Source organism: Crinia signifera, chromosome 9 (genome assembly GCF_055691185.1).
Source record: "Crinia signifera chromosome 9, ASM5569118v1, whole genome shotgun sequence".
In the NCBI taxonomy this organism is placed as follows: domain Eukaryota; kingdom Metazoa; phylum Chordata; class Amphibia; order Anura; family Myobatrachidae; genus Crinia; species Crinia signifera.
Genome location: NC_139225.1, coordinates 165,239,062 through 165,311,150, shown reverse-complemented (window position 1 = coordinate 165,311,150; position 72,089 = coordinate 165,239,062). Strand labels below are relative to the sequence as shown.

The 72,089-nt window shown below is 52.2% G+C and overlaps 1 protein-coding gene across 1 annotated transcript; it reads left to right on the top strand.

Moving 5' to 3' along the window:
* The first annotated feature begins 21,840 nt into the window (after positions 1-21,840).
* Positions 21,841-55,319, top strand: SH3BGRL (SH3 domain binding glutamate rich protein like). The gene is made up of 4 exons (XM_083160387.1): positions 21,841-22,140; positions 48,642-48,827; positions 50,114-50,194; positions 52,551-55,319. The coding sequence occupies exons 1-4, from the start codon at positions 22,096-22,098 to the stop codon at positions 52,581-52,583; spliced, it is 345 nt and encodes a 114-aa protein (XP_083016513.1). The 5' UTR covers positions 21,841-22,095; the 3' UTR covers positions 52,584-55,319.
* The last annotated feature ends 16,770 nt before the right edge of the window (positions 55,320-72,089 follow it).

Genomic DNA, 72,089 nt, shown 5'->3' with positions numbered 1-72,089 from the left:
AAAGGTTTCTTTGTTATAACCATGAAGGATTCCTCTCCAAAATAATTTGTGGGTGCCTCCTTATCTCTTCATGTGTGCTCAGAAAGGAAAAAATAGAAGCAGATCATGTGTAGAGCAGTGAGAGAATCCGTGCTATAAGGTTGTGAGGCGCTGAACCGAAGATTTAGACAGCATACCTCACTTACCAAATGTATACTGATAATACATGCATAAAGGTATCTTTAACATATAGGCGTACCCCCACTCATGATAGTGACTGTGATTTTCAAACCTATAAAGGTTTCTTGTTATGGTCTGTGGATCTCCTGATTTTATCCCTTTCTCACGTGTGCTCAGATATGTGAAGAGAACATATACAACAATGTGTAGGACAACCAGACTCTCAAGTTTAGGGGGAGGTTTGCTGGAATGTACAGCTTACCTCACTTACCCTAACTCGTGTGATATAACTTATATCTAGGTATCTTTAAGTGCAGGAAAAGAAGGGCGTACCACAACTCTTACTGGAACTTTATTATAATTATTATTATTATTATTAATAACGGTTTCTTATTTAGCGCAGCATATTCCGTTACGCTTTACAAAGGAGACAGTGATACAACAAACAGGGTAACAACAGACAGTCAAAGGTATGAGGGCCCTGCTTGCAAGCGTGCACTCTATAGGGAAATAGGCATTAGTACACAAGGATTGATATTCTTTATTGCATAAAGTCCACCAGAATGCAGAGGTTCCTGGTGTGCTGTAAGATACGGTGACCCAGCAGTTTGAACAGAGGTCAGGAGGATGGAAAATGTAAAGAATAGAGTGGATACCTGTGGCCTGTATAATGGAGATGTTATTAGATAGGAGAGGATATGAAGTTTAATCTGTTTTTTTTTCTGGAATTTGATAAGCTTGCCTGAAGAGATGAGTTTTCAGGGAACGCTTATAGGTTTGGAGACTGGAGGAGAGTCTTATTGTGCTTGGGAGGGCATTCCACAGAGTGGGTGCAGCCCGTAGAAAGTCCTGCAGTCGGGAATGGGAGCGAGTAATGAGTGTGGATGAGAGACGCAGATCTTGGGAGGAGCGTAGAGGTCGTGTTGGATGATATTATGAGATAAGAGAAGATATGTATGTTGGTGTAGTTTGGTTTATGGCTTTGTGTGTAAGTAAAATAATTTTGTATTGAATACTGTAGAATACAGGTAACCAATGAAGTGACTGACAGAGTAGCTTTGCAGACGATGAACGTCTGGCTAGGAAGATTAGCCTCGCAGCTGCATTCATAATGGACTGTAGTGGTGAGAGTCTGTATTGGGGAAGGCCAATAAGGAGACTATTGCAATAATCAATGCGTGAGATGATGAGAGCATGGATTAGAGTTTTTGCAGTGTCTTGTGTAAGGTAAGGGTGAATTTTGAATATGTTTTTTAGGTGCATGTGGCATGATTTTGAGACAGATTGAATGTGGGGTACAAAGGAAAGTTCTGAGTCAAGGATAACACCTAGGCAGCGAGCTTGAGAGGTAGGAGTGATTGTCATCTTCTCAACACCGATAGAGATATCAGGTTGGTAACTACTATTTATTGGTGCAAATATAATGACTTCTGTTTTTGAGATTATGGGTGACATTCTATTGGATGCGTTTTTTGTTTTTTTTGCGATTTTTTTCGCAAAAACGTCCGAAATCGCATGTTTTTCCATTTTCGCATATTTAATGAGCTGCGAAAATGTGAAAATAGTGCGACTTTGGCCAACAAATTTGACATTCTGGAAATGCGATGGCTGTTTTTCGCAGAACATCGCATCCAGATGTTTTCACATTGAAAAGTATACAAATCGCATATTTAATGGTATGCGATTTGTATAAATGTGTCTAAAATTCGCCCAAAAATCAGACCAGGTTCTGATGGGCGAATTAGCCAGAACCCTGCACAGATCATTGCGATCTGTTTCAAAAAAATGGTTAAACAGTAAAAAAAAAACAAAAAAACAGCGCGGGGTCCCCCGCCAGAGCATAACCAGCCCCGGGCTCATTGACCCTGTGCTTGTGACATAAAATCACGGTCCCCGACAAATAGGGGTCCCCTTGATTTAATGAAACCAGCACCAGGCTCAAGGTCCGGCGCTGGTTCCCGAAATACGGGGGACAAAATGACTAGGGGTCCCCCGCATTTCAAGAACCAGCACCAGACCCAACCAGCCAGCAGGGTAATGCCACAGCCGGGGGACACTTATTATATAAGGTCCCACGGCCAAAGCATTATCCCCGTGGCTGGTCAGCATGGGCAGGGGTCCTGGGGAAGTGGGGACCCCCCCAATGAAGGGGTCCCCCCCCTCCAGGACTTACCAGACCATGCTGAAAGTCCGGGGCTGTCCCCGATGCCCCTGGGCGGTGGGCATCGGGCTGATGGAAAGTGTAAAAAAAAGAATAAAAACTATTGTCTTCTACTGTAGAACTATGAGTCCCAGCAAGCCTACCCCGCATGCTGGGACTTGGAGAACCACAAGTCCCAGCATGCGGGGCATTAAAGGGCCCACTGGCACTTGTAGTTCTACAGTACAAAAAAATAGTTAAATAAAACACACTGACACCCTGAAAAATAAAAGTTTAATACATACATAACACATACTGATACTTACCTACCTTGAGCCCTTGGGTCGGTCCCTGGATCCGGGGCTCCAGGGCAGAAGAGTCTGGTTCCGGGGCCTTGGTCCTGGTTCCGGGGCTGGTCCGGGGTCCTGGGCTCCAGGGCTGATGTCTCCAGGGTCCAGGATCCGAAGTAGTCCAAAAGGGGTTCCTGAGGAAGGAAATCCTACTCACCTGGTCCCCGGCGACGACCTCGGCATCTTCTCCGGTAGACGCGCTGCTCCCGGCTGGTACCCGCTCACGGAATGGAGAGGCGCAGAGATGTTTCATCTTCCGCGCCTTTCCTCCGGATGATTCTATTGGCCGCCTAGCGGCCAATCAGGAGCCGACTTTATTTTAAATTTAAATTTCCTGCAAACGTGCGATTTTCAGATCTGAAAATCGCACATTTTCAGGACTAAAGAAATCGCATCAAATCGCACCTATTCGCACTATTTGGCCCGTTTTTCGCATCTCATTAAATATGCGAAAAACGGCCCAATCTTGCGATTTTCTAAAGTGCGATTAGGTGCCATAAAAAAAATGCGGATTTAACCACATCACATAGAATGTCACCCTTTAAGTTTGAGGTGGCGAGATGACCAGGATAAAACAGCAGAACGACATTCAGAGACACGGCCCAACTTTAGATGGTTAACATATCTGGGTTTCTTTGTGGGATTGTCTGTGTCCAATAAACCTCATGTATGGTCCACAACTAGGATTGCCACCTCACTCATCTTTGATTCCTGGAGATTACCCTACCTAATGCCAATGCACGCGCTGAAGGCGCGTGTGCTCCCAGAAAAGTGGGCCTGGCCTTGGAAGAGTGGGCGTGGTCTCAATTTTATCATTCACAATATTGCTTGTGATTGTGCTTACATATAAACACACAATACTTTTTTTTAAACATTTCCAAAATCTAATCATATCATACATATATATATAAATATATATATATATATATATCTCTTATATATTTGGCTACATCTGTCACTCAAAGTGTGTGAGTGTGTCTATAACGCTGGGTTGAGCCTCTGACTCACATGATAGAGAACCAGCCCAGTGAGCCCACAGTGCCAGACACCCTCTGCCTCCCCATGCTGCCCAGCGAGGACACTGGGACACTGCTACTCCACAGCCACCAGGTGAGTGCCCCCCCCCCCCGGCCCCCCCTCCCGCGATTCACGGCACACACCCGCCCCGCGACCCCCCCTCCTGCGATTCACGGCAAAACAACCACCCTCCCGCGATTCGCGGCACCACCACCCCCCGCGCGCCCCCCCTCCCGCGATTTGTGGCCCAAAAATCGCGCCACCCTCCCCCCTCCCGTGATTCACCCCCCCCGCGCGATTGTGGCACCCCCCCCCCCCGTGATTCGCGGCACCACCCCGCGACCCCCCCTCCCACGATTTGGGGGGGTGTTGCGGCACCCCCCCTCCCGCGATTCACGCCATCCCCCCCGTGACCCCCCCCTCCCACGATTTGCGGCACCGCACCCCCCCCCGATTCGTGGCACCCCGTGCAACCCCCCTCCCGCGATTCACGGCAACCCGCCCCCGCGACCCGTTGCAAACCCCCGCCCCTCCCACGATTCGCGGCACCCATCCCCAGCGACCGCCCCTCCCACAATTTGCAGCACACCCCCCCCCCCGCAACCCCCCATCCCGCGATTCGCGGACACCCCCTCCCCCACGCGATTCACGGCAACCCCAGGATTAAATGGCACATGCAAAACACTGACATGGCTATGGTCGACAATGAAAAAGGTTGACATGAGTTTTTGAAGATTTATTTTCCATTTTAAGAATGTTTTCATATTCATTCTCATGTGTCGACATGGACACCAATGAAGTGCCACACTTACGTCAACATTTACATGTGTTGACCTTTCTGTGTTGATTTTTTCTTGTGGCGATTCGTGGCACCCCCCTGCCACCTCCCTCCCGCGATTCACGGCACCCCCCTCCAGCGATTCACGGCACCCCCCCACCCCACCCCCCACGATTCGCGGCAGCCCCTGCAACCCCCCCTCCCGCGATACACGGCAACCCCCCGTGACCCGATTCGCTGCGATTGGCGGCACCCACCCCGCGACCCCCCCTCCCGCGATTCGCGGGAACCCCCCGCCCCCGAGCCCCCCTCCCACGATTCGTGGCCCCCACCCCCCGTGACCCCCCTTCCCGCGATTCGCGGACACCTCCCACGCGATTCACGCCAACCCCAGGACTAAATGGCACATGCAAAACACTGACATGGCTATGGTCGACAATGAAAAAGGTTGACATGAGTTTTTGAAGATTTTTTTTTTCATTTTTTGAATGTTTTCATATTCATTCTCATGTGTCTACATGGACACCAATGAAGTGCCACACTTATGTCAACATTTACATGTGTTGACCTTTCTGTGTTGATTTTTTCTTGTGGCAATTTTTTTCCAGTGGCAACTTTGTGCACGTCAACCTAGACATCAACCAAGACATTGTATAATATATATATAATATACAGCACCGTTTCTGTTTTACTGTAGGTGTTTTAAGTCAGATCTTTTACTGCTACTATTACTGTTTATGTAAATGCATTCTGAATAACAGCAACATCCTACCATTCTGCTACAAGAATATATAACCAACTAGGTGATTCATTGCGCCCCGTGCCCCCCCTCAATTCACAGACCCCCGCGACCCCTTTCAGTGATTCACGCCCCCCCCCCGCGCCCCCCTCCCGCGATTCGCACCCCCCTCCTGCGATCCGCGGAAACCTGCGCCCCTCCCTCTCTTGATTCACGGCACCCCCGCGCCCCTCCCGCAATTCACGGCACCCCTGCGCCCCTCTTTAGTCCCCCGTATGCCCACACACCCCTATCACTACCCAGCTTCCTGCTCTCCTGAACCGTAACTTCCACCACTGGGGAGTCGCTGACTCTGTGTTGCCCACATACCCCTATCATGCCTCATAGCCCAGCCTCCTGCTCTCATGCACCCTAACTCCCACCCAGTAGGAGGAGACACTGACTCAGGGCCACCGTCCGGTACTCCTGTGCTGCCACGCTGGACCCTCACCCACTGGCAGAAGCTGCACAGTATCTCCCACCCTCCTCTTTAGTCCCCCTTATGCCCACACACCCCTATCACTACCCAGCCTCCTGTTTTCCTGTGTCGTGACCTCCGCCAGTGGGGAGCCGCTGACTCAAAAACACCCTACTATACAATTGCACACCCACACACACCTAAACAACATGCACACACAGCCCCCCCCACACCCACAAATGTCACTGTACCCTCCACACTATCAATGTACATCTTACTCTGTAACCGCTTTTTAATTAAACAAAACAATACACCCCCCTTCCACATCATATGCTCTCTATTTAACACATTTCACCTATAACTCAAGTTGCAATACAGGCATCTTACATACAATTCTAACCATATTTCTCATATACAAATGTTCACAAATTAAGTGGGCGCAGCCCCTTACGACGGTGTGAAGAGCGCCCGTAGGGCGCGATGAATCACCTAGTATATATATATATATATATATATATATATAGACGCTGTGATGGCGGCACTCTGCTTTTAGAAAATAAGACACAGGAGACCTTGTAGTTCCCGACGTTTCAAGCCTAGTGCAGGCTTTTTATCAAGGTGCAAGAGACAACAGTGTGAGAAAACAATCATACCTTTATAATGATCTTGAGCCGTCCACCCGCCCCGCGGCGTCCACCCGGCATGGAAGATGACGTCACCAGTCGGCGTCGGCCGCTGAGGCCGTGGAGGGATCACAGACCTGCCAGTCAAAGTGAAAAAACGACATAATGAATAATACATAGATACAGACATATAACAAACGTGCATACAATATGAATGACTGCCCAGGAGGGTAGAAAGTGATAATTAGAAAAATTGGATAAAAAGTTAAAAAGTGATACATATAAAACATGGAATGCAGGTAGCGCTTGCTGAGATCTAGCGCACTATATGTACAGGGTCACGTGACTTGCTCCACAGTGCCCTATTGGATAACACATGATATGACACAGAATAGAGTGTGCTGCGCTGTAGGATACATATGACAGTTGCTAATGACAACTATAAACAATGTATGATGTGCCAGCAGGATGTTACAAAAAATAGGACAACCCGGCATGTTCGTTTAACCCCTTAGGGGACAACGTATCAAGCCGGTAGATCCACCGGCTTTCTGCTTGGCACAATAACAACCCCCTGTCTCCTACCCTCTTAGGACGGGGGATCTGCTCAATAATGCGATGTCTCAAAGATGACAATGTGTGGCGAGCCGTGGCGAAATGTCTCGCCACCGGCTGCTCACTGGAACCAGTCAGAAGGGCATGTTTAATAGCAGACCTATGGGCTGCTGCCCTCTCTCTGAACGATCTAATAGTTTTCCCCACGTAGTGTTTGCCGCATGGGCAGCTGACCAAATACACCACGTGGGTAGAAGTACATGTTACCCTTTGCCTGATTTTAAAAGGCTTCCCAGAGTACGGGTGCCAAAACCTGTCTCCCACTGTCATGTAGGAACAAGTCGTGCACCCGCTGCATTTGAAACATCCGGGCTTTGGAGCACCCAAGAACGACATTGTCGACAGACCGACTGTCGGCATGTCGACTATGTCGTTCTTGACCAGGAAATCTTTCAGGTTTTTTCCCCTGGTGTAAGCACACATGAGTTGGGATTCTTTTAATGACTTAAGTGTGGGATCTGTATTGATGATTGGCCAGTGGGTCTTTGCCGTTTTGTTAATGGCTTTACTCTTGGGATGGTATGCATTGACCCAAATAAACTTATTCTGTTTTTGAGTTTTAGACCCACTTAATGCTTTTTCCCTGGGTATAGCCAGGGCTCTCTCCCGGGCTCTCAACAAGTCACCCAATTGGTACCCCCTTTCCCTGAATTTCTCGACCATTTTATCTAAAGCTATTTCGAGAGCGATTGGATCGCTCACAATGCGGCGGACCCGCAACATTTGGGAAAATGGGAGACCGTTTTTTAACGGAGTGGGGTGGTGACTGGAAGCTAACAATAAGTTATTGCGGTCTGTGGGCTTGCAATAAAGGGATGTACTGATCACCCCTTCCTCGTTCACTATATTAACATCCAAGAACTGGATGTTAGATTTACTGATGACATATGTCAATTTGACTGGAGATGACGACAGATTATGGGCAATGATCAAATTTTCCAGCATCTCCTGCGGACCTGACCACAAGATCAGCAGGTCATCTATGTACCGTGTGTACAGTACCAGATGCCTGCTGATCTCGGGGTCCTGTAAGAACAGCTGGTTCTCAACCACAAACATGAAGCTGTTGGCCAGCGACGGAGCCACCGAAGACCCCATGGCACAGCCACAGCGTTGTAAATAGTACCGGTTGTTTGACATGAAAAAGTTACGGGTTAATGTAAGCCTCAACAATTGCATAAACAGATCGATGTTCGGTCCCTGGTAAAGAGGGTTGTCCGTTATGAGTGATCTGACCGCCGCGAGCCCCCCCTCGTGCGGAATGCACGTGTAGAGGCTCGCGACGTCGACCGTACACAACTGGCACCATCATCTCTGCCCCGGGGTTCGCTGTATCAGCCTGTTTCCATTTTTTTGGACGGCTTCCTACAGCCTTGTGTGCAAGGCCAGAATACCTTTTTGAAAGATACTAATGCATTGCTTTCTAAATTATTGTCGTTGGGGAGACTCCCGGAGGGGTGCCAGTTGTGTACGGTCGACGTCGCGAGCCTCTACACGTGCATTCCGCACGAGGGGGGGCTCGCGGCGGTCAGATCACTCATAACGGACAACCCTCTTTACCAGGGACCGAACATCGATCTGTTTATGCAATTGTTGAGGCTTACATTAACCCGTAACTTTTTCATGTCAAACAACCGGTACTATTTACAACGCTGTGGCTGTGCCATGGGGTCTTCGGTGGCTCCGTCGCTGGCCAACAGCTTCATGTTTGTGGTTGAGAACCAGCTGTTCTTACAGGACCCCGAGATCAGCAGGCATCTGGTACTGTACACACGGTACATAGATGACCTGCTGATCTTGTGGTCAGGTCCGCAGGAGATGCTGGAAAATTTGATCATTGCCCATAATCTGTCGTCATCTCCAGTCAAATTGACATATGTCATCAGTAAATCTAACATCCAGTTCTTGGATGTTAATATAGTGAACGAGGAAGGGGTGATCAGTACATCCCTTTATTGCAAGCCCACAGACCGCAATAACTTATTGTTAGCTTCCAGTCACCACCCCACTCCGTTAAAAAACGGTCTCCCATTTTCCCAAATGTTGCGGGTCCGCCGCATTGTGAGCGATCCAATCGCTCTCGAAATAGCTTTAGATAAAATGGTCGAGAAATTCAGGGAAAGGGGGTACCAATTGGGTGACTTGTTGAGAGCCCGGGAGAGAGCCCTGGCTATACCCAGGGAAAAAGCATTAAGTGGGTCTAAAACTCAAAAACAGAATAAGTTTATTTGGGTCAATGCATACCATCCCAAGAGTAAAGCCATTAACAAAACGGCAAAGACCCACTGGCCAATCATCAATACAGATCCCACACTTAAGTCATTAAAAGAATCCCAACTCATGTGTGCTTACACCAGGGGAAAAAACCTGAAAGATTTCCTGGTCAAGAACGACATAGTCGACATGCCGACAGTCGGTCTGTCGACAATGTCGTTCTTGGGTGCTCCAAAGCCCGGATGTTTCAAATGCAGCGGGTGCACGACTTGTTCCTACATGACAGTGGGAGACAGGTTTTGGCACCCGTACTCTGGGAAGCCTTTTAAAATCAGGCAAAGGGTAACATGTACTTCTACCCACGTGGTGTATTTGGTCAGCTGCCCGTGCGGCAAACACTACGTGGGGAAAACTATTAGATCGTTCAGAGAGAGGGCAGCAGCCCATAGGTCTGCTATTAAACATGCCCTTCTGACTGGTTCCAGTGAACAGCCGGTGGCGAGACATTTCGCCACGGCTCGCCACACATTGTCATCTTTGAGACATCGCATTATTGAGCAGACCCCCCGTCCTAAGAGGGGAGGAGACAGGGGGTTGTTATTGTGCCAAGCAGAAAGCCGGTGGATCTACGGGCTTGATACGTTGTCCCCTAAGGGGTTAAACGAACATGCCGGGTTGTCCTATTTTTTGTAACATCCTGCTGGCACATCATACATTGTTTATAGTTGTCATTAGCAACTGTCATATGTATCCTACAGCGCAGCACACTCTATTCTGTGTCATATCATGTGTTATCCAATAGGGCACTGTGGAGCAAGTCACGTGACCCTGTACATATAGTGCGCTAGATCTCAGCAAGCGCTACCTGCATTCCATGTTTTATATGTATCACTTTTTAACTTTTTATCCAATTTTTCTAATTATCACTTTCTACCCTCCTGGGCAGTCATTCATATTGTATGCACGTTTGTTATATGTCTGTATCTATGTATTATTCATTATGTCGTTTTTTCACTTTGACTGGCAGGTCTGTGATCCCTCCACGGCCTCAGCGGCCGACGCCGACTGGTGACGTCATCTTCCATGCCGGGTGGACGCCGCGGGGCGGGTGGACGGCTCAAGATCATTATAAAGGTATGATTGTTTTCTCACACTGTTGTCTCTTGCACCTTGATAAAAAGCCTGCACTAGGCTTGAAACGTCGGGAACTACAAGGTCTCCTGTGTCTTATTTTCTAAAAGCAGAGTGCCGCCATCACAGCGTCTATGTCCGCAGTTTGTTCTTCACTCACTGTGTTCCACAGAGGGCACCTCATCTTATTGCTTGTACTGCTAATTTGGAGTGCTGCCCGTATGCAAATTATATATATATATATATATATATATATATATATATATATATATATATAGCTGAGATGCTAATTACTAGGGCACTGATCGGAGGCAGCACCCGGCAGGGAGAACCAAGCATTGGGCCGCAGCCTGGGCACACCAGCTCTGTTTCAGGTAGTCAGAGCAGCTTGCGCCCAAACACACCACCGGCCTGTCACAGCGCCGGGTAGCGGCGAAACTGACCCTGGATGCCGGTCTAGTGGGACATGGTGGGGCGGGCTTCACTGTTTGTACAGCACCCGAAGTTCAACAAGGAAGTGAGAGCGGCAGGACAGAGGCGGCTCCCGCAGGGGATACACGTCATCACCCTGAGCGCAGGTTGCCAGGTAACCGAGCTGCTCACTGACACACACTGCGGAGGCAGCCTGGCAGGCGCAGCGGCGCCACAGACGGCCACACACTGGGGACTGGGGAGAGAACCAATAGAGGGCAGGAGGCTTTTTTAGACACCCGGATTCTGGGAGAATCCTGGAATCCGGGAAACTGGAAAAGCCTCCTGGAGGGTTGCCACCCAAAACGGGAGATTCCCGGAAATCCGGGAGAGGTGGCAACCCTATCCACAACACTCGTGGTATATGTAAAGAAAGATGAATCCAGTATGTAGCAATATTTCCATTCAACGAATATAATGGGGAGGGGAACTACCACAGAAATTTATTTATTATAGGGGAGGATAGGTGGGAGGTGTAGAGGGGAGGATAGGTGGTGATGAGTCGGGAAGTGTAGAGAGGAGGATAGGTGGTGAGGAGGCGGGAGGTGTAGAGAGGAGGATAGGTGGATGATGAGGCGGGAGGTGTAGAGAGGAGGATAGGTGGTGATGAGGCGGGAGGTGTAGAGGGGAGGATAGGTGGTGATGAGGCGGGAGGTGTAGAGAGGAGGATAGGTGGTGAGGAGGCTCGAGGTGTAGAGGGGAGGATATGTGGTGATGAGGCGGGAGGTGTAGAGGGGAGGATAGGTGGTGAGGAGGCGGGAGGTGTAGAGAGGAGGATAGGTGGTGAGGAGGCTCGAGGTGTAGAGGGGAGGATAGGTGGTGATGAGGCGGGAGGTGTAGAGAGGAGGAGAGGTGGTGATGATGCAGGAGGTGTAGAGGGGAGGATAGGTGGTGAGGAGGCGGGAGGTGTAGAGGGGAGGATAGGTTGGTGAGGAGGCAGGAGGTGTAGAGAGGAGGAGAGGTGGTGATGAGGCAGGAGGTGTAGAGAGGAGGATAGGTGGTGAGGAGGCGGGAGGTGTAGAGAGGAGTATAGGTGGTGAGGAGGCGGGAGGTGTAGAGAGGAGGAGAGGTGGTGATGATGCAGGAGGTGTAGAGGGGAGGATAGGTGGTGATGAGGCAGGAGGTGTAGAGGGGAGGATAGGTGGTGATTAGGGATGCCAATCCCGGGGCATTTTTTCAATCCCGGGATCCGGGATTGAAAAATGCTCAATCCCGGGATTCCCGGGATCCCGGGATTGGCATCCTTAGTTTGCTGGCATGTGCCCGATACCCACCCCCACACCGGCCGACCCGCAGATTTACTTACATTGGCAGTCGGGCGGCCTGGAGTGGTGTGGGTTCTGAGGTGCACGGTGCCGTCGGGCTCGTGCACCTCCTCATATCAGCACTGCAGCCGGGAGGAAGGCGCGGGCTGGCCGGCGCAGGAGAAGAGGTGGGGGCGGGCGGCCAGGAGGAGTGACACTGACAGCAGTGTGGGGCTGTGGGCGGTGTGCGTGGCCTGCACAGCGTGACCATCACGCTGCGCAGGCCGCACGCAGGGGTCTGGAACAGTCGGGCAGCGTCTGAGCGAGTGTTCAGACGCTGCCCGGTATTAGACTGCGCATGCGCAGTCTAATACCGAAATCCCGGGATTGGATACTCCAATCCCGGGATTGAAATCCCGGACTTTTTAGGGCCAAATCCCGGGATCCCGCCGATCCCGATCCCGGGATTGGCCACCCTAGTGGTGATGAAGCGGGAGGTGTAGAGGGGAGGATAGGTGGTGATGAGGCGGGAGGTGTAGACGGGAGGATAGGTGGTGAGGAGGCGGGAGGTGTAGAGGGGAGGATAGGTGGTGATGAAGCGGGAGGTGTAGAGGGGAGGATAGGTGGTGAGGAGGCGGGAGGTGTAGAGGGGAGGATAGGTGGTGATGAGGCGGGAGGTGTAGAGGGGATGATAGGTGGTGAGGAGGCGGGAGGTGTAGAAGGGAGGAGAGGTGGTGATGAGGCAGGAGGTGTAGAGAGGAGGATAGGTGGTGATGAAGCGGGAGGTGTAGAGGGGAGGATAGGTGGTGAGGAGGCGGGAGGTGTAGAGGGGAGGATAGGTGGTGATGAGGCGGGAGGTGTAGAGGGGATGATAGGTGGTGAGGAGGCGGGAGGTGTAGAAGGGAGGAGAGGTGGTGATGAGGCAGGAGGTGTAGAGAGGAGGATAGGTGGTGAGGAGGCGGGAGGTGTAGAGGGGAGAATAGGTGGTGAGGAGGTGGGAGGTGTAGAGAGGAGGAGAGGTGGTGATGAGGCAGGAGGTGTAGAGAGGAGGATAGGTGGTGATGAGGCGGGAGGTGTAGAGGAGAGGATAGGTGGTGATGAGGCAGGAGGTCTAGAGGGGAGGATAGGTAGTGAGGAGGCGGGAGGTTTAGAGGGGAGGATAGGTGGTGAGGAGGCGGGAGGTGTAGAGGAGAGGTGGTGATGAGGCAGGAGGTGTAGAGGGGAGGATAGATGGTGAGGAGGCGGGAGGTGTAGAGAGGAGGATAGGTGATGAGGAGGCGGGAGGTGTAGAGAGGAGGATAGGTGATGAGGAGGCGGGAGGTGTAGATTAGCGGATAGGTGGTGATGAGCCGGGAGGTGTAGAGGAGAGGATAGGTGGTGAGGAGGCGGGAGGTGTAGAGGGGAGGATAGGGTGAGGAGGCGGGAGGTGTAGAGGGGAGGATAGGTGGTGAGAAGGGGAGGATAGGTTGAGGAGGCGGGAGGTGTAGAGGGGAGGATAGGTGGTGAGGAGGCGGGAGGTGTAGAGGGGAGTATAGGTGGTGAGGAGTCGGGAGGTGTAGAGGGGAGAATAGGTGGTGAGGAGGAGGGAGGTGTAGAGGGGAGGATAGGTAGTGAGGAGGCGGGAGGTGTAGAGGGTAGGATAGGGGCTTGTTGGGGAGTGAGAGGAGCTTTGAACTTGATCCCATATAGGACAGGAGCCAATGAAGAGACATAAATACAAAAGGCAGGCGAGCATCGGTGCCAGGGGTAGACTGAAGGGGGGCGAGATGGGTACCAGGTAGGCTGATGAGAACATTACAGTAAGACAGGTGATAGGTAGTAGGGGAGTGAATGAGAGTATTAGTACCGTCTGGGGTGGTACAGGGTGCTCTGTTCCACTCTGAGACCTGGCTGACAAGCAGAGACAGACTAAAGTGGCAAATGTCATTTCTTGTTGTTGTTTTTACAGACCCTGAAATAACAATGCCAGGACTCCGGCAAGTAGAAGAAGAGGAAGTAATTCAGTATGTGATAGTGCAGCGTTTATATATATCCCCAGGGGTGGGTATCTTCTGTCCACGCCCAGAGGTTCCTACAAGGCCAGTAAGTGGCGTCTGCCCCAGCAGGCCCACTAATGGGAATATTAATGCACTCACTACAAACACTTGTACTTTGTAAACGTGGCGCAGTCGTGTTCTCAGGGCCCTGAATCTGTTTATCGACAAATGTGTCATAGAATTTCTACACCCCCTCCTTGGTTCCCAGCCATGTGCCAGTCTCCATGTTACACAGTGCTGTGCGCAGGGGACATATAGGGCTGATGATCAGCTATATCAGATATCACAACCAATCTTTTACTTAAGCAAAATACCATTATTGTTATTATTATTATTAATAATAATTCTTCCCCCGCCAATCGCCTGGACTTGTGTGCCTGAATACCCGAGCGCAACCGAACGTGTCCAAATACCTGAGCACACATATGCGCCAAGCACCCAAATACCTGAGCACACACTCGTTCTTGAATACCCCAACATACACCTGAGTGCATGAATACATTTGAGCACTTTAACGCGCTCGAGCACCTGAGCAAACCGCCACGCCCAAACACTGAACACATGAACGCCCCAGAGCGCAAGGAACGCATCAAACGCCAAATTTGTGCAGTTACCTAATTATTTCTAGAGCATTTGGGATATTTTTTTCCCAGATATATATCCTACAGTACAGTGATATCACCACAAGGTGGCAGCCATACTCCTGCCAAGTAACTAACACAATCTATAGGGAAATAGGAATGTGATCATACCTTCCAGTATATCCAATGGCAGATCCAGAAACGGGCATGACTTCAGTAGTGTTTGCCGACACTATAGGGCATGCCTTCAGTCCCCCTGTCTGCTGTGCATATACACTGTGCCCATGGTAGGGGGAGAAGATAGAACAATTACTGAGCCCTTGTCAGGGACAGGACAGAGGGGACATGGCAGAGCAGTGTGGTCAGGACAGAGGCAGGAGTGACACAGGGACAGGACAGAGGGCACATGGCAGAGCAGTGAGTTCAGGACGGAGACAGGAGTGACAGGGACAGGACAGAGGGGACATGACAGAGCAGAGGGGTCAGGATGGAGGCAGGAGTGACAGGGACAGGACAGAGGGGACAGGGCTGAGCAGTGGGGTCAGGATGGAGGCAGGAGTGACAGGACAGAGGGGACATGACAGAGCAGTGGGGTCAGGATGGAGGCAGGAGTGACAGGGACAGGACAGAGGGGACATGGCAGAGCAGTGGGGTCAGGACGGAGACAGGAGTGACAGGGACAGGACAGAGGGGACATGACAGAGCAGAGGGGTCAGGATGGAGGCAGGAGTGACAGGGACAGGACAGAGGGGACAGGGCTGAGCAGTGGGGTCAGGATGGAGACAGGAGTGACAGGGACAGGACAGAGGGCACATGGCAGAGCAGTGGGGTCAGGACGGAGACAGGAGTGACAGGGACAGGACAGAGGGGACATGACAGAGCAGAGGGGTCAGGATGAAGGCAGGAGTGACAGGGACAGGACAGAGGGGACATGGCAATGCAGTGGGGTCAGGATGGAGACAGGAGTGACAGGGACAGGACAGAGGGGACATGGCAGAGCAGTGGGATCAGGATGGAGACAGAAGTGACAGGGACAGGACAGAGGGGACATGACAGAGCAGTGGGGTCAGGACGGAGACAGGAGTGACAGGGACAGGACAGAGCAGTGGGGTCAGGATGGAGACAGGAGTGACAGGGACAGGACAGAGGGCACATGGCAGAGCAGTGGGGTCAGGACGGAGACAGGAGTGACAGGCACAGTACAGAGGGGACATGGCAGAGCAGTGGGATCAGGATGGAGACAGGAGTGACAGGGACAGGACAGAGGGGACATGGCAGAGCAGTGGGGTCAGGATGGAGATAGGAGTGACAGGGACAGGACAGAGGGCACATGGCAGAGCAGTGGGGTCAGGACGGAGACAGCAGTGACAGTGACAGGACAGAGGGGACATGACAGAGCAGAGGGGTCAGGACGGAGACAGGAGTGACAGTGACAGGACAGAGGGGACATGACAGAGCAGTGGGGTCAGGATGGAGACAGGAGTGACAGGGACAGGACAGAGGGGACATGACAGAGCAGTGGGGTCAGGATGGAGGCAGGAGTGACAGGGACAGGACAGATGGGACATGGCAATGCAGTGGGGTCAGGATGGAGACAGGAGTGACAGGGACAGGACAGAGGGCACATGGCAGAGCAGTGGGGTCAGGAAGGAGACAGGAGTGACAGGGACAGGACAGAGGGGACATGGCAGAGCAGTGGGATCAGGATGGAGACAGGAGAGACAGGGGCAGGACAGAGGGGACATGGCAGAGTAGTGGGGTCAGGATGGAGGCAGGAGTGACAGGGACAGGACAGAGGGGACATGGCAGAGCAGTGGGGTCAGGACGGAGGCAGGAGTGACAGGGAAAAGACAGAGGGCACATGGCAGAGCAGTGGGGTCAGGACGGAGACAGGAGTGACAGGGAAAGGACAGAGGGGACATGATAGAGCAGAGGGGTCAGGATGGAGGCAGGAGTGACAGGACAGAGGGGACATGACAGAGCAGTGGGGTCAGGATGGAGGCAGGAGTGACAGGGACAGGACAGATGGGACATGGCAATGCAGTGGGGTCAGGATGGAGACAGGAGTGACAGGGACAGGACAGAGAGGACATGGCAGAGCAGTGGGGTCAGGATGGAGGCAGGAGTGACAGGGACAGGACAGAGCAGTGGGGTCAGGATGGAGACAGGAGTGACAGGGACAGGACAGACGGGACATGGCAGAGCAGTGGGGTCAGGACGGAGACAGGAGAGAGCAGTGGGGTCAGGATGGAGACAGGAGTGACAGGGACAGGACAGAGGGGACATGGCAGAGCAGTGGGGTCAGGACGGAGACAGGAGTGACAGGGACAGTACAGAGGGGACATGGCAGAGCAGTGGGGATCAGGATGGAGACAGCAGTGACAGGGACACGACAGAGGGGACATGGCAGAGCAGTGGGGTCAGGACGGAGAAAGGAGTGACAGGGACAGGACAGAGCAGTGGGGTCAGGATGGAGACAGGAGTGACAGGGACAGGACAGAGGGCACATGGCAGTGCAGTGGGGTCAGGACGGAGACAGGAGTGACAGGGACAAGACAGAGGGGACATGGCAGAGCAGTGGGGTCAGGATTGAGGCAGGAGTGACAGGGACAGCACAGAAGGGACAGGGCAGAGCAGTGGGGTCAGGATGGAGACAGGAGTGACAGGGACAGGACAGAGGGGACATGGCAGAGCTTTGGGGTCAGGATGGAGACAGGAGTGACAGGGACAGGACAGAGCAGTGGGGTCAGGATGGAGACAGGAGTGACAGGGACAGGACAGAGGGCACATGGCAGAGCAGTGGGGTCAGGACGGAGACAGGAGTGACAGGGACAGTACAGAGGGGACATGGCAGAGCATTGGGGATCAGGATGGAGACAGCAGTGACAGGGACACGACAGAGGGGACATGGCAGAGCAGTGGGGTCAGGACGGAGAAAGGAGTGACAGGGACAGGACAGAGCAGTGGGGTCAGGATGGAGACAGGAGTGACAGGGACAGGACAGAGGGCACATGGCAGTGCAGTGGGGTCAGGACGGAGACAGGAGTGACAGGGACAGTACAGAGGGGACATGGCAGGGCAGTGGGATCAGGATGGAGACAGGAGTGACAGGTACAGGACAGAGGGGACATGGCAGAGCAGTGGGGTCAGGATGGAGGCAGGAGTGACAGGGACAGGGCAGAGGGGACATGGCAGAGCAGTGGGGTCAGGACAGAGGCAGGAGTGACAGGGACAGGACAGAAGGGACATGGCAGAGCAGTGTGGTCAGGATGGAGGCAGGAGTGACAGGAACAGGACAGAGGGGACATGGCAGAGCAGTGTGGTCAGGACGGAGGCAGGAGTGACAGGGACAGGACAGAGGGGACATGGCAGTGCAGTGGGGTCAGGATGGAGGCAGGAGTGACATAGACAGGACAGATGGGACATGGCAGAGCAGTGGGGTCAGGATGGAGACAGGAGTGGCAGGGACAGGACAGAGGGGACATGGCAGAGCAGTGGGGTCAGGACGGAGGCAGGAGTGACAGGGACAGGACAGAGGGGACATGGTAGAGCAGTGGGGTCAGGATGGAGGCAGGAGTGACAGGGACAGGACAGAGGGGACATGGCAGAGCAGTGGGGTCAGGATGGAGGCAGGAGTGACATGGACAGGACAGAGGGGACATGGCAGGGCAGTGGGGTCAGGATGGAGGCAGGAGTGACATGGACAGGACAGATGGGACATGGCAGAGCAGTGGGATCAGGGTGGAGGCAGGAATGACAGGGACAGGACAGAGGGGACATGACAGAGCATTGGGGTCAGGACGGAGGCGGGAGTGACAGGAACAGGACAGAGGGGACATGGCAGAGCAGTGGTGTCAGGACGGAGACAGGCGTGACAGGGACAGGACAGAGGGGACATGGTAGAGCAGTGGGGTCAGGACGGAGGCAGGAGTGACATGGACAGGACAGAGGGGACATGGCAGAGCAGTGGGGTCAGGATGGAGGCAGGAGTGACAGGGACAGAGGGGACATGGCAGAGCAGTGGGGTCAGGATGGAGGCAGAAGTGACAGGGACAGGACAGAAGGGACATGGCAGAGCAGGTGGGTCAGGATGGAGACAGGACTGACAGGGACAGGACAGAGGGGACATGGCAGAGCACTGGGGTCAGGACGGAGGCGGGAATGACAGGGACAGGACAGAGGGGACATGGCAGGGCAGTGGGGTCAGGATGGAGAAAGGAGTGACAGGGACAGGACAGAGGGGACATGGCAGAGCACTGGGGTCAGGATGGAGGCGGGAGTGACAGGGACAGGACAGAAGGGACAGGACAGAGCAGTGGGGTCAGGATGGAGACAGGAGTGACAGGGACAGGACATAGGAGACATGGCAGAGCACTGGGGTCAGGACAGAGGCAGGAGTGACAGGGACAGGACAGAGGGCACATGGCAGAGCAGTGGGGTCAGGACGGAGGCAGGAGTGACAGGGACAGGACAGAGGGGACATGGCAGAGCAGTGGGGTCAGGATGGAGACAGACAGGAGTGACATGGATGTTGATCTTTGATCCCTGTGCCTGTTATTGAGTCCTTGTGAGTGCTGCTCTGTTCCTGACTCCAAACCCTCCTTGGTGGAGTGCACCCTGGCAGGCTGCTACTTGTATTGTGGAGTGCCAGATCTCTGTATAAGAAACGTGAAATTTAAGTGTTTATTGTCAACAATGTTTCGGGCCGTCTTCAGGACGAGTTGTCAAGATAAACAACGCACACATCGGCAATTGTGTAGTTTCACGGCGCCAACATGGCGCCGTGCGTCTGAGTCCCCTTGCGGGGCTCGCTTCGCTCGCCCACGCTGCGGGCTTGGTGGCTCGCTACGCTTGCCACGCTATCTAAAATCAACTCCATGCCAACGTGGATAGTGGGGGTATGAACTATCCACGTTGGCATGGAGTTAAGTTACTTTATTTTAGATAGTTTGGCGAGCGTACCCAAACCGGAAGTAGCACGGCGCCATGCTGGCGCCGTGAAACTACACAAGAACCCACACATCTTACTAACCTTATATCCCCCTCCGTGCGCCCGGGTTCCCTGCCTCCCTCTTCCGGAAGACCCGGGCACACGGAGAGCGATATAAGGTTAGTAAGATGTGCGCGTTGTTTATCTTGACAAAGGTTATTAAAACCAAAACATTAATAGAGAACACAGTTTCTGTCCGTTCTTATTATTGGTTATTAAGTCCATCACAGTGCCGCTCCATTCCCCCTCGCTATATATATGTGTGGGGGGTTTGGGGGACACCAGCGTTCGTCTTGCCTCTGGGCGCCTGTGATGAACTTACACCACGGGGTGACAGCTTGTGCACTTGGTACAAACTCATAACGGACAATCCCTATAATATCAATATAGAGGGGACAGTTTTGGTCAGATGAATAGTCAGTCTTCTCTTGTGCACTCTGTTACTCTATAGGCTGTACACAGGGAGTATAGGAGCTGATTCAGACCCCAGTGCAGAGCTGCGTATTCGCAGTCCTGACAATTATCGGTAGATTGTGTGTGCGATGGTACGCTGTGCACAGGTGTGAGGTCCCGCTGCAAACGATGATTGACAGCCGGCCTGTGTTTGTAGGTGGCACCACTGAGCAGCCCCAATCTCCCAACGCAGCACCGGTAAGTCTACACATAGCGGCGCTGCACACAGGGGTGGGGGTGTTTGAGTGAATCAGTGGTGAGTGAATTAGAATGTCCTGCATAAACTATCTGGTTCTCCGACCCCTTGCCTGTTTACATCCTGCTATCTAGCCACCACCCACTTATACCCCTTTCACATCGCACTTTTAAAACGGTATATTGCCATTTTTTTTCCATTTTAAAACGTTTAAGGCTGCAATGTGAAAGTGCCAGAGTTGATTTACCGGTTAAATTTAACCAGTATTTCAACACGGTTAAAAAGCAGAGTCCTACACGTTTTAAAGCCGTTTTTTTTGGCAGTTTGAATGGCTCTATTTCAATGGCTTGAAAGTGTCCCTTGGAGGTTAAACGGGTTGAATGTTTGAATGGTATTAAATGATTTTTAAAACGGTTTTCACCTGCAATGTGAAAGGTCTCAAGGCTCAGACCCGTTTTAAAGTCCCATTTAAGAATACCGTGTCATTACCCATTTCTGCAATGTGAAAGCAGTATATCTTGCACCTCTAGTAATCTGTCTGTCTCCACTTCCTACTAGGTCCTCAAGGCACACCAACAGTGCAGGTTTTAGGGATATCCAGGCTTCAGCACAGGTGGTTTAATCTGAATCACTCAGGTAATAATTAAGTCACCTGTGCTGAAGCCTGGATATTACTAAAACCTGCACTGTTGGTGTGCCTTGAGGACCGTGGTTGGGAAAGCCTGTACTAGATTGTAAGCTCCTCCGAGCAGGGCCCTCCTCCGTCCTGTTGTCAAAGCCCTCTTCTCTTCACATGTCACTCACAGCTCTCCTTTACTCCAACACTCAGTGACCATCTTTGTCCACATACTCATCTCCATCATTGGCATCAAGCCTCTAGTTGTATGTTATTGAGTCCTCACTACTTACATTTAAGCTGTAATGTGTATTGAACTGTGGTGCTCTTTATTTGTACTGTATTTTTGTTATTTATTCAATGTTATGCCAAGCTTTGTCTCCCTGTATTGTTCCTTTGTACGGCGCTGCGAAACACTTGTGGAGCCTTATAAATAAAATAATAATAATAATAATGTCTTTCACCTCATGGCATGAAGCCATTCACAGCCGTGCACTGGGGAGGCCCCAAGGTCAGCATTAGTAGACATGTACAGATTGCCCAATGTTGGCATTGCCAGATCATCAGCAAGAGGTAAACTCTGGGCCTGCGTTTTCCTAACCACTCCTAGAAAACATACGGTTACCGCCCCCAAATGCTGGTTTCCTGTCAATCAACCACAGGCTGCTAGGCGATTACAGTCTATAGGCATTTCCTGTAGCTATTTCCCCTCGCACCTGCATGCGCAGTCGTTCGATAATTGCTCGATTCTGTAATAAGCGATCAGTGCTGAATCAGGCACTCTGTGCGAATTGCGTCGCTACGGTAAGTACGGTGTGAACAGCACCGTACATACTGTATGCTGCTGGAAGCTGGGGCAGTTACAGGTGTATCTCCCAATGACGGACTGGTCCAGACATTCTGAGCTGGAAATTTCCCAGCTCCAACAGTGCTACGCTTGTGCATTGTGCAGCTGTGGTGTTTTTCTGTGCTGGGTTAAATAAAGTTAATTGATAGAAAAAAAACCTCCCAGTTTGCAGAGTGCAGAGTCTGAGAGTGGGAGATTGACACAGAGCGGCAGAGAGGAGGATCCAGCAGCAGCAGCAGCATCCAGCCTCTGCTACCATCACCCAGAGCAGGAGGGCAGCAGCATCAACCACTGCAGGAAAGCAGCATCCAGCTGCTGCCACCGTCACCCAGGGCAGGAGGGCACCAGCAGCCAGGGGCAAGAGGGTCCCAGCAGCATCAAGAGCAGGAGGGCACCCCCCAGCATCATCCAGCCACCTACACCCAGGGAACCTCCAGGATGGTGATCAAAGTTTATATTGCAAGTTCCTCCGGGTCCACGTCGGTAAGAAGTGCCCATTGTACCCGTAATCTGTAGCGTTGGTGTTGGAGGTACATGGAGAACCCTAAAGTGACTTGTAGGAAATGCTATAGGGACTCTAATACCCCCAATATGACCCCCTCTGCCAGGTACTGCACACAACACTCTGCTCCTGGGGTCCGCACTAGTGTATGATTGCATCCACCTGTGCTGAATGATTGCATTGCATCCCTTCTCATCTATCAGTGAGGTCAGCACAGGTGACTGCAATCATACACTATGGGACAGATTCAGTAAAGCAAACAAGGGAAGCAAATGCATTTATAATGTTTCTGTGCAGGGTAAATACTGGCTGCTTTTGCATGTACTGTAGCACACACATGTTATTACTCTTAAGGAGCCCATACACGGTACAATTATTATACCTGTGGGGAGCTAGGTAACTGATAAGAAAGGTGTCACCACAGGTGCTGGCAATCATACATTACCAGGGAAGCCCAGGAACAGAGCATTTTCTCCCGCATGGAGAGTGTCAAGTAGGTAACCCGCTGCATTATAGGTTTCAGTTTATACTCCCCACACCCAAATCTAATCTAATCTCTCTGCACCTGTTACCATACCTCCCAACATGATCCTCTCCAGGAGGACACAATGCTCTGCTCCTGCACTTCCCTCTTAATGTATGATTGCCATCACCTGTGTTGAAACACCTTTCTTAGCAATTTACCTGTTCAACACAGGTGGTGGCAATCATACATTAAGAAGAAAGTCCAGGAACAGAGCATTGTGTCCCTCCTGGGGAGGGTCGTGTTGGGAGGTATGTGTTACATCTGCCCCCCTGCAGCGCAGCATGGTTTATTTCCTTTGTATGTTTGTTTTTGCTTTGGTGGGTTACAGTAGCTGGAAGGACAGTGTACTGTATAAGTAATATATGGGATTACAGCTATACTATGAGATGGGGGTTCCTGCCCGGACACCCCCAGTATTTGTGCTGCCAGATGGGAGGAGGGGTTATCTGACAGTTGTCTGTTGTGAGGGGCCTAGTGGAGCCACAGTGGCGTGATGTGTTGTAGAGTGAGTGGGACGTATTCAGAGGAGCGGTCTGTCCTGCACATTTCTATTGTGTCACCAGACAGATGTGGGTGCTGGGGCGGTTCAGGACTCAATTACTTACATCACTGTAGTATGATTGTGTCAGAGAACTACAACTCCCAGCATCCAGTCCTAGCTGAAGAGGGCATGCGGGCGTTGGGTCGACAGTTAATAGTCACATAAAAAGTCAGCATGTTGTTAAATGGACTTGTTCATACTGTACATTCCCAGTTGGCATAGAGGGAGGATATAACCGTGCTCCGAGCGCAGCGCCCTTATACAGGGTCCATGTCAACATAGACGCCCCAAAAACCTGTGAAAACCCATGTTGATTCTTTTATGTATCGACCTTCTACCTGTCCACCAATAGTGGTTGGCCTGACCCTGTGGTGCTAGTGGTCCACACCCGGTGCAGTCTGTGTACATGGAGCAATCTCTGTCACCGGTACAGTCACTTCCACCGTTACTGCTTATACGTTGTACGTGTGCCCAGCGCTGTATAAATGGGACTCTGTGCCAGCTCCAGGACGGAGGGGGTCGGACCAGGGCCCCCGCTGGGCCTGGGTAATTAGTACCCCCCCTGTATAAATGGGACGTGACTCAGTGCCAGCTCCAGGACGGAGGGGGTCGGACCAGGGCCCCCGCATGGGCCTGGGTAATTAGTACCCCCCCACCCCCCCTGTATAAATGGGACGTGACTCAGTGCCAGCTCCAGGGAAGGAGGGTGGCGTTTATAGCTCTGAGTAACATTAATGACACCTACTAAGGAAGTCATAAAACATCCTGAAACTTTGTAGCAACTTTATATGTGTCTGTGTATTCCAGACCTGGAAAGGGGATTTATACAGGAAAGATGAACTGCAGGACAGCATTTAACGCAAACAGGTCCACAACATCTGCATTGGACGTGTGTGTATGTACAGTATGTATCATACTATGTACACACATTATAGACAGAAGCCCACAAAGTTGGGGAATGCGTTCTGGACACCCCCAGACTAGTTATAAGGATGTCTGATGCATTGTCACAGTCTCTTACTACTATTGTTAGTGGGAGAGGTGCCATTAGGTGCAGACCATCATGTGACGTTGCTACGGCATGGCCAGAGGCTGTTAGATGCAGTTACCATGTATACATTGCTCTCTGCTTGCTCACATCTGTAACAGATTACCAGGCTGCCTGCACCCATCATTACATGTCATCACCAGACGGGGACACGTCCGCAGATGTCTCTGCTTCCGTGTAACGCTGCGTTCTGGTATCAACTTACAGGGATGCACTAAATGCTGCTCCACCTGAGACGCTGTCAGGAAACCATACTACAGCCCAATACAGCAGAGGCCCATTTAGTTCTGTATATCTGACCATGGGACCGCGCAGATGTCTTTGCTTCTGTCAGTGGTGTAACTATTATATCTGTGCCCCCCCCCCAGTAAAGGTAATTGCCCCTCCCTGCCTTACCCCTCTGCTCTTCCGTAGCAGGGACCTGCAGATCTTGTCTGCGGTGCGGTCCCGGCTACCCTACTGTCTTCTGCTGCTATGAAAATGGACCATCATAAAATGTCCGCCCCCATACATCAGACAGAGGACTGTCTGCTGTATGGGGGTGGACATTTTATTATGCCGGGACCACAAGGCAGACAAGTAAATCTGCGGATCCAGCCGCAGCACAGACATGGCGGCTTTACAAAAGCCCCACAGACCTCCGGCTACCGCGGGGTCTGCAGGGGCTATTGTTACGCTACTGGTGTAACGCTGCGTTCTGGTTTGGCTTACAGCAATGCACTAAATGCTGCTCAGCCTGAGATGCCGTCAGGAAACCTTACTACAGCCCAATACAAAAGAGGCCTGCTTATCTCTGTATATCTGACCATGGGACCACACCGATATCTCCAATATCCCTCCTTTCCCAGGGCTGAATTAAGGGGGGGCACAGGGGTCAGTACATGTTGGCCCCCATCTAGCTAGGGGCCACCTACTGTATGGTAGACATGTAAGTGTGCAGAGCATTACTGGGAGTTAACTAAGTCCCATGACACTTTGCACGAGGGCAGAGACTGAGATGTTTGTGCTGAGCTCTGATTGGTGTAGCTCATCACATGCGTCTCAGGCCCATGGAGGACAGCAGCAGCAGTCTCGTCATGGGAGGGTTTTTAATCAGAGGTAGTGCTGAGCCTGTGAGGTCTCCCAGTTTGCGGCCAGTAATGACAAGTGCAAGGGGGCCGCACTGTCTCAAGTGACCCGGGCCCCCCGAAGGCTTAATCCGGCCCTATCCTTTGCCGTCTGCAGCCGCATTCCCCATATGTTTCTATCGGTGCTGCGATGCGTTACACAGGGGGCGATGTGTTACACAGTGCTACAACAGCGATGCGTTACACAGGGGGCGATGCGTTACACAGTGCTACAACAGCGATGCGCTACACAGGGTGCGATGCGTTACACAGGGTGCGATGCGTTACACAGGGTGCGATGCGTTACACAGGGTGCGATGCATTACACAGGGTGCGATGCATTACACAGTGCTACAACAGCGATATGTTACACAGGGGGCGATGCGTTACACAGTGCTACAACAGCGTTGCGCTACACAGGGTGCGATGCGCTACACAGGGTGCGATGCGCTACACAGGGGGCGATGCGTTACACATGGTGCGATGCATTACACAGTGCTACAACAGCGATATGTTACACAGTGCTACAACAGCGATGCGTTACACAGGGTGCGATGCGTTACACAGTGCTACAACAGCGATGCGCTACACAGGGGGCGATGCGCTACACAGGGGGCGATGCATTACACAGTGCTACAACAGCGATGCGTTACACAGTGCTACAACAGCGATGCGCTACACAGGGGGCGATGCGCTACACAGGGCGCGATGCGTTACACAGTGCTACAACAGCAATGCGCTACACAGGGGGTGATGCGCTACACAGGGCGCGATACGTTACACAGTGCTACAACAGCGATGCGATCTAGTACACAAAGTACGGGCTGCACATAATTTGGGACTCGCAATATGTGATTCACACTCATCACAAGCCAGAAGCAGCACGGTGCGATGTGATCTACACGCGATGTACTAAAGTTCAAAACGCATCCGACTATCCCACTATGTGTGGGCACTATTCCATACTAAGGGGTGGTGGGGGGTTATAACGGGCCGTAATAATGGGTATACCATGCTGGGTATAATATGGGCCCTATTCTGCATATTATACAGGGTATAATGTGCCCTAGTGGGTACACAGAGCTGGGTATCATATGGACACTGCCCTGTATACTTTACTGGATATAATGTCTGAGCACTGCTGTGTATACTGTGCTGTGTATGGCTAGGTATAATATGGGCACTCTTGGGTATAACGTACTGGGCACAAGTTGTAGTACTCCGTAGTGGCCATTACCCGTTACGTTGCTGTGTATTTAGTCTGTGCACCTTTCAGGTTTATTTGCCCAGCAAACATCGCATCTGTGTGTACTCATTAGTCGTCCTGCTGTGTAACAAAGGCAGACCCCAGGCAGGAGCGGCGCTGTACTGGCGGCTGTCAGGGGAGCGCTCTGTGCGCCCATTTACTCCTTATTTACCTTACTGCACAATACGGTTCTGTTCTCTTCTCAGAGACCGTATGGCCAGCACAGAAGTGTCTGTACACAGCGGAGGGTTACATGCCAGACTATGACGGATTACATGTTCAGTGCTATGTCAGCGGGATCTTCCTGCCCAGGAGTGCATTGGCATATGTGATCCTATCGGTGAAAGGAGTCTGTCCCTGCGATGTACTGTACTGGCTGATGGGGGCTCTGCACATGCCTGCTCAGTGCTGACCACACTGCACACGGGCACTTCTGGGGAGGGTTCCGGGAGAACCCTCTGCTCAGCTGCTGGTGCGATGAGTAGCTAAGGTCACTACCTTTGTGTTGAGAGATTCCCAGACAGTGCCCAACCCCTTGACACGCCCCCATCCCACTTACTGGCCCGCCCCCAGTCCCGCCTTATGTATTTTTTTTAACCTTTGCTTCAATTGTACTGCACATGATACATCACACATCATATTGCCGATTACACGTTACGCCACACACCGTGATGCACATTACGCCTCACACCGTGATGCCCATTACACATAATGCCACACCATGATGCCCATTACACATTATGCCACACCGTGATGCCCATTACACATAATGCCACACCGTGATGTCCATTACACATTACGCCTCACACCGTGATGCCCATTACACATAATGCCACACCATGATGCCCATTACACATTATGCCACACCGTGATGTCCATTACACATTATGCCACACACCGTGATGCCCATTATGTTACATCACACACTAATGCCCATTACGCCTCACACCGTGATGCCCATTACACATTATGCCACACCATGATGCCCATTACACATTATACCACACACGTGATGCCCATTGCACATTATGCCACTCACCGTGATGCCCATTATATGTTACATCACACACTAATGCCCATTACGCCTAACACTGTGATGCTCATTACACATTGTGCGACACACCATGATGCCCGTTACACATTGTGCGACACACCGTGATGCCCGTTACACATTGTGCGACACACCGTGATGCCCGTTACACATTGTGCGACACACCGTGATGCCCGTTACACATTGTGCGACACACCGTGATGCCCGTTACACATTGTGCGACACACCGTGATGCCCGTTACACATTGTGCGACACACCGTGATGCCCGTTACACATTGTGCGACACACCGTGATGCCCGTTACACATTGTGCGACACACCGTGATGCCCGTTACACATTGTGCGACACACCGTGATGCCCGTTACACATTGTGCGACACACCGTGATGCCCGTTACACATTGTGCGACACACCGTGATGCCCGTTACACATTGTGCGACACACCGTGATGCCCGTTACACATTGTGCGACACACCGTGATGCCCGTTACACATTGTGCGACACACCGTGATGCCCGTTACACATTGTGCGACACACCGTGATGCCCGTTACACATTGTGCGACACACCGTGATGCCCGTTACACATTGTGCGACACACCGTGATGCCCGTTACACATTGTGCGACACACCGTGATGCCCGTTACACATTGTGCGACACACCGTGATGCCCGTTACACATTGTGCGACACACCGTGATGCCCGTTACACATTGTGCGACACACCGTGATGCCCGTTACACATTGTGCGACACACCGTGATGCCCATTATATGTTGCATCACACACTAATGCCCATTACTCCTCATACTGTGATGCCCATTACACATTATGCGATACACCATGATGCCCATTACACATTATGCCACACCGTGATGCACATTATACCACACACGTGATGGCCATTACACATTATGCCATGCACTGTAATGCTCATTACATATTATGCCACACCGTAATGCCCATTACACGTTATGAAACACACCGTGATGCCCATTACATATTATTCCACACACTATAATGGCTATTACATATTCCACATAAGTGCCAATTACCTACATGTTAATTGCCAGGGCCTTCATGCTCGATGCCATGGGGATTACATGCACATAGTGGAGGGCTCAGGGCCCAGGCAGAGCCAGTAAGGACTCAGAGCAGCAGCTACAGGACACGACACCGGAGGGCTCCTCGGCTCAGAGTCAGCCTCACTGAGGGGTTTATTCTGTTTGGTATGGTGGGACCGTATACGGGCGGATCGGGTTTTTTTTTCATCTGCGCATGCGTAGCTTTTGCAATGCGCATGTGCGGCGACCTCACACCGCTCACGGACGGGTCTCTCCGTGCGAAAAAACCTGTCTGCAAGAGTACGGTCATTGTGGGCGGCATGTGGGCGTTTTATGGGAGCGGCCGGAATAATAAGGAAAACTGGGTGTAAACATGGGCGTACATAGGGGTGTGCACACAAAATGTATGGTGCCACAACCGCCTCGACTGGCCAACGCGTGGTGCATTTTGGCCCAAAAACAGATCCTTCCGTGCACTGTGGCGTACGCTCTGATGTACGCCAGGTATCGATGGCTAAGAGGGAGATCCGTCCGTACACGGTGGCGTAGGCTCAAGTGTACGCCACTCCCCATTGTCGGTGTCTGTGACCGTCCATGTGCGGCTGTTCCGTGGGCGGACTTACGCTCACCGTGAGCGTACGGAAAACGTACGGTGTGACGGACCTTACGTACATTTCACCGTACCAAACAGAATAACCCCCTGAGTCAGGGCAGGAGTGGGTTCAGTTTAGGGCAGGAGCAGAGCGCTCAGGAGGACCCTGGGATTGGGACAGCCAGCCTGGTGTGGTGTCTGCCTGGCAGCCTGAGCCTGCCCTGTGGAGAACAGGAAGTAGGACAGGAGGCAGTAGGAGCAGAGGTGTCTTAGTAGTTGTCACAGATCACTTGCACAGTGCTACCCACGGTCATAGTCAACAGATTCAGTGGCCAGTGCCGCCAGCGCAGCCAACTCAACTGCCAGGCAGCCTGCCAGGTTGGTTGCAAATAGCGCCGTGCAGGAGGGCATCTCAGTCAGCATCTTTGAAGAGCTTCTGCGTGAGCGCCAGGTGTAGGAAAGAGCTGGTCTGGGCCGTGCCTGCGGATTACGCAGTTACACACAGGCAATACCGGGCCAGCTACTTATCTCTCCTGGTGGCACGCGTATAGCGCATCTCACTCCATCAGCGGCAGCCGGCCCCTGCCTGTTCCCGTACATTGTATAGTCTGGGAACGTCACCCATCCGGACCCCGGGATTAATTACCAGATTGTCTGGAGTAATCCCGGACGGGTGGTAACCCTATGAGTAGCCTGTAGGCTACATTTCAGATGGGGCCAATATCCAGAATGCTTTGCAATCCAGATATCGGTAAATTGGGCTGAGGTATCGGAGATGAATTCTGCGGTCCCTCCATCTTACATGCGGGAGGCACTTAATATTTGTGGCTGATCCCCAAAAACACCCGTTATCATAAACCGATGTTTTCACAGGCTATTAACTAGTAAGCCTATTACCACTGAACTTCCATTGTCATTAGCTCCTACTCGGCAATATGATGTCCTCTACAAACACTGTGCGGAGAGGCGCTGTGTGCGGTGGGCAGAAGAAGAGAGGCGCTGTGTGCTGGGGGCAGAAGAAGAGAGGCGCTGTGTGCTGGGGGCAGAAGAAGAGAGGCGCTGTGTGCAGGGGGCAGTAGGAGAGGCGCTGTGTGCGGGGGGCAGTAGGAGAGGCGCTGTGTGCCGGGGACAGTAGGAGAGGCGCTGTGGGCAGTAGGAGAGGCGCTGTGGGCGGGGGGCAGAAGAAGAGAGGCGCTGTGCGGCAGTAGGAGAGGCGCTGAGTGCGGGGGGCAGTATGTGAGGCGCTGTGCGGCAGTAGGTGAGGCGCTGTGTGCTGGGGGCAGTAGGTGAGGCGCTGTGGGCGGGGGGCAGTAGGTGAGGCGCTGTGGGCGGGGGGCAGTAGGAGAGGCGCTGTGGGCGGGGGGCAGTAGGAGAGGCGCGGGGGGCAGTAGGAGATGCGCTGTGGGCGGGGGGCAGTAGGAGAGGCGCTGTGGGCGGGGGGCAGTAGGAGAGGCGCTGTGTGCGGAGGGCAGTGGGAGAGGCGCTGTGTGCGGCAGTGGGAGAGGCGCTGTGTGCGGCAGTGGGAGAGGCGCTGTGGGCGGGGGCAGTAGGAGAGGCGCTATGCTCATCCCTGGTTTCTCTGATGCTTTGCTCAACTTGATTGGATGTCCCTGTTGTCAAAAGCAATTGTAATTGTGCGGAGCACAGAAATATTTGACATTATGGGAGGTATTTAATGTTGATTTCGATATGTTTCTGACAGTCGGAATATAGTTTTTTTCCGACAGCAATTCAACAGTTGGAATTCAATCTTCTGGCTGCCTGAAACGTACCGACAGTCAGATAGGCGGCAGATTATCGAAAACGGACGCAGATTCGATTTTATTAAGAAGCATTAAATAGATGGGCCACAGTATTTCCGAATATCGTAAATGTCGGCACACAGTGAATCCCAATATATAGCCGCTTGTTAGATTACAGCAATGCTACCATTCAGGATAAAGCCAACATATCTATCTATCTATATCTCTCTCTCTCTATCTATCTATCTATCTATCTATCTATCTATCTATCTATCTCCACAGGAGAGTCTGCACTGACCATACAGTGTACAGGATACACAGGATAATGTATATGGGAGAGTTCAGAGAGAATTACTATATTGCATTTTGCCTTAATGTTCCCAAGTTAAAAATCCCAGCCACTTGGGAGGAGGCTGTGCATCAGGCGGTTGGCAGGGGGTGGATGCCACTTGGGAGGAGGCTGTGCATCAGGCGGTTGGCAGGGGGTGGATGCCACTTGGGAGGAGGCTGTGCATCAGGCGGTTGGCAGGGGGTGGATGCCACTTGGGAGGAGGCTGTGCATCAGGCGGTTGGCAGGGGGTGGATGCCACTTGGGAGGAGGCTGTGCATCAGGCGGTTGACAGGGGGTGGATGCCACTTGGGAGGAGGCTGTGCATCAGGCGGTTGACAGGGGGTGGATGCCACTTGGGAGGAGGCTGTGCATCAGGCGGTTGGCAGGGGGTGGATGCCACTTGGGAGGAGGCTGTGCATCAGGCGGTTGGCAGGGGGTGGATGCCACTTGGGAGGAGGCTGTGCATCAGGCGGTTGGCAGGGGGTGGATGCCACTTGGGAGGAGGCTGTACATCAGGCGGTTGGCAGGGGGTGGATGCCACTTGGGAGGAGGCTGTACATCAGGCGGTTGGCAGGGGGTGGATGCCACTTGGGAGGAGGCTGTGCATCAGGCGGTTGGCAGGGGGTGGATGCCACTTGGGAGGAGGCTGTGCATCAGGCGGTTGGCAGGGGGTGGATGCCACTTGGGAGGACGCTGTGCATCAGGCGGTTGGCAGGGGGTGGATGCCACTTGGGAGGACGCTGTGCATCAGGCGGTTGGCAGGGGGTGGATGCCACTTGGGAGGAGGCTGTGCATCAGGCGGTTGGCAGGGGGTGGATGCCACTTGGGAGGAGGCTGTGCATCAGGCGGTTGGCAGGGGGTGGATGCCACTTGGGAGGAGGCTGTGCATCAGGCGGTTGGCAGGGGGTGGATGCCACTTGGGAGGACGCTGTGCATCAGGCGGTTGGCAGGGGGTGGATGCCACTTGGGAGGAGGCTGTGCATCAGGCGGTTGGCAGGGGGTGGATGCCACTTGGGAGGAGGCTGTGCATCAGGTTGATTGTGGGGAGGAAGCTGTGCATCGGGATGTTTGCAGGGGGTCAATGCCAGTTGGGAGGAGGCTGTGCATCAGGCAGTTGGCAGGGCAGATGCCAGTTGGGAAGAGGCTGTACATCAGGTGGTTGGCAGGAGGTGGGTGCCAGTTGGGAGGAGGTTGTGCATAAAGCGGTTTGTAGAGGGTGGATGCCAGTTGGGAGGATGCTGTGCATCAGGTGCATTGTGGGGAGGAGGTTGTGCATCAAGCGGTTGGGAGGATGCTGTGCATCAGGTGCATTGTGGGGAGGAGGTTGTGCATCAAGCAGTTGGTAGAGGGTGGATGCTAGTTGGGAGGATGCTGTGCATCAGGTGGATTGTGGGGAGGAGGCTGTGCATTAAGCCCATGGCTGTGGATTGCTGGCAATTAGTAAGCTGCTGTCACCCATAGCAACCATTGAGATTTTGGCTATTATTTCAGAACGGCTGATTAGCATGTGATTGGTCTCTCTGCAGATTACTCCGTACATCCCTGTATTGGTGACCACGCTGTTCTGCATGACAATCTGTGCCCTGGCACAGGATCAGGAATGCACGGGGAGGAATCTGCATGGGCACAAAGCTCTGGGCTGCTGGTCCCCATCTGGTGGGGGTGGGGGGCTGTTATGTGGAGGATGACTCATCAGCCTGCATCCTTGTACCAGATGTCTGTGCTTGCTGCCAGGAGCCCGTCATCTATAATACATCACATCCTGGACCGTACATTATGGGCAGTATTCAATGAGAAAAATTCTCCGTGTTTTATGGAGAATTTGTGCTTTGTTCGCCTTGGACGGAGCATTTTGCTCTCCAAAAGCGAGCAACCCTATTCAATGTGAAATATTCTCCGTCTTTCTAAGTGATTTTCTCCGTCTCTCTCCGTGTAGAAGTTCTCCATCTTTTGATGGAGATCTGGAATGTGAACTTTTAAACTAAAAGGTTTTTTTTTATTATTTTGGTGTCAAAAAAACAGGTTTTTTTTTCTGTGAAGGGGCATGTTATTTTTATTCATGTGCTTATAGCACATGAATATATATTTAATTTTAAAAAATATATTTTTTTAATTTTTTTTATTTTTTTTTACACAGTGCAGCCAGCAGGGGGCCGGAGCGCTCGAGCCGCTCATTAGATATTCATATATTCACTGCACCCGATCGTTAATATGCACGATCGGGTGCAGTGAATACTGGGTCCCCCGCTGGCTATAGGGGGGGGAAGCCTGTGCTGCCTGGGTCCCGGGGAGCCCACCTCCCCTCCACATTCCTCTGGAGCAGCCAGGGAGACTTTAATCTCTCTGGCTGCTTCCGTCCCCCGGCTCCCTGCCGCGGACGCTCGTCCGCTGCAGGGGTTAAGACTCGCCGCGAGTGGCGGCGAGCATCAGCCACATTGAATAGTGGATAAAGTGCCGTGACGGAGAATCTCCAAACATGGAGAATCTCCGCAAAAACACGGAGAGTGCATGGAGAGCGAAATAAAACGCTCTCCATGCACGGAGAATTTCCTCATTGAATACTGCCCTATGTGTGAGCAGTGCAATGTATAGGAACATATTAGCCTTATAGATGGGCACTAATACCTGCCCACTGCTTGTTTTAGATCAGGCTTTCCCAACCACGGTCCTCAAGGCACACCCACAGTGCAGGTTTTAGTGATATCCAGGCTCCAGCACAGGTGACTTAATTAGTATCTCAGGGATTCTGATTAAACCATCTGTGCTGAAGCCTGGATATCACTAAAACCTGCACTGTTGGTGTGCCTTGAGGACCGTGGTTGGGAAAGCCTGTTCTAGATACATGGCACAGTACTACTTCTATGTGTGTGGACACATACACAGTACTACCTCTGTATGCAGGGTGTTATGGTCAGCGCCTGTGTAGTTACGGTGTGTATGTCTGTATACATGCGCAGTACTACCTCTGTATGCTGGGTGTTATGGTCAGCGCCTGTGTAGTTACGGTGTGTATGTATAAATGCGCAGTACTACCTCTGTATGCAGGGTGTTATGGTCAGCGCTTGTGTAGTTACGGTGTGTATGTATACATGCGCAGTACTACCTCTGTATGCTGGGTGTTATGGTCAGCGCCTGTGTAGTTACGGTGTGTATGTCTGTATACATGCGCAGTACTACCTCTGTATGCTGGGTGTTATGTCAGCGCCTGTGTAGTTACGGTGTGTATGTAACATGCGCAGTACTACCTCTGTATGCAGGGTGTTATGGTCAGCACCTGTGTAGTTATGGTGTGTATGTCTGTATACATGCGCAGTACTACCTCTGTATGCTGGGTGTTATGGTCAGCGCCTGTGTAGTTACGGTGTGTATGTCTGTATACATGCGCAGTGCTACCTCTGTATGCTGGGTGTTATGGTCAGCGCCTGTGTAGTTACGGTGTGTATGTATACATGTGCAGTACTGCCTCTGTATGCCGGGTGTAATGCTCAGCATCTGTGTAGTTACGGTGTGTATGTATACATGCGCAGTACTACCTCTGTATGCCGGGTGTAATTCTCAGCATCTGTCTAGTTATGGTGTGTATGTATACATGCGCAGTACTACCTCTGTATGCCGGGTGTAATTCTCAGCATCTGTCTAGTTACGGTGTGTATGTATACATGCGCAGTACTACCTCTGTATGCTGGGTGTTATGGTCAGCACCTGTCTAGTTATGGTGTGTATGTATACATGCGCAGTACTGCCTCTGTATGCTGGGTGTAATGCTCAGTATCTGTCTAGTTATGGTGTGTATGTATACATGCGCAGTACTGCCTCTGTATGCTGGGTGTTATGGTCAGCGCCTGTGTAATTACGGTGTGTATGTATACATGCGCAGTACTACCTCTGTATGCTGGGTGTTATGGTCAGCACCTGTGTAATTACGGTGTGTATGTATACATGCGCAGTACTGCCTCTGTATGCCGGGTGTAGTTCTCAGCATCTGTCTAGTTATGGTGTGTATGTATACATGCGCAGTATTGCCTCTGTATGCCGGGTGTAATTCTCAGCACCTGTCTAGTTACGGTGTGTATACATGCGCAGTACTACCTCTGTATGCCGGGTGTAATTCTCAGCATCTGTTTAGTTATGGTGTGTATGTATACATGTGCAGTACTGCCTCTGTATGCCGGGTGTACATCTCAGCATCTGTCTAGTTATGGTGTGTATGTATACATGCGCAGTATTGCCTCTGTATGCCGGGTGTAATTCTCAGCATCTGTGTAGTTACGGTGTGTATGTATACATGCGCAGTACTGCCTCTGTATGCCGGGTGAAATTCTCAGCATCTGTGTAGTTGCGGTGTGTATACATGCGCAGTACTACCTCTGTATGCCGGGTGTAGTTCTCAGCACCTGTCTAGTTACGGTGTGTATGTATACATGCGCAGTATTGCCTCTGTATGCCGGGTGTAATTCTCAGCACCTGTCTAGTTACGGTGTGTATACATGCGCAGTACTACCTCTGTATGCCGGGTGTAGTTCTCAGCACCTGTCTAGTTACGGTGTGTATGTATACATGCGCAGTATTGCCTCTGTATGCCGGGTGTAATTCTCAGCACCTGTCTAGTTACGGTGTGTATGTATACATGCGCAGTACTGCCTCTGTATGCCGGGTGAAATTCTCAGCATCTGTTTAGTTATGGTGTGTATGTATACATGTGCAGTACTACCTCTGTATGCCGGGTGTAATTCTCAGCATCTGTCTAGTTATGGTGTGTATGTATACATGCGCAGTACTACCTCTGTATGCCGGGTGTAGTTCTCAGCATCTGTGTAGTTATGGTGTGTATACATGCGCAGTACTACCTCTGTATGCCGGGTGTAGTTCTCAGCATCTGTCTAGTTACGGTGTGTATGTATACATGCGCAGTACTGCCTCTGTATGCCGGGTGAAATTCTCAGCATCTGTGTAGTTATGGTGTGTATACATGCGCAGTACTACCTCTGTATGCCGGGTGTACATCTCAGCATCTGTCTAGTTATGGTGTGTATGTATACATGTGCAGTACTGCCTCTGTATGCCGGGTGAAATTCTCAGCATCTGTGTAGTTGCGGTGTGTATACATGTGCAGTACTGCCTCTGTATGCCGGGTGTACATCTCAGCATCTGTCTAGTTATGGTGTGTATGTATACATGTGCAGTACTGCCTCTGTATGCCGGGTGTAGTTCTCAGCATCTGTCTAGTTACGGTGTGTATGTATACATGCGCAGTACTGCCTCTGTATGCCGGGTGAAATTCTCAGCATCTGTGTAGTTATGGTGTGTATACATGCGCAGTACTACCTCTGTATGCCGGGTGTAGTTCTCAGCACCTGTCTAGTTACGGTGTGTATGTATACATGCGCAGTACTACCTCTGTATGCCGGGTGTAATTCTCAGCATCTGTCTAGTTATGGTGTGTATGTATACATGCGCAGTACTACCTCTGTATGCCGGGTGCAATTCTCAGCACCTATTTCGTTATGGTGTGTATGTATACATGTGCAGTACTGCCTCTGTATGCTGGGTGTTATGGTCAGCACCTGTCTAGTTATGGTGTGTATGTATACATACGCAGTACTACCTCTGTATGCCGGGTATAATTCTCAGCATCTGATTAGTTACGGTGTGTATGTATACATACACAGTACTGCCTCTGTATGCCGGGTTTAATTCTCAGCATCTGATTAGTTACGGTGTGTATGTATACATACACAGTACTGCCTCTGTATGCCGGGTTTAATTCTCAGCATCTGTTTAGTTACGGTGTGTATGTATACATGCGCAGTACTGCCTCTGTATGCCGGGTGTAGTTCTCAGCATGTTTAGTTACGGTGTGTATGTATACTTGCGCAGTACTGCCTCTGTATGCTGGGTGTAGTTCTCAGCACCTGTCTAGCAATGGTGTGTATGTATACATGCGCAGTACTGCCTCTGTATGCCGGGTGTAGTTCTCAGCACCTGTTTAGTAATGGTGTGTATGTATACATGCGCAGTACTGCCTCTGTATGCCGGGTGTAGTTCTTATCATGTTTAGTTACGGTGTGTATGTATACATGTGCAGTACTGCCTCTGTATGCTGGGTGTTATGGTCAGCACCTGTCTAGTTATGGTGTGTATGAATACATATGCAGTACTGCCTCTGTATGCCGGGTGTAATTCTCAGCATCTGTCTAGTTATGGTGTGTATGTATACATGCGCAGTACTACCTCTGTATGCCGGGTGTAATTCTCAGCATCTGTCTAGTTACGGTGTGTATGTATACATGCGCAGTACTGCCTCTGTATTAGGGTGGCCAATCTCGGGATCGGCGGGATCCCGGGATTTGGCCCCCAAAACGCTGGGATTTCAATCCCGGGATTGGAGTTTCCAATCCCGGGTTTTCGGGATTAGACTGCGCATGCGCAGTCTAATGCCGGGCAGCGTCTGAGCGGGTGCTCAGCAGCTGCCCGGCTTCTCCCGTCCCGGGCAGCGCGGCTCTGCGCAGCGTGCCGACGTCAGAGGTCACGCTGCGCAGGCCGCATAGGATTTCTCCATGTTGTCTGTGAGCTGTGACTGACCCCGGGCACGAACACCCGCCCAGCCACAGACCAGACCGCCGGCGCCCACCCGCCCAGCAGCAGACCAGCCCGCTCCCCATCATCAACACAGCTCGTCCTCCCACCCGGCTCCATCTCCTCTGCTCGCCCACCCACCCGGTTCCCGGCCGCACCACGCAGTAAGTACATATGCGGGGCGGCCGAGGCATGTTTTTTATATTAGGGAAGCCAATCCCGGGATCCCGGGAATCACGGGATTGGGCATTTTTCAATCCCGAATTCCGGGATTGAAAAAATGCCCCGGGATTGGCTTCCCTACTCTGTATGCCGGGTGTAGTTCTCAGCATGTTTCGTTACGGTGTGTATGTATACTTGCGCAGTACTGCCTCTGTATGCTGGGTGTAGTTCTCAGCACCTGTCTAGCAATGGTGTGTATGTATAAATGCACAGTACTGCCTCTGTATGCCGGGTGTAATGCTCAGCATATGTCTAGTTACCGTGTGTATGCATACATGCGCAGTACTGCCTCTGTATGCCGGGTGTAGTTCTCAGCATGTTTAGTTACCGTGTGTATGCATACATGCGCAGTACTGCCTCTGTATGCCGGGTGTAGTTCTCAACATGTTTCGTTACGGTGTGTATGTATACTTGCGCAGTACTGCCTCTGTATGCCGGGTGCAGTTCTCAGCACCTGTCTAGCAATGGTGTGTATGTATAAATGCACAGTACTGCCTCTGTATGCCGGGTGTAATGCTCAGCATATGTCTAGTTACCGTGTGTATGCATACATGCGCAGTACTGCCTCTGTATGCCGGGTGTAGTTCTCAGCATGTTTCGTTACGGTGTGTATGTATACTTGCGCAGTACTGCCTCTGTATGCTGGGTGTAGTTCTCAGCACCTGTCTAGCAATGGTGTGTATGTATAAATGCACAGTACTGCCTCTGTATGCCGGGTGTAATGCTCAGCATATGTCTAGTTACCGTGTGTATGCATACATGCGCAGTACTGCCTCTGTATGCCGGGTGTAGTTCTCAGCATGTTTAGTTACCGTGTGTATGCATACATGCGCAGTACTGCCTCTGTATGCCGGGTGTAGTTCTCAACATGTTTCGTTACGGTGTGTATGTATACTTGCGCAGTACTGCCTCTGTATGCCGGGTGCAGTTCTCAGCACCTGTCTAGCAATGGTGTGTATGTATAAATGCACAGTACTGCCTCTGTATGCCGGGTGTAATGCTCAGCATATGTCTAGTTACCGTGTGTATGCATACATGCGCAGTACTGCCTCTGTATGCCGGGTGTAGTTCTCAGCATGTTTAGTTACTGTGTGTATGTATACTTGCGCAGTACTGCCTCTGTATGCTCGGTGTAGTTCTCAGCATGTTTAGTTACTGTGTGTATGTATACTTGCGCAGTACTGCCTCTGTATGCTCGGTGTAGTTCTCAGCATGTTTAGTTACGGTGTGTATGTATAAATGCACAGTACTGCCTCTGTATGCCAAGTGTAATGCTCAGCATCTGTCTAGTTACGGTGTGTATGTATAAATGCACAGTACTGCCTCTGTATGCCAAGTGTAATGCTCAGCATCTGTCTAGTTACGGTGTGTATGTATAAATGCACAGTACTGCCTCTGTATGCCAGGTGTAATGCTCAGCACCTGTGTAGTTGTGGTGTGTATGTATACATGCACAGTACTGCCTCTGTATGCCGGGTGTATTTCTCAGCCCTAAGGTATGTCGACCCTTTTTTTCGGTGTTTGCGTAGACATTGTCTTTCATCTATACTGTAACCATACTGACTGGTACAGTATTTACAGAAAGGAAACCAGCACAGACCTTACAGCTCCTGATGCTGCTGCTTCCCTCACTGTGGGTGTACAGAATGCTGTGAGTCATGCACTGTGCTTCTCCTACCATAGTGTGTATGTGTGTGTATACTGTATGTGTGTACAGAACGCTGTGAGTCCTGCACTGTGCTTCCCCTACCATAGTGTGTATGTATATATGTGTGTACAGAACGCTGTGAGTCCTGCACTGTGCTTCCCCTACCATAGTGTGTATGTGTGTATATCGGTGTACAGAACGCTGTGAGTCATGCACTGTGCTTCCCCTACCACAGTGTTTGTGTGTGTGTGTGTGTGTGTATATACTGTATGTGTCTACAGAACGCTGGCAGTCATGCACTCTGCTTCCCCTACCACAGTGTGTATGCATGTACATATGTGTGTACAGATAAAGTCCCGATCGCTGAACCTTTACACTCCTGTACAGATTCATACGCCATCACACAGATACACAGATGTCACACACATTTGGTCAGTGCATTGTGTCGCTCCCATTTATTTTACGTAAGTGAAAGACAAGAGCAACCGATGAAGCTGCTGCTCCTCCATCTTGGTGAAGGGCTGCGGGGTGATGTTAGGCTGTGATGCCACCATCAGCACATTGTGGGCGAGAAGAGTAGGGAGGTCATGCTGTTAGCGGTGGCACCACTAGGTAACAATCTGATGGCTTTGCGACTGTGGTGTTGGGCTATGATGCCACCGCTCGACCCCACGTCTGTACCCTGATGCAGAGGATCAGCAGATGGTGGGCGAGAAGAGTAGGGAGGCCATGCTGTTAGCGGTGGCATCACTAGGTAACCATCCGATGGCTTAGTGACTGTGGCGTTGGGCTCTGAAGCCACCGCTCAGCCCCACTTCTGTACCTGGACACAGAAGATCAGCAGATGGTGGGAGAGGAGAGTAGGGAGTCCATGCTGTTAGCGGTGTTACCACATGGGTACCACAGTTATCCAAGTAACGGGGTCGAGCGATCAAAGACACCATAACTGATTTAATGAGCCATTTGCAGTTTCACTGTACCGGCCGTGTGTGCTTACACCATGGGAGGTTCTGCTACACGGGAGGTTTCTGTCCTCCCAGAGCTCGCCTTAGGACACCTGCGTTACGGTTTGACAGGTGTACCGCCCCAGTCATCCGATGGCTTAGTGACTGTGTCATTGGGCTATGATGCCACCGCTCGCCCCCATGTCTGTACCCTGACGCACAGGATCAGCACATGGTGAGCGTTGGTGTGTGGGGTTACTGGGCGGGCGCTGGTGTGTGGGGTTACTGGGCGGGCGCTGGTGTGTGGGGTTACTGGGCGGGCACTGGTGTGTGGGGTTACTGGGCAGGCGTTGGTGTGTGGTGTTGCTGAGCGGGCGCTGGTGTGTGGGATTGCTGAGTGGGAGCTGGTGTATGGGGTTGCTGAGTGGGAGCTGGTGTATGGGGTTGCTGAGCAGGCGCTGGTGTGTGGGGTTGCTGAGCGGGCGCTGGTGTGTGGGGTTGCTGAGCGGGCGCTGGTGTGTGGGGTTGCTGAGCGGGCGCTGGTGTGTGGGGTTGCTGAGCGGGCACTGGTGTGTGGGGTTGCTGAGCGGGCGCTGGTGTGTGGGGTTGCTGAGTGGGAGCTGGTGTATGGGGTTACTGAGCAGGCGCTGGTGTGTGGGGTTACTGAGCAGGTGTTGGTGTATGGGGTTGCTGAGCGTGCACTGGTGTGTGGGGTTGCTGAGCAGGCACTGGTGTGTCGGGCGCTGGTGTGTGGGGTTGCTGAGTGGGAGCTGGTGCGCTGGTGTGTGGGGTTACTGAGCAGGTGTTGGTGTATGGGGTTGCTGAGCGTGCACTGGTGTGTGGGGTTGCTGAGCGGGCACTGGTGTGTCGGGTTACTGAGCGGGCACTGGTGTGTGGGGTTACTGAGCAGGCGTTGGTGTGTGGGGTTACTGAGCAGGTGTTGGTGTATGGGGTTGCTGAGCGGGCACTGGTGTGTCGGGTTACTGAGCGGGCACTGGTGTGTGGGGTTACTGAGCAGGCGCTGGTGTGTGGGGTTACTGAGCAGGTGTTGGTGTATGGGGTTGCTGAGCGGGCGCTGGTGTGTGGGGTTACTGAGCAGGTGTTGGTGTGTGGCGTTACTGAGCGGGCGCTGGTGTGTGGGGTTGCTGAGCGGGCGCTGGTGTGTGGGGTTGCTGAGCGGGCACTGGTGTGTGGGGTTGCTGAGCGGGCACTGGTGTGTGGGGTTGCTGAGCAGGCGTTGGTGTGTGGGGTTACTGGGCAGGCGCTGGTGTGTGGCGTTACTGAGCGGGCGCGGGTGTGTGGGGTTGCTGAGCGGGCGCGGGTGTGTGGGGTTGCTGAGCGGGCGCTGGTGTGTGGGGTTGCTGAGCGGGCACTGGTGTGTGGGGTTGCTGAGTGGGAGCTGGTGTGTGGGGTTACTGAGCAGGTGTTGGCGTATGGGGTTGCTGAGCGTGCACTGGTGTGTGGGGTTACTGAGCGGCCGTTGGTGTGTGGGGTTGCTGAGCGGGCACTGGTGTGTGGGGTTGCTGAGCGGGCACTGGTGTGTGGGGTTGCTGAGCGGGCGTTGGTGTGTGGGGTTACTGAGCGGGCGCTGGTGTGTGGGGTTTCTGGGTGGGCGCTGGTGTGTGGGGTTTCTGGGTGGGCGCTGGTGTGTGGGGTTTCTGGGTGGGCGCTGGTGTGTGGGGTTTCTGGGCGGGCGCTGGTGTGTGGGGTTACTGAGGGGGCGTTGGTGTGTGGGGTTACTGAGCGGGCGTTGGTGTGTGGGGTTACTGAGCGGGTGCTGGTGTGTGGCATTACTGAGCGGCCGTTAATGTGTGGCGTTGCTGAGCGGGCGCTGGTGTTGCTGAGTGGGCACTGGTGTGTGAGTGGGCACTGGTGTGTGGCGTTGCTGAGTGGGCACTGGTGTGTGGCGTTGCTGAGTGGGCGCTGGTGTGTGGCGTTGCTGAGTGGGCGCTGGTGTGTGGCGTTGCTGAGTGGGCGCTGGTGTGTGGCGTTGCTGAGTGGGCGCTGGTGTGTGGCGTTGCTGAGTGGGCGCTGGTGTGTGGCGTTGCTGAGTGGGCGCTGGTGTGTGGCGTTGCTGAGTGGGCGCTGGTGTGTGGCGTTGCTGAGTGGGCGCTGGTGTGTGGCGTTGCTGAGCGGGCGCTGGTGTGTGGCGTTGCTGAGCGGGCGCTGGTGTGTGGCGTTGCTGAGCGGGCACTATGAGCACAGTGGGTGAGTGGTGGGGGCAGGCCGCTGGACCAGGGCTTACAGATGCAGCACTGTGCTGTTACCCATCATATCCATAGTACTGAGGCTGTGAGACTGGCTGAGCGCTCTGCAGCGCTGCAATATGCTCCATGCTGTGCTGCAGGGCAGAGCAGTCACATCTCCTTATATGGAGGTTCTGTGTCTGCCTGGAGCCAGCATTAGAGGAGGAGGAGGGAAGGGGGGTTCTTGTCCCTATAAGGGAAATGTGCAGAAGGAGGAATGACCCCTCCCCCCTCCCTACACCGCTCCCATTGTGACTTCTGCTGCGGAGTTACACAAGTATTACATTAGTGTTTATACAGGAGACCCCGTAACAGGTGATGACATGCTACATCTGTGTGTCCTGGGGGTGTGCCCTGTACCCCCCGGACGCCTGAGTATAAGGACACAGGAGTGTGCCCTGTACCCCCCGACGCCTGAGTATAAGAACACAGGAGTGTGCCCTGTACCCCCCGACGCCTGAGTATAAGGACACAGGAGTGTGCCCTGTACCCCCCGACGCCTGAGTATAAGGACACAGGAGTGTGCCCTGTACCCCCCGACGCCTGGGTATAAGGACACAGGAGTGTGCCCTGTACCCCCCGACGCCTGGAGGTCTGAGTGTAAGGACACAGCAGTGTGCCCTGTACCCCCTGACGCCTGAGTATAAGGACACAGGAGTGTGCCCTGTACACCCTGACGCCTGAGTATAAGGACACAGGAGTGTGCCCTGTACACCCTGACGCCTGAGTATAAGGACACAGGAGTGTGCCCTGTACACCCTGACGCCTGAGTATAAGGACACAGGAGTGTGCCCTGTACCCCCGGACGCCTGGAGGTCTGAGTGTAAGGACACTGGGGCTGCCCTGTACCCCCTGACACCTGGAGGTCTGAGTGTAAGACACAGGAGTGTGCCCTGTACCCCCTGACGCCTGAGTATAAGGACACAGGAGTGTGCCCCGTACACCCTGACACCTGGAGGTCTGCGTATAATGACACTGGGGGTGCCCTGTACCCCCTGACACCTGGAGGTCTGCGTATAATGACACTGGGGGTGCCTGTACCCCCTAATGCCTGGAGGTCTGCGTATAATGACACTGGGGGTGCCTGTACCCCCTGACACCTGGAGGTCTGCGTATAATGACACTGGGGGTGCCTGTACCCCCTAATGCCTGGAGGTCTGCGTATAATGACACTGGGGGGTGCCTGTACCCCCTGACTCCTGGAGGTCTGAGTATAATGACACTGGGGGTGCCTGTACCCCCTGACACCTGGAGGTCTGAGTATAATGACACTGGGGGTGCCTGTACCCCCTAACGCCTGGAGGTCTGAGTATAAGGACACTGGGGGTGCCTGTACCCCCTGACACCTGGAGGTCTGAGTATAATGACACTCGGGGTGCCTGTACCCCCTGACACCTGGAGGTCTGCGTATAATGACACTGGGGGGTGCCTGTACCCCCTGACTCCTGGAGGTCTGAGTATAATGACACTGGGGGTGCCTGTACCCCCTGACACCTGGAGGTCTGCGTATAATGACACTGGGGGTGCCTGTACCCCCTAACGCCTGGAGGTCTGAGTATAAGGACACTGGGGGTGCCTGTACCCCCTGACACATGGAGGTCTGCGTATAATGACACTGGGGGTGCCCTGTACCCCCTGACGCCTGGAGGTCTGAGTATCAGGACACTGGGGGTGCCTGTACCCCCTGACACCTGGAGGTCTGAGTATAATGACACTGGGGGTGCCCTGTACCCCCTGACACCTGGAGGTCTGCGTATAATGACACTGGGGGTGCCTGTACCCCCTAACGCCTGGAGGTCTGCGTATAATGACACTGGGGGTGCCTGTAGCCCCTGACACTTGGAGGTCTGCGTATAATGACACTGGGGGTGCCTGTAGCCCCTGACACTTGGAGGTCTGCGTATAATGACACTGGGGGTGCCTGTACCCCGTGACACCTGGAGGTCTTCGTATAAGGACACTGGGGGTGCCTGTAGCCCCTGACACCTGGAGGTCTGAGTATAAGGACACAGGAGTGTGCCCTGTACCCCCTGACACCTGGAGGTCTGAGTATAAGGACACTGGGGGTGCCTGTACCCCCTGACGCCTGGAGGTCTGAGTATAATGACACTGGGGGTGCCTGTAACCCCTGACGCCTGGAGGTCTGCGTATAATGACACTGGGGGTGCCCTGTACCCCCTAACGCCTGGAGGTCTGAGTATAATGACACTGGGGGTGCCCTGTACCCCCTGACGCCTGGAGGTCTGAGTATAATGACACTGGGGTGCCCTGTACCCCCTAACACCTGGAGGTCTGAGTATAAGGACACTGGGGGTGCCTGTACCCCCTGACACCTGGAGGTCTGCGTATAATGACACTGGGGGTTCATGTAGAACACATGGGGTGCACCCTGTGCCCCCTGACGCCTGAAGGTTTCTATTTGCGTCTTATCCGCAGGCTCTGTGCCAGGTGCTGCACCTGGAGGAACCGCACAGGAATAGTTTGTTATATGCAGAACCACAGTTGACGCACCAAGGATATGGTGTAGAACAAGCGCCAAGCGCCGCAGCATTAGGTCTGCAACCTGGGACTCAGTCGCACACAGGCGTACAATTGTTACATACCAAATTATCGCTGCAGTCTCATTAAGCAGCTTTGTGGCGTCATTTGTGCGTGTGCAAGGGCTGGCTACAGCGCTCGCACGGGACGCAGCAAACAGAAATTCCCCTCCCCTGTGTTATCCCGTGCCGTCATCTCCGCCGCCATCCTCTCCTGTCTTATCCTGTGCCGTCACCTCCGCCGATGTCCTCTCCCGTCTTATCCCATGTCGTCATCTCTGCCACCGTCCTCTCCTGTCTTATCCCATGCCGTCATCTCCGCCGCCATCCTCTCCTGTCTTATCCCATGTCGTCATCTCTGCCACCGTCCTCTCCTGTCTTATCCCATGTCGTCATCTCCGCCGCCGTCCTCTCCTGTCTTATCCCATGTCGTCATCTCCGCTGCCGTCCTCTCCCGTCTTATCCTGTGCCGTCAACTCCGCCGCCATCCTTTCCTGTCTTATCCTGTGCCGTCAACTCCGCCGCCGTCCTCTCCTGTCTTATCCTGTGCCGTCATCTCTGCCACCGTCCTCTCCCGTCTTATCCCGTGCCGTCATCTCCGCCGCCGTCCTCTCCCGTCTTATCCCATGTTCTCATCTCCGCCACCGTCCTCTCCTGTCTTATCCCATGTCATCATCTCCGCCGCCGTCCTCTCCTGTCTTATCCCGTGTCGTCATCTCCGCCGCCGTCCTCTCCCGTCTTATCCCGTGCCGTCATCTCCGCCGCCGTCCTCTCCCGTCTTATCCTGTGCCGTCAACTCCGCCGCCATCCTTTCCTGTCTTATCCTGTGCCGTCATCTCCGCCGCCGTCCTCTCCTGTCTTATCCCATGTTCTCATCTCCGCCACCGTCCTCTCCTGTCTTATCCCATGTCGTCATCTCCGCCGCCGTCCTCTCCTGTCTTATCCTGTGCCGTCATCTCCGCCGCCGTCCTCTCCTGTCTTATTCCATGTCGTCATCTCCGCCGCCGTCCTCCCATGTCGTCATCTCTGCCGCCATCCTCTCCTGTCTTATCCCATGTCATCATCTCCGCCGCCGTCCCCTCCTGTCTTATCCCATGTCATCATCTCCGCCGCCATCCTCTCCTGTCTTATTCCATGTCGTCATCTCCGCCGCCATCCTCCCATGTCGTCATCTCCGCCGCCATCCTCTCCTGTCTTATCCCATGTCGTCATCTCCACCGCCGTCCTCTCCTGTCTTATCCCGTGTCGTCATCTCCGCCACCGTCCTCTCCTGTCTTATCCTGTGCCGTCATCTCCACCACCATCCTCTCCTGTCTTATCCCGTGTCGTCATCTCCGCCGCCGTCCTCTCCTGTCTTATTCCATGTCGTCATCTCCGCCGCCGTCCTCCCATGTCGTCATCTCTGCCGCCATCCACTCCTGTCTTATCCTGTGCCGTCATCTCCGCCGCCGTCCTCTCCTGTCTTATCCTGTGCTGTCATCTGCCGCCATCCTCTCCGGTCTTATCCTATGCCGTCATCTCTGCCGCCGTCCTCTCCTGTCTTATCCTGTGCCGTCATCTCTGCCGCCATCCTCTTCTGTCTTATCCCATGTCGTCATCTCCGCCGCCGTCCTCCCATGTCCTCATCTCTGCCTCCATCCTCTCCTGTCTTATCCTATGCCGTCATCTCTGCCGCTGTCCTCTCCTGTCTTATCCTGTGCCGTCATCTCTGCCGCTGTCCTCTCCTGTCTTATCCTGTGCCGTCATCTCCGCCGCAGTCCTCTCCTGTCTTATCCTGTGCCGTCATCTCTGCCGCCATCCTCTCCTGTCTTATCCTGTGCCGTCATCTGTTGCCGTCCTCTCCTGTCTTATCCTGTGCTGTCATCTGCCGCCATCCTCTCCTGTCTTATCCTGTGCCGTCATCTGCCGCCATCCTCTCCTGTCTTATCCTGTGCCGTCATCTCTGCCGCCGTCCTCTCCTGTCTTATCCTGTGCCATCATCTGCCGCCATCCTCTCCTGTCTTATCCTGTGCCGTCATCTCTGCCACTGTCCTCTCCTGTCTTATCCTGTGCCGTCATCTCTGCCGCTGTCCTCTTCTGTCTTATCCTGTGCCGTCATCTCCGCCGCCGTCCTCTCCTGTCTTATCCTGTGCCGTCATCTCTGCCGCCATCCTCTCCTGTCTTATCCTGTGCCGTCATCTGCCGCCGTCCTCTCCTGTCTTATCCTGTGCTGTCATCTGCCGCCATCCTCTCCTGTCTTATCCTGTGCCGTCATCTGCCGCCATCCTCTCCTGTCTTATCCTGTGTCGTCATCTCTGCCGCCGTCCTCTCCTGTCTTATCCTGTGCCTTTAAGTCATGCCCTACTCCCTCTCTCCTTCATTCCCAATATCAAGTCTGTTCCGCTGCCATCTGCACACTATCTCTAGGTCCTGATGAATCCAATCCTGGACTACTGTAAACTTCTGTCTAACGTATTTCTCCCCCACTTCAACCATCACAGTCTCCTATACCTCCCCAGTCTCTGTGCCGGCCTCGCCCTCCGTAAACTGCTTTCCTGGCTCTCCATCCAACACCGAGCACCAGGGCTTCCTGAGGGGGTAGATCTGAGTGTCATCAGCATACAGGTGATATTGTGTCAGAGATAGGAGATGGGACTCTGACACCTGACGCACCTAACCAGCCTGTGCGACTATAAATTATCTCCAGTGACCTCTGCCCCCATCATCTGCCTACATTACCGCAGATAACTGGTACTATATCTGCAGCGATTACTACGTATAGCATTAACCTATGACTTTCAATCAGGGTGCGGAGACAGCAGGTGTACCACAGTACAGCGAGGGGCTGTGCCCACTTGGCATGTGAACACAAGCCAAGTGGGCACAGCCCCATATATGTAGCGTGAAGCCACGTGTGCACGTTATATGCTGGTAACTCTGACTCCCTAATGGACGGTATGCTCCTCCGGATGGTGGGGATTGTAGTCCGTGCCTCTGTTTGCTCCTGGTTATTGGGGGGCGGTGTCTGTGAGCGGTTTTTGGTTTCCGTTATCCAGAGTGAATTTAGTTTTTTTCTCTTCATTGCAGATAAAAAAGCAGCAGCAGACGGTGCTGGGGCTCCTGGAAGCCATGAAGATCGAATTTGAGGAGAAGGATATCGCTGCCAATGAGGAGAACCGGAAATGGATGAGGGAGAACGTCCCAGAAGAGTGCCGGCCTTCTAGCGGCAATCCTCTGCCCCCGCTGATATTCAATGACCAGCGATACATTGGGGTAAGAGGCCTTTGTACAGCCCCGTGGCAAACACAGGATTTATGGAGGGGGGGGGGGGGGGAGTGGTTTCCAGATCTGTCCCCAATCTCCCTCTCTGGAGAACATTGGAGCAAGTGCGGGGGTCTGGGGGAGCGGTAGAAGAACCTAGTAACGACCCTGGATATACCCTGGAGACTGTATACAATACAGTATGTCTGTAGTATAGTCTCTAGCAAACATATAAATAATAATAATAGGTGGTCAGGAAAAGGAAACACATACCATAATAAATACATAACACAACCAGTGCTGCACTTTCTAAGCTCAAATTCTCCCACCTCATGGTAAGGCTCCTGTCTCTCCCTTCCGGCAGCTGCTCTCTGGTCCAGTGCACTGATTGATGACCCAGATGCACACACAGCAAACATGGTAGAAGTTACTAGCACTGGATGATGTAGTGGTAGCTCTCATACAGTGTGTGTGTATCTATCTATCTACCTACCTACCATTGTTGCTGCTGTTGTCCAAATATGAACCACTTGCCAAGGGGAGGGGGGTTTCCGGGCAACAAACCCCCCCCCCCCCCTTCCGTTTGCCTGTGTACCCAGTTCTTTGATACTCAGTGGCGCACCGAGCATCATACACTACGGCGTATGTTAGCAGGCCGACTAGATATTTCCATTCCCTGCTGTGAATGATCCTCTGGAAAAGATCCAGGATAGATAATAATGGGGGTTTCGGTGTCAATTACCCCGGCTGCCTCCCCTCCTCAAACCGCTGATACCCCTCCTCTTATCAGCAGCTCAGTGGCAGCTCCTAAACCATAACAAGGGTCTGCACCCACTGTGGATCAGACACCGCAGGCTGGCACTAGGTTATTACACAGTCAGTCTGTCTCTTCTGATCCACACCAATCAGACCGTCTGGGCACAGTGTAATCGGAGGCAGAGCGGCCTCCTCCTGTATCGCCTGCTCTTACTGTGCCAACACAAGATTAGGGCACTGTGGCAGTGGCACCCATTATCCGGGTAAAGATACCAAGCCTGTAGCAACGCCTCCAAGGTACACAGGTTGTACATTTACCCATGGGTGAGATAGGACGTGTGCCAGCTGCCGGTACTTATATGTGCCAAGTCTTTCCTTACAGGTGTCTGTATTTACTGCTCCCCCACAAGAGGGAGACCTAGGGATTATACTGGAACCCTATAATTATTCCCAATGACCAGTCATTGCCTGATGCCACCTGCCCGGAGCGTGGGGACGAGGGACATCACATCCCATAATAATATGTCTGTTTCTTTTCACAGAATTATGAGGATTTCTTTGAAGCCAGAGAGAATAACAGAGTGTTCACCTTCCTAGGGCTCACACCTCCTCCTGGGTCTAAGGTACGAGCTGTACATTGCTGCACGCTGCCATAGATGGATAAAGCTCTGTCACTAGGGATGTCTGCAGATACTAACAGTGTGCTCAGGGCAAGGGGCTGAATCCGAGGTGGGAGCAAAGTAGCAACTGAGCACCTGGGTAACACCATGCTGCACTGCAGGGGTCAGATGTAACATGTGCAGAGAGTTAGATGTGGGAGGGGCGTGTCCTAGCTCAGAGCTACATTGCAGTGTGAGAATAAAGCTGTCCAGTATGTGTGGGCTACATGCAGAAGCAGCCAGTAACTGAGCACCTGGGTAACACCATGCTGCACTGCAGGGGGCAGATGTAACATGCGCAGAGAGTTAGGTGTGGGAGGGGGGCGTGTCCTAGCTCAGAGCTACATTGCAGTGTGAGAATAAAGCTGCCCAGCATGTGTGGGCTACATACAGAAGCAGCCAGTAACTGAGCACCTGGGTAACACCATGCTGCACTGCAGGGGGCAGAAGTAACTTGTGCAGAGAGTTAGGTGTGGGAGGGGCGTGTCCTAGCTCAGGGCTACATTGCAGTGTGAGAATAAAGCTGCCCAGCACGTGTGGGCTACATGCAGGAACAGACAGTAACTGGGAACCTGGGTGATATGCTGCACTGCAGGGGGGCAGATGTAACATGTGCAGAGAGTTGGAGGGGCGTGTCCTAGCTCAGAGCTACATTGCAGTGTGAGAATAAAGCTGCCCAGCATGTGTGGGCTACATGCAGAAGCAGCCAGTAACTGAGCACCTGGGTAACACCATGCTGCACTGCAGGGGGCAGATGTAACATGTGCAGAGAGTTAGGTGTGGGAGGGGCGTGTCCTAGCTCAGAGCTACATTACAGTGTGAGAATAAAGCTGCCCAGCATGTGTGGGCTACATGCAGAAGCAGCCAGTACCTGAGCACCTGGGTAACACCATGCTGCACTGCAGGGGGCAGATGTAACATGTGCAGAGAGTTAGGTGTGGGAGGGGCGTGTCCTAGCTCAGAGCTACATTACAGTGTGAGAATAAAGCTGCCCAGCATGTGTGGGCTACATGCAGAAGCAGCCAGTAACTGAGCACCTGGGTAACACCATGCTGCACTGCTGGGGGCAGATGTCACAGGTGCAGAGAGTTAGGTGTGGGAGGGGCGTGTCCTAGCTCAGAGCTACATTGCAGTGTGAGAATAAAGCTGTCCAGCATGTGTGGGCTACATACAGAAGCAGCCAGTAACTGAGCACCTGGGTAACACCATGCTGCACTGCAGGGGGCAGATGTAACATGTGCAGAGAGTTATGTGTGGGAGGGGCGTGTCCTAGCTCAGAGCTACATTACAGTGTGAGAATAAATCTGCCCAGCATGTGTGGGTTACATGCAGAAGCAGCCAGTAACTGAGCACCTGGGTAACACCATGCTGCACTGCAGGGGGCAGAAGTAACATGTGCAGAGAGTTAGGTGTGGGAGGGGCGTGTCCTAGCTCAGAGCTACATTACAGTGTGAGAATAAATCTGCCCAGCATGTGTGGGTTACATGCAGAAGCAGCCAGTAACTGAGCACCTGGGTAACACCATGCTGCACTGCAGGGGGCAGAAGTAACATGTGCAGAGAGTTAGGTGTGGGAGGGGCATGTCCTAGCTCAGGGCTACATTGCAGTGTGAGAATAAAGCTGCCCAGTATGTGTGGGCTACATACAGAAGCAGCCAGTTACTGAGCACCTGGGTATCACCTTGCTGCACTGCAGGGGGAAGATGTAACATGTGCAGAGAGTTAGGTGTGGGAGGGCGTGTCCTAGCTCAGAGCTACATTGCAGTGTGAGAATAAAGCTGTCCAGCATGTGTGGGCTACATGCAGAAGCAGCCAGTAACTGAGCACCTGGGTAACACCATGCTGCACTGCAGGGGGTCAGATGTAACATGTGCAGAGAGTTAGGTGTGGGAGGGGCGTGTCCTAGCTCAGAGCTACATTGCAGTGTGAGAATAAAGCTGCCCAGCATGTGTGGGCTACATGCAGAAGCAGCCAGTAACTGAGCACCTGGGTAACACCATGCTGCACTGCAGGGGGCAGATGTAACATGTGCAGGGAGTTAGGTGTGAGAGGGGTGTGTCCTAGCTCAGAGCTACATTGCAGTGTGAGAATACAGCTGCCAGCATGTGTGGGCTACATGCAGAAGCAGCCAGTAACTGGGCCCCTGGGTAACATTAGCTGCACTGCAGGGGGGGGGGGGGGGCAGATGTAACATGTGCGGAGAGTTATGTGTGGACTACATGCAGAAGCAGACAGTATTTACCCTGCATACAGATATAATACATGTATCAGCAGTACAGCATGGTCTATCCGTGTACTTACTCCTCTGTTTCTGTCTGCAGGAGGCCGAGGCACTGGCCAGGGAGGAGGCATAGATCCCCTCACATTTCTCCAGCACCGGATCCTGCAGAGCTTTCCTGGGTGTCTCAGATGCTTATAAATACAACCTGATCAGCTTTGCGCCTAAACTCCTAACTGTGTACGTGTAGCGAGGCGTAGCTAGTGGCTGGCGTGCGCTCACTACTGGCGGTGGAGCCACTGTCTGTGTCCATATAAGTGTAACTACTATGGAAACTGCCGCCACCTGGGAAGAACGGTCACTGTGTGAGGTGCGCTAAGTTCCGGCCTTCATCGCCCGTGCAGAGAACTGTCCAATAATAATCCCTGCCACCTTCTGCTTCCTCAATAATCAATAAAGTATCTCCACGTCACCGCCCCTGAGGACGAGCGTCCGATGGTCACATTCTGTATGTGAGAGCCGCGCCCTCTGCCGATCCGTGTCATTGTACATGTGCGCGTCACCATCTAACGCTCAGACTGTAGATTGTATACAATGTGGCCTCTGCTGTCACCCGGTGCTGTCCGCTAGTCACTTACCTTCGCTCCGCTGATGTTACGCCATCGGCTTTCATTAGAAACTTGTATGATTGTTTAATTGTCACGATAAGGAATTGTCACGTAGTTGTAGAGGAGTAAATGCACATTCCGGGGGGTCACTGATGGGGTCCCGGGTGTAATGGTGCCCATACACATGTGAGTTATGGCATGCGAGTTCGATAAATCGCTGCAACAAATAGCATGGATCGCATGTGTCACCTGACGCGACGTGATGGCCTGCCGGTCACAAATCGGTAACTACACATCGCTATGGGAAATCGCATCTGATTGGGCACCATTACACATGATGTTTGCCAGCGACCGCGTTATATAGAGCCGGCGAGTCCTCGGAGCAGGTGAGACCCTCTCGGTCTGCCAATCACAATATTACTCTCAGCACAACACTGTATACCGTGTAAGGAACAGATACAGATTTGATAAATATATTTTGGCCAAATAGACTTTGACATTCCCGGCGTCCTTGTCCCGTGCGCAGCTGTGGTCGCCATTATATTACCCGTATCCGCGACTGTGCCGCCTGGCGATGTCTGTGGTATTATTCTCTGATCATTGCTGTAACGTGCCAATTAGTACAACCCTGTAGCAGAACATCGGTCTCCTATACTATAGCGTGGAACGGGACGTGTCCTACCATCCATGGTCAATACCTTACCCGTGCCGCAGTGACCAACACTCTCAGAGCCGCGTGGCCACATATACCCAGTGCTACAGCCATGGCTATACCCCATACAGCCAGGGCTATACCCCATACAGCCAGGGCTATACCCCATACAGCCAGGGCTATACCCCATACAGCCAGGGCTATACCCCATACAGCCAGGACCCCATACAGCCAGGAACCCATACAGCCAGGAACCCATACCCCATACAGCCAGGACCCCATACCCCATACAGCCAGGACCCCATACCCCATACAGCCCAGAACCCATACCCCATACAGCCCGGAACCCATACCCCATACAGCCCGGAACCCATACCCCATACAGCCCGGAACCCATACCCCATACAGCCCGGAACCCATACCCCATACAGCCCGGAACCCATACCCCATACAGCCCGGAACCCATACCCCATACAGCCAGGACCCCATACCCCATACAGCCAGGACCCCATACCCCATACAGCCAGGGCTATACCCCATACAGCCAGGAACCCATACCCCATACAGCCAGGAACCCATACCCCATACAGCCAGGACTATACCCCATACAGCCAGGACCCTATACCCCATACAGCCAGGACCCCATACAGCCAGGACCCCATACAGCCAGGACTATACCCCATACAACCAGGACTATACCCCATAGCGATGGCAGTCATATGTCTTATTGTTGTAGGATAGACCTTGTTCCGTGGCGGAGAGTGACCGTTCCTGGGTCTGTCCCACGGATATGTTATATACGGGGTCATCCTGTTCTTTGTATTCCCACTTGGCCCGGTAATCCTCAGCTTGTCTGACCTGCAGTACAGTATATGGTCATCCTGTGAGGCGATAGCGCCACCTACAGGCGGTGGGAAGTACAGACCGAGGGACGGAAATAAGATTCCTTTTATACTAATCATCAGGTTAATTTCCATTTATTTTGCAGAACACATTAAACAAATACAGAGGTTATGTTGCCCATAGCAACCAATCCGATTATTTCTCTACTGCCTCCTAGAATCTGGTTGGTTGGTTGCTACAGGCAACATCCCGTCCTTTCAGTTTCAGAAGCTTCAGTAAATTTCCCCCATAGTCTGGTCGTACTTGGTCACACATCCAGTTACCACTGGTCATAGATTGTAAGCTCTAGGGGCCAGGACACTGTGTGCATGACATAAGAAATCTAATTATCCTGTTAGAAGATCCCAGAGATAGTATCAGGACCTGCAGCCAACCTCACCTAAGAGGTTCTGCAGCAGCCGATGCCTTTGTGTTGGTTCCTATGGACGAATGACCTCCTGTTCACCACGTACAGCCGGCAGCAGACAATCACGCGCAGCAGGGTGTGTGTATATATAATATATATATATATATACACACACATACATTCCCTATATACAGTCTTATACCACGTGCCACGTTTCCAGCCTGAGATCTGACACTTATTATTATTATGTTTTTTTACGTTTTTGCTCATTTTGATTCACTAACGCGATAACGATGTTTACTGTACGATTAGACGAGTCTTAATATTATTTGTACTGTCGCCAATAAAGAGAAATGATAAATGTCCCGTTGTGATTGGTCAGTTTCCTTTCCGCGCCACTGCGCCCTTTCTCTAGCACCTACCATCTGTATCCTGGTAATGAGGGGGGGGGGGGGGGTTGGAGGGGTACAGCTATTACCAGGCAGACAATACGGCAGTATATACAGAGATCTCTTCTAATAGTCACCACAAGGTCCCCCGGCCACTCTCACCTAGACCCCGAGATACTCCCAACACCAGATTACCCACCTTACTGCACCCGCAGGGCAGCCTGGCACACACAGAGCCCGGCGCGCGCACACAGAGCCCGGCGCGCGCACACAGAGCCCGGCGCGCGCACACAGAGCCCGGCGCACAGCCCAGCACGCACACACAGCGCCCGGCACGCACACAGCGCCCGGCACGCACACACAGCGCCCGGCGCGCACACAGAGCCCGGCGTGCACACACAGCCCAGCACGCACAGAGCCCGGCACACACATAGCCCGGCGCACAGAGCCCGGCACACACATAGCCCGGCGCACAGAGCCCGGCACACACATAGCCCGGCGCACAGAGCAGTGTTGCCAACTCGTAGAACAAGCAACTGATGACTAAAAACCAAGCCCAACCTACATTTGATTATAGATAGATATTTTACGTATTATTTATACAATCTACATGTTATGTCTTTACAATGATATTTTATCAGCACAAAACTGTTTTTTACAGAATACTGTAACACTTCCTGCTTCACCTCATTGATGAGGCCAAGCAGGAAGGGACATCGATAAGATGTATTAACATCTTGTCTGCCAAAGCGGGCGAGCACAAACTCCCCCCCTCTGGCGATGTCCCCTTGAGCACATGCCCAGGGCTGTACTGGGCATGCGCAAGATCTCGCTACTCACGTGAGATCCCAGCGCAGCCCGAAGCCAGCAGCAGGGACAGTGATGTCACTGTTTTGGTTATAGGGCTTTGTCACCCTGCAGCAAGTGGATAGCGGCAGGGGGCGGAACAGTCAGCGCTGTGGACCGTTCATACATTTACCTTACGTAGCGGCCTGTGCACACCAGCTCCTTCTTACATGGGGGAGAAGCGGGATCAGTGCACATAACATGCACTGATTCCCCCTTCTTCCCCATAGCGCGCCTTCATACATCTGCCCCAATATGCGCTGTGTGTGTGTATCGGTGCACATAACATGCACTGATTCCCCCTTCTCCCCATAGCGCACCTTCATACATCTGCCCCAATATGAGACATTTTACTTTCATTTTTTCTCTTAAGAAAAATCTCAAGTGAACATTGTCCTTTGTACGCACTGAGAAATATTTACCATACATGGGGCGGGATGTACTATTTACCACATTGCTGTAGCGGTCGGCTCGCGCTGCTTTCGCAGCCTGTTCGTGGTGTTCCCGACTGTGTCCGCCTTCGTCTTCCCCGTATTTAACATTTTATGGTACTTGCAGTCGCAGCTGAGAACGTGATGAGACTGCATGATTGCTGCACATACGCATCTCCATCTGTGGATGCCGTCATGCACAGTAAAAGCCAGAGGACAGGAACGGGTGATAGAGTGGATGGCTGAGCGCAGAGGATGGCAGGGAGCACAGGAACGGGTGATAGAGTGGATGGCTGAGCGCAGAGGCTGGCAGGGAGCACAGGAACGGGTGATAGAGTGGATGGCTGAGCGCAGAGGATGGCAGGGAGCACAACTGTGGTGCTCATTAATGTAAGTTCTGTGCCATCTGCTTTTTAAACTGTGTGCTTTGTGAATAAATTAAAGGAAAAGTGCTATACTTTGCAAATTTGCCAGGTATATATAGCGAAATTAAAATCTCTATTGTCGGGGGGCGTGGCCTGGCTGCTGACCGGAGCGGACGCAGGTGTGTGGAGCTCCCGCGATCCGGAGCCCTCTCTCGACGCCAGCGGGTGCTCACGCACCGGAACACCATCGGATCATCTCACCGAACCCCCCCGCCGCCCTGTACACCAGTGCTGCGGAGCCGGGGGACGACTTGCACGTCCCTGCGGGTTGCGGCCTGTGAGTGCGGGTGAAGCCGGGGCCTCGAGTTCTGGGCTGTGCCCGACGCGGGTGCCGCAGCTTGAGCGGTCGCGTCTGCCGGGACAGAGACGTCGGGGAAAGCAGAGGGCTCACGCCTGGAGGCGGTGGAGCCCCCCCCTGAGCCTGAAAAGACAGTGAGAGGGGACGCGCTGGGGCGCCGGTGCTCCCCACGGAGGGGCCGTGTGAGCTGGGGTGCCCTGAAGGATAGGAGCGGCGGCCATCTTGATGATAAACTAGCAACTCCCTGCACATAGAAGCTGGTGCATTTTCCCCTCCAAAGCCAGATACCTGGAGCGGTCACCTTCCAGTGGACACAGTAAGTGGGTTTAATCCCCTCACTAAAAACTACCCACTATACAATACCCACTGATCCTGATATAGAGACTGTACCTGCAGTGTGACACTCTCTCCTTGGGATACTGACACAGACTAGCCCTGTAGGGAAACCTCTTGCCTCTTGCTCCTATCTCCTGGGGTACTATACCTGCCTGACCTACCCCTCTGCTGGATTTGCTGTGTTTGGAGTGTGCAGAGATATATAAGATACCCCTGATTCAGTTCCACAGGTCCATCTCCCTGCAAAAGCTCCTCTAAAAGGGAGACATTTCCTACCCTAGTACCACAGCCCTGGTCTCCACACACCATCTTGTGGCCGATATTGAAATTGCAACTCAATTTTAAATTTACAACTTCTCTACTTTACTACTACTTTACTACTACTATGATGCCATGATATCTTCCTTATCCGCAATAAATCCAGGATGACAGCTCTGGATGGACACTGTTAACATACTGCAGGCCATGACTCCCTAGCCACCCGCTAATATGGGGGAGTGTGGCCACTGGTTTCCCTCCGGGCTTCTGTGAATTCTCTCTTGAGTCGGTACTACCAAGTGTCTCTGAAGCTGCCCCCCTGTTTACTCTCAGTGTACGACCGGTCCACTTATGGGGAAGTCTAAGAAAGGCCCACAGACACCTATGTCTAAGCACCCAAGTGACGGCTCTTCCAAACCTACAATTTTTCAATACCTTACCCACAACTCCGGGACCAATGTAGAAGATTCCCAGGCACCTTCAGATTGTTCGCAATCACCTAGAGACCCGCTGCAAATGGACTCCTCTCCTGGTCCCTCCATCCCGCAACACCCTGAGACCACATTGACGGAGGTCCTAGCATATCTCCGCACCTTACCTACTAAGTCAGACCTCCCTTCCAAAAAGGACTTCTTGGATATGGAGCAGAAGCTACGTGAAACGATCAAAATGGAGATCTCATCAGTCCAATCTGAGCTAAACCAAACAACGCAGCGTGTTTCGGAACTGGAAGACCTCACGAATGACGTGGTTCACTATCAGGATAAATTATATGAAACAGCATCCACCCACGCTCAGGAGTTAAAGTCCTTGCAGCGGCGTCTTGATGATTTAGACAACAGGGGGAGGAGAAATAATCTACGCATCAGAGGTCTTACAGAAGACATCCAGGGGCCTGGAATTGTTGTTGCTATCACAAAAATATTTAATGAATTAACAGATGCCGCACCTGACCACACGTTCCTCTTTGACCGTGCCCACCGCGCATTGAGACCAAGGGGTCTTCAACCTGACAAGCCGAGGGATATTATCTGCCGGTTGCACTACCACAGAGAACGTGAAGAAATCCTGAGTAAAGCCCGCAAACTGGAAGCCATTGAATTTAATGGAGAAAGGGTGCAAATATTCCCAGACTTGTCTTGGGACACTCTCCAACAAAGGCGTCTGCTTAAACCCCTCACGGATCAGCTTAAACAGAAAAACGTCAGATTCCGCTGGGGCTTCCCTTTGAGTATCCAGGCGTCTCATGAAGGTAAATTGGTGACTTTGCAGACCCCGGAAGACTTAGACCCATTTTGCAAGGCCCTCGATATCCCAAGACCGCATCTCGCTGACTGGCTACATCTGACAAAACGTCTAGACCCTCCGTGCCCTCCGTCTGGACGCGCACGATGGCAGACAGTAGGCAAGGGTGCCGGGTTGGCCTCCCCAGCGACGTCAACCCACTCTGACCACGCGACCTGACTTGGAGCCTTTTGAGATGGACTGGTCCTCATCTTACATAAAGGAGGGTGTGCTATACCCACTGCAATGGTGAACTCCCTGCTATTACATTGCAATTTGTGGATGTCTTCTCCTCCTCATGCTCCCCTTGAATGTGGAGGGTCTTCCCGTGGCGTGGACAATGGCCCATAACCAAGAGGCCTAGATGTTGTGGTCCCCTTATACCATAATTATGGAACTCAGGTGTGAGTTGTAATTTCTTGTAACTTTTTTGGGTCACAACTTTCATATAATTTAAGATCGATTACTTGCTCTACTCAAAATGCCTTAGATATTACTTCATGATATTGTTGCAGGAGGACAGGAGCACCTGTTATACCTAGTAACCAGGGAGCTCTAATTGTGTTTTTTTTCACCTAATGATTAATCTAGGGTTCCTGCCCCAGGCCTCGAGGGACCCCCCTATATGTCATCAGTGCAAAAGAGTTATTGGAGTTGTTTTTTTTTTTTTTTCTCAGCTTAGAGGGGTTCCCTAATTCAGGCTTTAATAATTTGACCAATGGGATGTTGTCTGTTCCTGGGCAGACCCTTTACACCAGGGGACTATCGTTCTTCTAAACGAGGGACAGTTGTTGGTAGATTTGTTTATTGTCACAGTACCGACTCTTTGAAATGTTATTGGTTCTATTTATACCTTAAACTACCCCGCGCCCGGTGGGGGTTGTGGCCACCGCCCCCAGTTGGGGTGAACCACATTTCTTTTTGGACTATGATGCATCATGGGTGCATCATTCAGTCCAACAGTGGTTTCATATTGTTCTTGTTGATAGCGCATATTGTTTTGTTTTCTTCTTACATGCAAATGTATTTCTCTTGGCTCTCGTTTCCTTCTCTTTCTCTACCCCTTCCCCTTCCCTCCCCTGCCCTAGGACCTCTTTGTAAGTGCATACTGACATCTGCTGCTGCTATCCTAGTGGTAGGTGTGCCCCTATTAACTCAGTCATGCCGTTGCCTAATATGAGGTCACTTAAGCTATGCTCCCTGAATGTGAAGGGGCTTAATGTCCCTGAGAAAAGGTCCACTCTGGTCAGAGAACTTCGTTCTAACAAGGTTGATGTGGCCTTTATACAGGAAACACATTTTAAGCAGGGGGCATCACCAAGGTTGAGCAGTCATTACTATCCACTGGCTTACTCCAATTGTAATTCCTTAGGGAAAACTCTAGGCGTTTCCATGTTATTTTCCCGTCGCCTACACCCCACAGATATATCTCATCATTCTCTAATAGAGGGCTGCTGTCAAGTTTTGCAGTGTACAATTTCTTCACAGAGATACACATTTGTTAATGTCTACTCCCCCAACACTAAGCAGAGACAATTTTTTAGTAGGTTTTTGCGTCTTATTGAACCTTACAGAGAGGGCTGTCTCGTGATTGGAGGAGACTTTAATTGGTCACTAGACCCTCTCCTGGACTGCAATCCAGTACCGAGCTCGCTACGTGGTAAGGACCACCGTAGGGTTAAACAACTCCTGCACGAGCACCAGTTGATAGATGTCTGGCGGATTCTTAACCCTACGGTGAAAGACTTTTCATTTTTCTCTGCCCCTCATTCGACATACTCGCGTTTAGACTATTTCCTGGTCGACCATAGGTTCCTGCACAGCTTCACACATAGTGAAATCGGACAGATCACATGGTCTGATCACGCCCCTGTATACGTCACTGTTGGCGTCTCTGCACCCTCTCCACGCCCTTGGAATTGGCGATTTAACGAGCTCTTACTATCTGATGTTAAATGTAAGAAAGACCTATCTGACGCAATCTTGGAATACATTTCTATTAATGACAACGATCAGACGTCCCCGATAACGATCTGGGAAGCACATAAATGCGTGCTTAGGGGGAAGTGCATTCAATTGGGATCCCAAATAAAAAGGGAGAAAGAGTTGCGGAAGCAGACACTGATAGCTCAGATAAAATCTTTAGAAACATCCCACAAGTCCACACTCTCCCCAGATATATTAAAAGAGCTCACCGATGCTAGAGTCGCACTTAACCAGTTAATGCTAGACAGAACTAAATTTGAGCTTCGGAAATGTAGACATAAATTTTATCTCTGGGGCAACAAACCTAGCTCAATGCTGGCAAGAGCTTTGAGAGCCCAAAGAGCACAATCCTATGTCCAGAGCATCATGGGTACGGATGGGAAACGGGTACATACCTTCACCCAGATTGCAAAAGCTTTCGAAACCTACTACACACGACTCTATAACTTAAGGGGAGATATTTCCCAATTTGATAGATCCTTACTTAAACAAGAAATTAATGATTATCTAACCTCGGTCCAATTCCCACGGCTCTCAGAGTTAGATCTGGCGACACTTGAGCAACCCTTTTCCATAGAGGAATTAGAGCAGGCCCTCTCCAACACCCCGTCGGGTAAGAGTCCAGGCCCGGACGGCTTTACGATAACCTATTACAAGGCCTTTCGCTCAGCACTCATGCCACTTTTTTTAAAGGCATGTAATGCCATTTCTAAAGAAAAGCTCTTTTCTCCACAAAGCCTTGAGGCTCATATCTCCATAATCCCAAAAGAAGGAAAGGACCCGGCGCAGTGCTCGAGCTATAGGCCTATCTCTCTCTTAAACACTGACTTGAAGCTATTTGCTAAACTCCTTGCACTGAGATTGGGGCATCTTCTCCCTGGGTTGATACATGAGGACCAGGTGGGCTTCGTCGCAGGAAGAGAAGCTAAAGATAATACGACCAAAGTGATTGACTTAATCCACTTCACGAGGCTTGGCGGGGCCCACGTGGTCCTTCTGTCTACCGACGCGGAGAAAGCCTTCGATAGGGTAAATTGGACTTTTATGGAGACCCTTCTTGAACATATTGGACTGGGCCCGAGATGTCTCCATCGCATTTTAGCGCTATATAGTTCTCCCTCAGCACGCATCCGGGTAAATGGCGAACTCTCTGATTCCTTTAGCATTCGAAATGGTACGCGCCAGGGCTGCCCTTTGTCATCCTTAATTTTTGTATTATGTATGGAGGCACTGGCGTGTGCAATACGAATGAATGAAAACATCAAGGGAGTGGAGGTTGGTAGGAGCGAACACAAGCTTGCTCTATACGCTGATGATTTATTGGCCTTCGTCTCTAGTCCTACCACATCCCTGCCGTCCCTCATGAAGGAATTTGAGAGATTCGCATACTTGTCTAACTTTAAAATAAATTACACCAAATCTGCCGCATTAAACGTGTCAGCTCCTGTTGATCAGGTGGAAGCTCTTAAGGGAGCTTTCCCCTTTCATTGGCAGTCAACACATATTAAATACCTAGGGACCTTATTAACCCGAGATAATGCGGACCTTTTTCAACTTAACTTTGTGCCGTTGCTTGCTAGCTTTAAAGCTTCGTTCTCTAAATGGTCTACACTCAAATTGTCCTGGCTGGGAAAGATCAACACGATAAAAATGAATATTCTCCCTAAGATATTGTATTTACTTCAAGCTCTTCCAATCGCGATACCCTCCTCCTTTTTCAGAGAGTTGCAAGGCCTGGTGGGTAAATTTGTGTGGGCCAACCGCAGGCCTAGGCTTTCTCAAAATATTTTAGTCCAGAGCAAGGAAAGGGGAGGCCTTCAGCTCCCTCATTTTATTAGCTACTATCACTCGGTCCATATTTCTAGGGTGGTGGAGATGTCTCGGCCAGTCCAACTTAAACAATGGCCAGCTATTGAAGGCCACTCATCTGGTATATCTCCCCGGGTTATTCCCTGGCTTCGGAAGACCCCGACAGTGCGACATCCGACCTTGACTCCAACGCTCCTGTGTTGGAGTAAGTACAAGCACCTCCAGTACTTTAACCCTGGTACATCACTTCTCACACCATTAGTTAATAACCCTGAATTTCCTCCAGGATTTGGCTTGCGTAATCTCTCTAGCCGATCCCCTGTTGACATGTCTTATCTGGGTCAATTAGTGGACAGGACTGGTTTGCGTTCCTTTGAGGATCTGCACAAGGAGACTGGTCTCCCGACGAGTCTATTTTGGTTCTACCTCCAAATTAGACACTACGTCGCCTCACTGCCCAAGCGCACTCAATCCTGGGAACCGACTCCTTTCGAGTCTCTTTTACTCTCTCAGGAACCCCCAAAGCATTTAATCTCTAAATTTTATCAAACATGCCTAAATTGTCCACCCGGCTGGATGCCCGGTTACACTATGGCTTGGCACAGGGAGTTGGGGCGGGACCTATCGGAAGACCAGTGGTTGCAAATATTTAAATTTATTTCTATCTCCTCCTCCTCGGTTCAGACACTGGAGACTCAGTATAAGATATTGTCACGTTGGTATAGATGTCCATCCATACTACATAAATTAAACAATACTATACCTGACCTCTGTTGGAGATGTAGTCAATCATCGGGTACTCCATTACATATATGGTGGGGGTGCCCTGGCATCCAAGAATACTGGCGCCAGGTACATAGAATTGCAGAAAAGATCACTAATTCCTCACTGCCTTTCACCCCAGAGTTTTGGCTGCTCAACCTTACAGATATACCGATTTCTCGATTTAAGAAATCTTTACTTAAGCATTTATTGAACGCGGCTAGAGCAGTTATCCCATGCCACTGGAGGTCAACGGCACCACCCCCTATATCACACTGGTTCCGTAGAGTAGACCTATACATGTCTATGGAGGACCTGTCTTCTTTCCTGAAAGATCCCTCCCAGTCTTTTGTGGCGACATGGCTGAGTTGGATCACTTTTAAGGAGTCAACAGACTACTCTCAGTTAGCTACACCCACGCAGAACCCAGAGACATAATTGTCCGTGGGCATAACCCTTCCCCTCCCCTCTCCGCCTTACTGTCCTTCTCCCTCTTTTTTCCTTTCTCTCTTTTTCTCCTTGTTGTTTCTTAAATATACGATACCTTTTGTATAATTACACAGAATGTCTCTATTTCTGCTAAAATGTGAGAGATAATCCTAGTATTTTTATATTCGACATGATATCTCTAACTTTGCAATGTCCTCACTCTGGAAATAATGCACATGACGTCTGTAATTGTTTCCTTCTGTTTATTATTGTTTTACCTTGTTCTGACAGTACATTACAATGTAACATCTTGAGGATGTTTGAACTCTTTATCTTAATAAAAATTGTTTGCATAAAAAAAAAAAAAAAAAAAGATATGCGAACGATTCCTCCTGAACTAAAAAAAAAAAAAAAAAAAAGATATGCGAACGATTCCTCCTGAACTAAAAAAAAAAAAAAAAAAAAATCTCTATTGTCCTCCGCGGCTGCTCTTAGTACATGCGAGTCCGCAATCTGTACGTTTGAATTAATAGGCTGGAAATACCGCGACGGAAGACTTGCGGTATTTCACAATGTGGGAGAGATGCGATTTTTTTGTGTGGGAAACCTTATTAATACATTAGAGAACACTGTGCCGCCACGGAAAACATGAAAGAACGTGGCGGAATAGGATAGTACATCCCGCCCATGGTGCGACAGGCGCTGTACGTTTTTAGATCGCATGCGTTTTGAGTTCAATGCAATGAGATGCAACCTAGTGAGCACATACTTTTTGTGCTGTGCAATGTGTGCGGAAGCGCACATTGCTCCTGTTAAATTGTACCATGTGTGGACATCTTAAGAAAAAGATAGAACAATCTTACTACAAGCTTCACTGTTAAAATCAGATTAGCCCTACTGCATACACACAAGCAGCAACATACCGGTAGATAATGGGAGTCATTACCATTTCTATAGCCTAGTTCTCACCTGTGTTTGTCCCTTATCTCTGTGCTAAATAACTGAATAACAGAGAAAAACACCACCAAGCCCAAAATAAAACAAGCCCAAAACAAGCTACTAAAAAAAAATTATAAGCCCAAAAACAAGCAACAAGCAACCATCAAAAAAAAAAATAATCCCAAATCCGCTTGTTTCAAGCTGACTTGGCAACTATGACACAGAGCCCGGCACACACAGAGCGCGGCACACACACAGAGTCCGGCACAGCCCGACACACACAGCCCGGCAGCTTGCCACCTGATATGGGAACATTTCCTGTCCTACCAGATGCACTAATAATGAAAGCAGAAGCGTCAGATAATCTGCGTATGTGACCGATGCTTCTGTGGAAGTGGGTCGTATTCACAAGGAGTGATTGCATCAGATTGATGGGTGTGGGTGACCCTAGGGACTGTTCCCCACATCTACAGGAGGATGGACGATTCTCTTCTGCTGCTATGTCGGGGGCCAATGACTGAGTCATCTATGTAGCCTTGTCTATGCCAAGGTATAAAGCGGCCCTGTGGACAGCAAGGCCCAGCTACCATATTACCCCAGGGGCGCAGACCTCCTGGGCCGGCGGCTGGGTGGGACCTCCCTGAGTACAGTCTGGGGTCACCTGTGAATTCTGAGGGCCGAGTGCGCTGCGGCTGGTGAAACAGGAAGAGGTACCGCAACCCCGCCTCAGAATGGCTGCCGACCGAGGAGGTTCTGCGCACGCTTACCGATGGTTACCTCGCAAAGATATATAGATAGGCATTGCTTGCAGAGAGATGGTATTTCTAGGTGGTAATGTGGGTAGCTGGCTACATGTGGGCACTGACACTGGCAGCACTGAAAACCTGCACCTCCATACATGGTACAATGAGCCTGATTCAGAGATGTATGCTGATCCCGTCACAGCAGCGACTGTGTGGCAATATGCCAATAGAGATGCCAACCAGCGCAGCGGACACACCATCGCCCGCTGATCAGACGCTTACTGCCGCACTGAGGAGCTCTGTGGTCACACAGCCTGGAACCACCGCAGCGGTGACATTGCAGATGGCCTCGCAGTCACAGCCTCACACAGGCTTCTATAATGGTTGTGACATTTGTGTGTAACTTGTCTCTGTGACCGACATGGCGGCACATGTGCAGTGTAACAGTGCCCACATTACACTGTTACATCATAGTTACCTCCCCTCCTGCATTCTGCAGGAGACTCCCTGACATAGCCGCAATCTCCCTCTGTCCCTTATTAGTCTAGCAATCTCCCTCATGTCACCTAGCCCACATTACACTGTTACATCATAGTTACCTCCCCTCCTGCATTCTGCAGGAGACTCCCTGACATAGCAGCAATCTCCCTCTCTCCCTCATTAGTCTAGCAATCTCCCTCATGTCACCTAGCCCACATTACACTGTTACATCATAGTTACCTCCCCTCCTGCATTCTGCAGGAGACTCCCTGACATAGCAGCAATCTCCCTCTCTCCCTCATTAGTCTTGCAATCTCCCTCATGTCACCTAGCACACATTACACTGTTACATCATAGTTCCCTCCCCTCCTGCATTCTGCAGGAGACTCCCTGACATAGCAGTAATCTCCCTCTCTCCCTCATTAGTCTAGCAATCTCCCTCATGTCACCTAGCCCACATTACACTGTTACATCATAGTTACCTCCCCTCCTGCATTCTGCAGGAGACTCCCTGACATAGCAGCAATCTCCCTCATTAGTCTTGCAATCTCCCTCATGTCACCTAGCCCACATTACACTGTTACATCATAGTTCCCTCCCCTCCTGCATTCTGCAGGAGACTCCCTGACATAGCAGTAATCTCCCTCTCTCCCTCATTAGTCTAGCAATCTCCCTCATGTCACCTAGCCCACATTACACTGTTACATCATAGTTCCCTCCCCTCCTGCATTCTGCAGGAGACTCCCTGACATAGCAGTAATCTCCCTCTCTCCCTCATTAGTCTAGCAATCTCCCTCATGTCACCTAGCCCACATTACACTGTTACATCATAGTTACCTCCCCTCCTTCATTCTGCAGGAGACTCCCTGACATAGCAGCAATCTCCCTCTCTCCCTCATTAGTCTAGCAATCTCCCTCATGTCACCTAGCCCACATTACACTGTTACATCATAGTAACCTACTCTCCTGCATTCTGCAGGAGTCTCCCTGACATAGCAGCAATCTCCCTCTCTCCCTCATTAGTCTAGCAATCTCCCTCATGTCACCTAGCCCACACTACACTGTTACACCATAGTTACCTCCCCTCCTGCATTCTGCAGGAGTCTCCCTGACATAGCAGCAATCTCCATCTCTCCATCATTAGTCTATCAATCTCCCTCCTGTCACCAAGCCCACACTACACTGTTACACCATAGTTACCTCCCCTCCTGCATTCTGCAGGAGTCTCCCTGACATAGCAGCAATCTCCCTCTCTCCCTCATTAGTCTAGCAATCTCCCTCATGTCACCTAGCCCACACTGTTACATCATAGTTACCTCCCCTCCTGCATTCTGCAGGAGATTCCCTGACATAGCAGCAATCTCCCTCTCTCCCTCATTAGTCTAGCAATCTCCCTCATGTCACCTAGCCCACATTACACTGTTACATCATAGTTACCTCCCGTCCTGCATTCTGCAGGAGTCTCCCTGACATAGCAGCAATCTCCCTCTCTCCCTCATTAGTCTAGCAATCTCCCTCATGTCACCTAGCCCACATTACACTGTTACATCATAGTTACCTCCCCTCCTGCATTCTGCAGGAGACTCCCTGACATAGCAGCAATCTCCCTCTCTCCCTCATTAGTCTAGCAATCTCCCTCATGTCACCTAGCCCACATTACGCTGTTACATCATAGTTACCTCCCCTCCTGCATTCTACAGGAGACTCCCTGACATAGCAGAAATCTCCCTCTCTCCCTCATTAGTCTAGCAATCTCCCTCATGTCACCTAGCCCACATTACACTGTTACATCATAGTTACCTCCCCTCCTGCATTCTGCAGGAGACTCCCTGACATAGCAGAAATCTCCCTCTCTCCCTCATTAGTCTAGCAATCTCCCTCATGTCACCTAGCCCACATTACACTGTTACATCATAGTTACCTCCCCTCCTGCATTCTGCAGGAGACTCCCTGACATAGCAGCAATCTCTGGTCGGTGACCATCGGAGGATGGGGGAGGTTCCCACAGATGGGGGAGGTGTTCACATGAAACATCCACTCGCGGTCGGTTCACTCTGCGTCTTACCGCATTCGGACAGTGTGAGCGATCCATACGGTAGGCGGGGCTAAGAACACTCGGTTCCTGTCCAAAATACGCATCCGTCTGATTCATCTAGAATAAGGGCCAATGTTAGTACATAATGTAAAGAGGCTGGAACCCCGTTTATTTGCGGTTGTGTGATGATACATGTATTGGCCGCATACAGATATTCTCAGGTAATAATGTAACATACAGTTATTTATATAGCGCACACATATTCTGCAGCGCAGTATGTTACCGCAAGGATAAAATCTGGTGGTTTTAATCCACAAAGCAATCCCTGGCCGCCATGTTTGCAAATGACGCATTTTTCTGTTGCTGATAATTGAAATCAGTGATGTGTATGAGAATAATGACTGGTAGAGGAAGGAAGTTGGCAGCGGGCGCATCCCTGTCTGCACACCACCCCCTGCCTGCACACCACCCCCTGCCTGCACACCACCCCCTGCCTGCATACCTACCTCTGCCTTCACACCACCTCCTGCCTGCACACCACCCCCTGCCTGCACACCACCCCCTGCCTGCATACCTACCTCTGCCTGCACACCACCTCCTGCCTGCACACCACCCCCTATCTGACACCACCCCCTGCCTGCACACCACCTCCTGCCTGCATACCTACCTCTGCCTTCACACCACCTCCTGCCTGCACACCACCTCCTGCCTGCACACCACCCCCTGCCTGCACACCACTTCCTGCCTGCACACCACCCCCTGCCTGCACACCACCCCCTGCCTGCACACCACTTCCTGCCTGCACACCACCCCCTGCCTGCACACCACCCCCTGCCTGCACACCACCCCCTGCCTCCACACCCCCTCTTGCCTGCACACCACCCCCTGCCTGCACACCACCCCCTGCCTGCATACCTACCTCTGCCTTCACACCACCTCCTGCCTGCACACCACCTCCTGCCTGCACACCACCCCCTATCTGACACCACCCCCTGCCTGCACACCACCTCCTGCCTGCATACCACCCCCTATCTGACACCACCCCCTGCCTGCACACCACCCCCTGCCTGCATACCTACCTCTGCCTTCACACCACCTCCTGCCTGCACACCACCTCCTGCCTGCACACCACCCCCTATCTGACACCACCCCCTGCCTGCACACCACCTCCTGCCTGCACACCACCCCCTATCTGACACCACCCCCTGCCTGCACACCACCTCCTGCCTGCATACCACACCCTGCCTGCATACAACCCCATGCCTGCACATCACCCCGTATCTGATACCACCCCCTGCCTGCATACCACCTCCTGCCTGCATACCTCCCCCTGCCTGCACACCATCTCCTGCCTGCATACCACCCCTACCTGCATACCACCTCCTGCCTGCACACCACCTCCTGCCTGCATACCTCCCCCTGCCTGCACACCATCTCCTGCCTGCATACCACCTCCTGCCTGCACACCACCTCCTGCCTGCACATCACCTCCTGCCTGCACACCACCTCCTGCCTGCACACCACCTCCTGCCTGCATACCACCCCTACCTGCATACCACCTCCTGCCTGCATTCCACCCCCCCCCCCCATTCCTATTACACTGCCCATGCCTAGGGCCGGCTGTAAGTGTCCACTCACACGGCCTCAATACCGGACATAAGCAACAAATCCGATAGTAACCATGATAATGCCCAATATAACCAAAGGCCTGTTCTGCCCCATCCGCTGGATTCCAAATATTAGTACAGAGAGTCTATGAAATACACAAATACACCCCCCCCCAACTCATAATTTGTTATTTATTATTAAAGAACATACAGAAATGTCCAATATTCTGTGGTAAATTAGGAGCAGAACATCATTACTGAGCTGCTATTAATCCCAAGGCCGGGAATAAATCTGATACTTTATGTCCATCCATAAAATCAATGGAACAGAGGTTCTTGTATGGATCACTGAGGACGGACAGCTCATCATTCTGAGGAAACCAATTATAGGAAGCCGGGCTGGAGATGAGCGGCCGCACGTGAGGTGTGTAATGGTTACAGGGTAACAAGTCTGTGGTGTCAGTAACGGCCCCCATATACTCTGCCACTTGGGCCCGAGTTCACCCAATGGATCGGGCCATGAAATCGACCCAAATCGCATGTGTGGACATCCTGTCCGACCCGATGCGCGGTCCCGTGCGCATCGGATTGAAGTCGGGAGGTCGGACCAGCTGCACATAACATTTACCCTCCGGGTGGGGGATGCTGCACGGTGGGCAGGGGCAGCAGACACAGAGGTGGCGGGCGGGGGGATGACGGTGAGCCTTAGAATGGAGGAGCACAATCTGCCGGTTGCAGGATATGTGAACATGTGTTGCAAATGCAAGATGTTTATTGCTCAAAAAGTATTTAAAAAAACTCTTCCCCTTTGCAAGTACTGCATAGGGGGCGCATCGTACAGATAATTACAGCTGTATATGCCGTGCTATTTGTCAGCAGGATACAGCAGGATATTAAATATGACATCATCAGGAACTGGGACCCTGAACCAGCTCTGGGCCAAAATGTACTTTCCATAAGATAAGTTTTAAACAGTAAATTGCCAGGTTTTTTTGCCTTTTTAAAATGGTAGAGCTGCAGTGGGAAAGCTCCAGGGTGATTTACCCGTTTAACAAATACCGGTATTTTACCCGGGCAGGGAGGGAGGGGTGCGGGCAGGGTGGGAGTTTGTGCCGGCAGGGTGGGAGTGGTGTGGGGAGGGAGTGATGCTGGCAGGGAGGGAGTGGTGCGGGCAGGGAGTGATTGGTGCCGGCATGGAGGGAGTGGTGCGGTCAGGGAGAGAGGGGTGCCGGCACGGAGGGAGTGGTGCGGGCAGAGTGGGAGTGGTGCCGGCAGGGAGGTTGTTTGTACCGGCAGGGAGGGAGTAGTGCGGGCAGGGAGGGAGTGGTGCGGCAGTGAAGGAGTGATGTGGAAAGGGAGGGAGTGGAGCGGGCAGGGAGGGGTGCGGGCAGGTAGGGAATTTGTGCCGGCAGGGTGGAAGTGGTGTGGGGAGGGAGTGATTGGTGTCGGCAGGGAGGGAGTGGTGCGGTCAGGGAGAGAGGGTTGCGGGCAGGGAGGGAATGGTGAGGGGAGGTAGGGAGGGAGGGGTGTGGGTAGGGAGGGAGGGGTGTGGGTAGGGAGGGAGTGGTGCGGGTAGGGAGGGAGGGGTGCGGGCGGGGAGGGAGGGGTGCGGGCGGGGAGGGAGAGGTGCGGGCGGGGAGGGAGGGGTGCGGGCGGGGAGGGAGTGGTGAGGGCGGGGAGGGAGGGGTGCGGGTAGGGAGGGAGTGGTGCGGTCAGGGAGAGAGGGGGGCAGGGAGGGAGGGGTGCCGGCAGGGAGGGAGTGGTGCAGGTAGGGAGGGAGTGATGCGGGCAGTGAGGGAGTGGTGCGGGTAGGGAGGGAGTGGTGCGGGCAGGGAGGGAGGGGTGTTGGCAGGGAGGGAGAGGTGCGGGCAGGGAGGGAGGGGTGCGGGCAGGGAGGGAGTGGTGCGGAAAGGGAGGGAGTGGAGCGGGCAGGGAGGGGTGCGGGCAGGTAGGGAGTTTGTGCCGGCAGGGTGGGAGTGGTGTGGGGAGGGAGTGATGCGGGCAGGGAGGGAGTGGTGCGTGCAGGGAGTGATTGGTGCCGGCAGGGAGGGAGTGGTGCGGGCAGGGAGGGAGTGG

Excerpts from the sequence above, each read along its gene's own strand:
- SH3BGRL (XM_083160387.1), top strand. The coding sequence starts at position 22,096 with ATGGTGATCAAAGTTTATATTGCAAGTTCCTCCGGGTCCACGTCG. Across the intron at positions 48,828-50,113 it reads ATGACCAGCGATACATTGGG|AATTATGAGGATTTCTTTGA; the intron begins GTAAGAGGCCTT and ends TTCTTTTCACAG. Across the intron at positions 50,195-52,550 it reads CACCTCCTCCTGGGTCTAAG|GAGGCCGAGGCACTGGCCAG; the intron begins GTACGAGCTGTA and ends TTCTGTCTGCAG.